This window comes from Arachis hypogaea, chromosome 10, assembly GCF_003086295.3.
Source record: "Arachis hypogaea cultivar Tifrunner chromosome 10, arahy.Tifrunner.gnm2.J5K5, whole genome shotgun sequence".
NCBI lineage: Eukaryota > Viridiplantae > Streptophyta > Magnoliopsida > Fabales > Fabaceae > Arachis > Arachis hypogaea.
The window spans coordinates 90,822,254-90,894,342 of NC_092045.1; the positions used below are offsets into that span (position 1 = coordinate 90,822,254).

General features: G+C 33.4%; 4 protein-coding genes and 1 non-coding gene across 10 annotated transcripts; 2 read left to right on the plus strand and 3 right to left on the minus strand.

Annotated features, from left to right (window-relative positions):
- Window positions 1-30,702: 30,702 nt before the first annotated feature.
- Window positions 30,703-31,446, plus strand: LOC112718289 (uncharacterized). The gene has a single exon (XM_025770096.3). It carries the CDS (start codon window positions 30,703-30,705, stop codon window positions 31,444-31,446), a length of 744 nt encoding a protein of 247 aa, XP_025625881.1.
- Window positions 31,447-41,602: 10,156 nt separating this feature from the next.
- LOC114924545 (zinc finger BED domain-containing protein RICESLEEPER 2-like) lies at window positions 41,603-44,122 on the minus strand. The gene is made up of 3 exons (XM_029289404.1): window positions 44,102-44,122; window positions 41,771-43,994; window positions 41,603-41,661 (listed from the first exon to the last, which is right to left on the minus strand). The coding sequence occupies exons 1-3, from the start codon at window positions 44,120-44,122 to the stop codon at window positions 41,603-41,605; spliced, it is 2,304 nt and encodes a 767-aa protein (XP_029145237.1).
- Window positions 44,123-56,574: 12,452 nt separating this feature from the next.
- On the minus strand, window positions 56,575-56,677 carry LOC112718529 (small nucleolar RNA R71). Its single transcript, XR_003160865.1, has one exon. It is a non-coding gene; the product is annotated as a small nucleolar RNA R71 (small nucleolar RNA).
- An 8,733-nt stretch (window positions 56,678-65,410) lies between these two features.
- Window positions 65,411-66,191, minus strand: LOC112715897 (cell wall / vacuolar inhibitor of fructosidase 2). The gene has a single exon (XM_025767718.3). The coding sequence runs from the start codon at window positions 66,080-66,082 to the stop codon at window positions 65,546-65,548; it is 537 nt and encodes a 178-aa protein (XP_025623503.1). The 5' UTR covers window positions 66,083-66,191; the 3' UTR covers window positions 65,411-65,545.
- Window positions 66,192-68,133: 1,942 nt separating this feature from the next.
- On the plus strand, window positions 68,134-71,242 carry LOC112715898 (uncharacterized). Of its 6 annotated transcripts, none has more exons than XM_025767719.3 (6): window positions 68,165-68,488; window positions 69,183-69,292; window positions 69,668-69,767; window positions 70,183-70,373; window positions 70,517-70,557; window positions 70,798-71,242. In XM_025767719.3, exons 2-6 carry the CDS (start codon window positions 69,214-69,216, stop codon window positions 70,879-70,881), a joined length of 495 nt encoding a protein of 164 aa, XP_025623504.1. In that variant the 5' UTR covers window positions 68,165-68,488; window positions 69,183-69,213; the 3' UTR covers window positions 70,882-71,242. The 6 variants fall into 6 exon arrangements, 2 of the variants coding, with proteins under 2 accessions (XP_025623504.1, XP_025623505.1); XM_025767720.3 differs by having other exon boundaries at window positions 70,207-70,373; XR_011866727.1 differs by lacking the exon at window positions 69,668-69,767 and having other exon boundaries at window positions 68,134-68,488; window positions 70,207-70,373.
- Window positions 71,243-72,089: the final 847 nt, after the last annotated feature.

Below are 72,089 nucleotides of genomic sequence, written 5' to 3' on the forward strand. Positions count from 1 at the left end.
GCATTTTCCTCCACATAACTATTGGGAACAACTCAACACTTCTCTAGAATATTTGAGTTCCAATATGGAGCAACTAAGGATGGAGCACCAAGAGCATTCCATCATCCTCCAAGAAATTAGAGAAGACCAAAGAGCCATGAGGGAAGAACAACAAAGGCAAGGAAGAGACATTGAGGAGCTCAAGCACTCCATAAGATCTTCAAGAGGAAGAACTAGCCGCCATCACTAAGGTGGACCCGTTCTTTAATTTTCTTGTTCTTATTTTTCTGTTTTTTTATTTTTGTGCTTTATATTTGACTATGTTTTAGCTTCATTACATGATCATTAGTGTCTAGTGTCTATGTCTTAAAGCTATGAATAATTCCATGAATCCTTCACCTTTCTTAAATGAAAAATGTTCCTAATTACAAAAGAACAAGAAGTATATGAATTTCAAATTTTATCTTGGAATTAGTTTAATTATTTTGATGTGGTGACAATACTTTTTGTTTTCTGAATGAATGCTTGAACAGTGCATATTTTTTATAGTGAAGTTTATGAATGTTAAATTTGTTGGCTCTTGAAAGAATGATGAAAAAGAGAGAAATGTTATTGATGATCTGAAAAATCATAAACTTGGTTCTTGAAGCAAGAAAAAGCAGTGAATAACAAAGCTTGCGAAAAAAAAGTGGTGAAAATTAAAAGAAAGAAAAAAAGAAAAAGCAAGCAGAAAAAGCCAATAGCCCTTAAAACCAAAAGGCAAGGGTAAAAAGGATCCAAGGCTTTGAGCATTAATGGATAGGAAGGCCCAAAGGAATAAAATCTTGGCCTAAGCAGCTAAATCAAGTTGTCCCTAACCATATGCTTGTGTCATGAAGGTCCAAGTGAAAAGCTTGAGACTGAGTGGTTAAAGCCGTGATCCAAAGCAAAAAAGTGTGCTTAAGAACTCTGGACACCTCTAACTGGGGACTCTAGCAAAGCTGAGTCACAATCTGAAAGGGTTCACCCATTTATGTGTCTGTGGCATTTATGTATCGGTGGTAATACTGAAAAACAAGATGCTTAGGGTCACGGCCAAGACTCATAAAGTAGATGTGTTCAAGAATCAATATACGAAACTAGGAGAATCAATTAACACCATCTAAATTCTGAGTTCCTAATGGATGCCAATCATTCCGAACTTCAAAGGATAAAGTGAGATGCCAAAACTATTCAGAGGCAAAAAGCTACTAGCCCCGCTCATCTAATTGGGACTAAATTTCATTGATATTTTAAGATTTATTGTATATTCTCTTCTTTTATATCCTATTTTGTTTTCAGTTTCTTGGGGACAAGCAACAATTTAAGTTTAGTGTTGTGATGAACAGATAATTTATATGCTTTTTGCATTATTTTTACATAATTTTTAATATGTTTTAGTTACTTTTTAGTATATTTTTATTATTTTTTATGCAAAAATCACATTTCTAGACTTTACTATGAGTTTGTGTGTTTTTCTGTGATTTCAGGTATTTTCTGGCTGAAATTGAGGGACTTGAGCAAAAATCTGATTCAGAGGCTGAGAAAGGACTGAAGATGTTGTTGGATTCTGACCTCCCTACACTCGAAGTGGATTTTTTGGAGCTACAGAAGCCTAATGGGCACATTCTCAATTGCGTTGGAAAGCAGACATCTTAGGATTTCCAATAATGTATAATAGTCCATACTTCGCCCGAGATTTGATGGCCCAAACTGGCGTCCAAACGCCCACCAGAGACCCTTTTCTAGCATAACACGCCAGAACTGGCACCAAAGCTGGAGTTAAACGCCCAAACTGGTACCAAAACTGGCGTTTAAACTCCAAGAAGAGCCTATGCATGTGAAAGCTTCAATGCTCAGCCCAAACACACACCAAGTGGGTCCCGGAAATAGATTTCTGCACTATCTACACTTAGTTACTCATTTTCTGTAAACCTAGTTTACTAGTTTAGTATAAATAGCACTTTTTACTATTGTATTCATATCTTTAGATCATTTTTGAGACTATCTTTGGATCACTTTTGATTTCTTGATCACATTTGGGAGCTGGCCATTTGGCCATGCCTGGACCTTCATCACTTATGTATTTTCAACGGTGGAGTTTCTACACCTCATAGATTAAGGTGTGGAGCTCTGCTATTCCTCATGAATTAATGTAAAGTACTATTGTTTTTCTATTCAATTCACGCTTATTCTTGTTCTAAGATATTCACTCGTACTTCAACCTGATGGATGTGATGATCTGTGATACTCATCATCATCTTTCCTTATGAACGCGTGCCTGACAACCACCTCCGTTCTATCTGTGAGAGCTTGAGTGTGTGTCTCTTGGCCTCTTGGTTCACGACGCATGGTTGCCTCTCCTAATAACAGAGCCTTCCATTCCGTGAGATCAGAGTCTTTGTGGTATAAGATAGAATCAATTGGCAGCATTCTTGAGATTCGGAAAGTCTAAACCTTGTCTGTGGTATTCCGAGTAGGATCTGGGATGGGATGACTGTGATGAGCTTCAAACTCGTGACTGTTGGGCGCAGTGACAGTTTGCAAAAGGATCAGTAGATCTTATTCCGACACGATCGAGAATCGACAGCTGATTAGCCATGCGGGAAACTATAATGGACATGTTTTCATTGAGAGGACGGATGGTAGCCATTGACAATGGTGATTGATGAGCGGATAATTTATACGCTTTTTGGCATTGTTTTTATATAGTTTTTAGTGAGTTTGAGCTACTTTTAGGGATGTTTTCATTAGTTTTTATGTTAAATTCACATTTCTGGACTTTACTATGAGTTTGTGTGTTTTTCTGTGATTTCAGGTAAATTCTGACTGAAATTGAGGGATTTGAGCAAAACTCTGAAGAAGGCTGACAAAAGGACTGCTGATGCTGTTGGAATCTGACCTCCCTGCACTCGAAATGGATTTTCTGGAGCTACAAAACTCCAATTGGCGCGCTCTCAACGGCTTTGGAAAGTAGACATCCAGGGCTTTCCAGCAATATATAATAGTCCATACTTTATTCGAAGAATGACGACGTAACTTGGCGTTAAACGCCAAGTACACGCTGCTGTCTGGAGTTAAACGCCAGAAAAACGTCATGATCCGGAGTTGAACGCCCAAAACACGTCATAACCTGAAGTTTGACGCCAAGAAATGCCTCTACACGTGGATTAATCAAGCTCAGCCCAAGCATACACCAAGTGGGCCCCGGAAGTGGATTTATGCATCAATTACTTACTCATGTAAACCCTAGGAGCTAGCCTAAGTATATATAGAACATTCATCTAATGTATTAGATGTCTTTTGACCACGTTTCATCTTTGATCTCAGTTTTGTTTTATTCTTCATCTTAGGGGATCATTGATCACGTTAGGGAGGCTGGCCATTCGGCCATGCCTGAACCCTTTGCTTATGTATTTTCAACGGTGGAGTTTCTGCACACCATAGATTAAGGGTGTGGAGCTCTGCTGTACCTCAAGTATTAATGCAATTCTATTTTCTCTTATTCGGTTTCTATCTTATTCTTATTCCAAGATATTCATTCGTACCCAAGAACATGATGAATGTAATGAGTCAGATTACCCTCATTATCATTCTCACTTATGAACGCGCGTGATTGACAACCACTTCCGTTCTACATGCAACAGAGCTTGAATGTATATCTCTTAGATTCCCCAACAGAATCTTCGTGGTATAAGCTAGATAGATGGCGGCATTTATGAGGATCCGGAAAGTCTCACCTTGTCTGTGGTATTCCGAGTAGGATCCTGGGAATCCGGAAAGTCTAACCTTGTCTGTGGTATTCCGAGTAGGATTCCGGTAATGAATGACTGTGACGTGCTTTAAACCTGTAACCTGCTGGGCGTTAGTGACAGACGCAAAAGAGGGATTCTATTCCAGTAGGGGAGGGAACCAACCGGTGATTAGCCGTACTGTGACAGAGTGCGTGAGCATTAGTTTTCACTGCGAGGATGGGATGTAGCCATCAGCCATGGGTGATGCCTCCAGACTGATTAGCTATGCGAGTGACAGCCGCATAGGATATTTCCCCGAGAGGAAGAAAGTAGCCACAGTTGATGGTGAACCCCTATACAAAGCTTGCCATGGAAAGGAGTAAGAAGGATTGAATAGAAGCAGTAGGAGAGCAGGCGTCCTTGGGCTCTACAGCATCTCCATCCGCTTATCTGAAATTCCTACCAATGAATCTGCATAAGTGTTCTATCCCTTTTATTATTCCTTTTTATTTCTTTATTCCAATAATCACAATTACCCTTTAATCTCCCTAACTGAGATTTACAAGGTGACCATAGCTTGCTTCATACCAGCAATCTCTGTGGATTCGACCCTTACTCACGTAAGGTTTATTACTTGGACGACCCAGTACACTTGCTGGTTAGTTGAACGGAGTTGTGAGAATAAACAGTGCCCTAAGAGTAAATATATGCTAAAGCTCAAAAGATAGAAATCACAATTTCGTCCACCAAGTTTTTGGCGCCGTTGTCGGGGATTGTTCGAGTATGGACAACTGACGGTTCATCTTGTTGCTCAGATTAGGTAATTTTCTTTTCAAAAATCTTTTTCAAAATTTTTTCTTTTATTTTTCGTTTTTCTAAACTTTATTTTCGAAAAAAAATAAAATAAAAATACAAAAAAATTAGAAAATCATAAAAATCAAAAATATTTTGTGTTTCTTGTTTGAGTCTTATGTTAATTTTTAAGTTTGGTGTCAATTGCATGCCTTTAAAATTTTTCTTGCATTCTTTTCGAAAATTCATGCATTCATGGTGTTCTTCATGATCTTCAAGTTGTTCTTGACAAGTCTTCTTGTTTGATCTTGATGATTTCTTGTTTTGTGTCTTTTGTTGTTTTTCATGTGCATTTTTGCATTCATACTTTTCATGCATTAAAGATTTCTAAGTTTGGTGTCTTGCATGTTTTCTTTGCATCAAAAATTTTTCAAAATAATGTTCTTGATGTTCATCATGATCTTAAAAGTGTTCTTGGTGTTCATCTTGACATTCATAGCATTCTTGCATGCATCTTGTGTCTTGATCCAAAATTTTCATGTTTTGCGTCATTTTTGTGTTTTTCTTTAAATATTCAAAAAATCAAAAAAATATCTTTTCCTTATTTCCCTCCAAAATTTCGAAATTTTGGGTTGACTTGGTCAAAAATTTTCAAAATTAGTTGTTTCTTACAAGTCAAGTCAAAATTTCAAATTTTAAAAAAATCTTATCTTTTCAAAATCTTTTTCAAAAATCATATCTTTTTCATATTTTTTTATCATTTTCGAAAATTTCAAAATTATTTTTCAAAATATTTTCAAAATCTTTTTCTTATCTTTTTATTAAATTTTCGAAAATTAGCTAACAATTAATGTGATTGGTTCAAAAATTTGAAGTTTGTTACTTTCTTGTTAAGAAAGGTTCAATCTTTAAGTTCTAGAATCTTATCTTGTAGTTTCTTGTTAGTTAAGTAATTTTAAAAAAATTAAATCTTTTTCAAAATATCTTTTTCAAAAATATCTTTTTATTAAAATTTTTATCTTATCTTTTTTATCTTTTATCTTATCTTTTTCAAAATTTTATCTTTTTCAAAATTTGATTTCAAAATATCTTATCTAACTTCTTATCCTCTTATCTTTTTCAAAATTTGATTTCAAATCTTTTTCAATCAACTAACTAACTTTATGTTTGTTTCTTATCTTTTTCAAAACCACCTAACCACTTCTCCTCTCTAAATTTCGAAAATATATCTCTCTCTTTTTCAAAAAATTCTTTTTGTTTTAAATTTTTAATTTTAATTATATTTCATCTTTAATTTTCGAAAATACTACCCCTTTCTCAAAATTTATTTTCGAAAATCTTCCTTCTCTTTTCTTATTCTATTTAATTAATTAATTACTAACACTTCTCTTCACCTCTCTTCATCCACAAATCCGAATCTCCCTCTTCATTCTTCTACCCCTCTCTTCTTCTACTAACATAAAGGAATCTCTATACTGTGACATAGAGGATTCCTCTTTCTTTTCTTGTTTTCTTCTCTTTCATATGAGCAGGAACAGGGAAAAAAGCACTCTTGTTGAAGTTGATCCAGAACCTGAAAGGACTCTGAAGAGAAAATTAAGAGAAGCTAAATTACAACAATCCAGAAACAACCTTTCAGAAATTTTCGAACAAGAGAAAGACATGGCAGCCGAAAATAATAATAATAATAATGCAAGGAGAATGCTTGGTGACTTCACAAAGCCAACGTCCAAGTTTGATGGAAGAAGCATCTCCATTCCTGCCATTGGAGCCAATAACTTTGAGCTTAAGCCTCAACTAGTTGCTTTAATGCAACAAAACTGCAAGTTTTATGGACTTCCATCTGAAGATCCTTATCAGTTTTTAACTGAATTCTTGCAAGTCTGTGATACTGTAAAGACGAATGGAGTTAATCCTGAAGTCTACAGACTCATGCTTTTCCCTTTTGCTGTAAGAGACAGAGCTAGAATATGGTTGGATTCACAACCTGAGGATAGCCTGGACTCCTGGGATAAGCTGGTCACTGCCTTCTTGGATAAATTCTTTCCTCCTCAAAAGCTGAGCAAGCTGAGAGTGGATGTTCAAACCTTCAAGCAAAAAGATGGTGAATCCCTCTATGAAGCTTGGGAAAGATACAAGCAGCTGACCAAGAGATGTCCATCTGACATGTTTTCAGAATGGACCCTATTAGAAATATTCTATTATGGTCTCTCTGAATTTTCGAAAATGTCCTTGGACCATTCTGCAGGTGGATCTATTCACCTAAAGAAAACGCCTGAAGAGGCTCAAGAACTCATTGACATGGTTGCAAACAACTAGTTCATGTACACCTCTGAGAGGAATTCCGTGAATAATGGGGTACCTCAGAAGAAAGGAGTTCTTGAAATTGATGCTCTGAATGCCATATTGGCTCAGAACAAAGTGTTGACTCAACAAGTCAACATGATCTCTCAAAATCTGAATGGACTGCAACATGCATCCAACAGCACTAGAGAGGCAGCTTCTGAAGAAGCTTATGATCCTGAGAACCCTGCCATGGCAGAGGTTAATTACATGGGTGAACCTTATGGAAACACCTATAACCCATCATGGAGAAATCATCCAAATTTCTCCTGGAAGGATCAACAAAGGCCTCAACAAGGCTTTAATAATGGTGGACGCAATAGGCTGAACAATAGTAAGCCATATCCATCATCTTCTCAGCAACAGACAGAGAATTCTGAACAAAACAATTCCAATTTAGCCAATATAGTCTCTGATCTGTCAAAGGCCACTTTCAGTTTCATGAATGAAACAAGATCCTCCATTAGAAACTTGGAGGCACAAGTGGGCCAGCTGAGTAAGAAAGTCATTGAAACTCCTCCCAGTATTCTCCCAAGCAATACAGAAGAGAATCCAAAAGGAGAGTGCAAGGCCATTGATTTAATCAAAGTGGCCGAATGCACTAGGGAGGAAGAGGACGAAAATCCTAGTGAGGAAGACCTCCTGGGACGTCCTTCAAGCAAGAAGGAGTCTCCTAATAAGGATCCAGAGGAATCTGAGGCTCAATTAGAGACCATAGAGATTCCATTAAATCTCCTTCTGCCATTCATGAGCTCTGAAGAATATTCATCCTCTGAAGAGGATGAAGATGTGACTGGAGAGCAAGTTGCTCAATATCTAGGAGCTATCATGAAGCTGAATGCCAAGCTATTTGGTAATGAGACTTGGGAAAGTGAACCTCCCTTGCTCATTAGTGAACTAGATACTTGGATTCAGAGAACTCTACCTCAAAAGAAACAAGATCCTGGCAAGTTCTTAATACCTTGCACCATTGGCACCATGAGCTTTGAAAAAGCTCTATGTGATCTTGGGTCAGGGATAAATCTGATGCCACTCTCTGTAATGGAGAAGCTGGGAATCATTGAGGTACAACCTGCCTTGTTCTCATTACAATTGGCAGATAAGTCAATGAGACAAGCTTATGGAATAGTAGAGGACGTGCTAGTGAAGGTTGAAGGCCTTTACATCCCTGCTGATTTCATAATCCTAGACACTAGGAAGGAAGATGATGAATCCATCATCCTAGGAAGACCTTTCCTAGCCACAGCAGAAGCTGTGATAGATGTTCACAGAGGAGAGCTAGTCCTTCAATTGAATGGGGAATACCTTGTGTTTCAGGCACATGGCCATCCCTCTGTGACAAAAGAGAGTAAGCATGAAGAGCTTCTCTCAGTTCAAGGTCAAGAAGAGCCCACACAGTCAAACTCTAAGTTTGGTGTTGTGAGGCCACAACCAAACTCTAAGTTTGGTGTTCAAACCCCATATCCAAACTCTAAGTTTGGTGTTGGGACTATACAACATTGACTTGATCACCTTGTGGCTCCATGAGAGCCACTGTCAAGCTACTGACATTAAAGAAGCGCTTGTTGGGAGGCAACCCAATTTTATTTATCTAATTTTATTTTATTTTGTTTTAGTGTTATTTTTGTGTTGAATTAGGTACATGATCATGAGGAGTCACGAAAAAAATCAAAAAATTAAAAACAGAGTCAAAAACAGAAGAAAAAAAATTTTCACCCTGGAGGACGCACGGGCTGGCGTTCAACGCCCAGAAGGTGCATCTGGCCGGCGTTCAACGCCAGAACAGAGCACCATTCTGGCGCTGAACGCCCAAAACAAGCAACATCCTTGCGTTAAACGCCAGGATGGTGCACAGAGAGGAAAAACTGGCACTGAACGCCAGGAACAAGCATGAAACTGGCGTTCAACGCCAGAAACATGCATCACATGGGCGTTGAACGCCCAGAACATGCACCCATGGGCGTTTGAACGCCAGAATGATGCACAAAGGCATTTTACATGTCTATATGGTGCAGGAATGGTATTTCTTGACACCTCAGGATCTGTGGACCTCACAGGATCCCCACCTACCTCGCCCTCTCTCTTTCCATTCATGGTCACCCCTTCTATTTTTCATTCATCACCTACATCTACCCACTCTTCCCCATAAACCCCACCTACCTTCATACAATTCAACTTCTCTTTCCCACCCAATCCCACCCATATAGCCGAATCCATCTCCCCTCACTCACCTCCATCTTCTTCTTCTTCTTCTCTTCTTTTCTTTCTTGCTCGAGGGCGAGCAATATTTTAAGTTTGGTGTGGTAAAAGCATAGCTTTTTTGCTTTTCCATTACCATTAATGGCACCTAAGGCCAGAGAAACCTCAAAGGGAAGACAAAAGCTTCCACCTCTGAGTCTTGGGAGATGGAAAATATAAGCCGTCATAGCTCAGTGGTATAACATGTGGCTGCAAATCAAGAGATCCCTGAGATACCTCAGGGGATAAGTTGACCTCCACACAAATATTGGAAGCAACTAAGGGTAGAAACACCAAAAATTACTATGAATCATTCAACAGAAGCAAGGAAGAGACATAGAGGAGCTCAAAGAGCACCATTGCACCTTCAAGAAGGCGCCACCCTCACTCAGGTGGATTCATTCCTTGTTCTTTATTTTCTTTCTGTTTTTCATTTTTAATATTGTGTTTATATATGTTTTGTGTCTTTACTTCATGATCATTAGTATGTAACCATGCCTTAAAGATTATGAATAATTCCATGGATCCTTCACCTCTCTTAAATAAAAAATGTTTTAATTCAAAAGAACAAGAAGTACATAATTTTCGAAATTATTAGTGAATTTAATTTAATTATATTGATGTGGTGGCAATACTTTTTGTTTTCTGAATGAATGCTTGAACAGTGCATATGTCTTTTGATATTGTTGTTTATGAGTGTTAAAATTGTTGGTTCTTGAAAGAATGATGAACAAAGAGAAATGTTATTGATGATCTGAAAAAAATCATAAAATTGATTCTTGAAGCAAGAAAAAAGTAGTGAAAAAAAAATGGAAAAAAAAATAGAAAGAAAAAGCAAGCAGAAAAAGCCAATAGCCCTTAAAACCAAAAGGCAAGGGTAGCAAGGATCCAAGGCTTTGAGCATCAATGGATAGGAGGGCCCAAGGAAGTTAAATCCAGGCCTAAGCGGCTAAATCAAGCTGTCCCTAACCATGTGCTTGTGTCATGAAGGTCCAAGTGAAAAGCTTGAGACTGAGTGGTTAAAGTCGTGATCCAAAAGAGTGTGCTTAAGAGCTCTGGACACCACTAACTGGGGACTTTAGCAAAGCTGAGTCACAATCTGAAAAGGTTCACCCAGTTATGTGTCTGTGGCATTTGTGTATCCGGTGGTAATACTGGAAGACAAAGTGCTTAGGGCCACGGCCAAGACTCATAAGTAGCTGTGTTCAAGAATCAACATGCTTAACTAGGAAAGTCAATAACACTATCCGAAATTCTAAGTTCCTAGAGAAGCCAATCACTCTAAACTTCAAAGGAAAAAGTGAGATGCCAAAACTGTTCAGAAGCAAAAAGCTACAAGTCCCGCTCATCTAATTAAATTAATATTCATTGATATTCTGGAATTTATAGTATATTCTCTTCTTTTATCCTATTTGATTTTCAGTTGCTTGGGGACAAGCAACAATTTAAGTTTGGTGTTGTGATGAGCGGATAATTTATACGCTTTTTGGCATTGTTTTTATATAGTTTTTAGTGAGTTTGAGCTACTTTTAGGGATGTTTTCATTAGTTTTTATGTTAAATTCACATTTCTGGACTTTACTATGAGTTTGTGTGTTTTTCTGGGATTTCAGGTAAATTCTGACTGAAATTGAGGGATTTGAGCAAAACTCTTAAGAAGGCTGACAAAAGGACTGCTGATGCTATTGGAATCTGACCTCCCTGCACTCGAAATGGATTTTCTGGCGCTACAAAACTCCAATTGGCGCGCTCTCAACGGCGTTGGAAAGTAGACATCCAGGGCTTTCCAGCAATATATAATAGTCCATACTTTATTCGAAGAATGACGACGTAACTTGGCGTTAAACGCCAAGTACACGCTGCTGTCTGGAGTTAAACGCCAGAAAAACGTCATGATCCGGAGTTGAACGCCCAAAACACGTCATAACCTGAAGTTTGACGCCAAGAAATGCCTCTACACGTGGATTAATCAAGCTCAGCCCAAGCATACACCAAGTGGGCCCCGGAAGTGGATTTATGCATCAATTACTTACTCATGTAAACCCTAGGAGCTAGTCTAAGTATATATAGAACATTCATCTAATGTATTAGATGTCTTTTGACCATGTTTCATCTTTGATCTTAGTTTTGTTTTATTCTTCATCTTAGGGGATCATTGATCACGTTAGGGAGGCTGGCCATTCGGCCATGCCTGAACCCTTTGCTTATGTATTTTCAACGGTGGAGTTTCTGCACACCATAGATTAAGGGTGTGGAGCTCTGCTGTACCTCAAGTATTAATGCAATTCTATTTTCTCTTATTCGGTTTCTATCTTATTCTTATTCCAAGATATTCATTCGTACCCAAGAACATGATGAATGTAATGAGTCAGATTACCCTCATTATCATTCTCACTTATGAACGCGCGTGATTGACAACCACTTCCGTTCTACATGCAACAGAGCTTGAATGTATATCTCTTAGATTCCCCAACAGAATCTTCGTGGTATAAGCTAGATAGATGGCGGCATTTATGAGGATCCGGAAAGTCTCACCTTGTCTGTGGTATTCCGAGTAGGATCCTGGGAATCCGGAAAGTCTAACCTTGTCTGTGGTATTCCGAGTAGGATTCCGGTAATGAATGACTGTGACGTGCTTCAAACCTGTAACCTGCTGGGCGTTAGTGACAGACGCAAAAGAGGGATTCTATTCCAGTAGGGGAGGGAACCAACCGGTGATTAGCCGTACTGTGACAGAGTGCGTGAGCATTAGTTTTCACTGCGAGGATGGGATGTAGCCATCAGCCATGGGTGATGCCTCCAGACTGGTTAGCTATGCGAGTGACAGCCGCATAGGATATTTCCCCGAGAGGAAGAAAGTAGCCACAGTTGATGGTGAACCCCTATACAAAGCTTGCCATGGAAAGGAGTAAGAAGGATTGAATAGAAGCAGTAGGAGAGCAGGCGTCCTTGGGCTCTACAGCATCTCCATCCGCTTATCTGAAATTCCTACCAATGAATCTGCATAAGTGTTCTATCCCTTTTATTATTCCTTTTTATTTCTTTATTCCAATAATCACAATTACCCTTTAATCTCCCTAACTGAGATTTACAAGGTGACCATAGCTTGCTTCATACCAGCAATCTCTGTGGATTCGACCCTTACTCACGTAAGGTTTATTACTTGGACGACCCAGTACACTTGCTGGTTAGTTGAACGGAGTTGTGAGAATAAACAGTGCCCTAAGAGTAAATATATGCTAAAGCTCAAAAGATAGAAATCACAATTTCGTCCACCAGTGATCCACCAACATACAGCTTGCCATGGAAGGGAGTACGCATGATTGATAAGGACAATAGGAAAGCAGAGGCTCAAAGGGAACAAAGCATCTCCATACGCTTATCTGAAATTTCTACCAATGAATTGCATAAGTATCTCTATCTTATTTTATGTTTTATTTCTCTTTTAATTATTAAAACCTCATAACCATTTGAATCCGCCTGACTAAGATTTACAAGATGACCATAGCTTGCTTCAAGCCAACAATCTCCGTAGGATCGACCCTTACTCACGTAAGGTATTACTTGGACGACTCAGTGCACTTGCTGGTCAGCTGTGCGGAGTTGTGAGAGAAGTGTGAACTCACGATTTCGTGTACTAGCCATCAATCTCCAAACACTCATCGTTGAACCGGTCCAAATATTTTCCGGTCTCGCCAGGCCTTTGTGTCACCCCGAGTAAGTTGATCGGGTGTTTCACCTTCGCGATTCGGGTAGTGAATTGGGCCAAGAAAGCACGGATAATATCCAAGAACCTGGTGATAGAACCTTGCGAGAGGCTATTAAACCACCGTATTGTAGGTCCCACCAGGGTGACCGGGAAAGCACGACACCTGACTTCGTCGCCTATCCCTTCCAAATTTATTCTGGCCTCGAAGGCCGTTAGATGCTCCTGTGAGTCTTGAGTTCCATCGTACCTCATATCCGTTGGTTTATCAAAGTACTTTGGTAGCCGGACCTCGAGGATGGAATGGTGGAAGGGGGTTGCTCCCATGATCATGGGTCGTCGCGTTCTCCTCGTTCTTTCTCCGTCGTCTTCCCGATCTCAACCAGCGGCGCGAGTCCCTTTAGATCGGGCGTAGATCAAAGGGTCATGCCATCTTCTTGGGCGTTCCCGGTCTTCCCGGCTACTTTCAGATTCAGATCTTGGGGTGGGTGTATGCTAGGAGCGACTTCTGTGAGAAGTTCTTCCCCGGATCTCGGGAGACGGAGAATAGTTGGGATCGAAAGTTTGTTGATGGTGCTCCTGATCTGCTAGTTGGCGCTCCAGGTTCTGCACCCTATGGTGCAGTTCCTGCATTATCCTGGCGCTATCACTGCAGTTCCCCTGAAGGGGCGTCTCTCTTGGGATCGTGAAGATGGCTCAGGTCATCGAGGAGGGGACCTCGTGCGTCCCCGGGAGGAAGCCACGGAGGCTGCCCCTCTGATTGGCCTTGTCGCCCAGGTCCGCAGCACCTGATACGACGTCCATTTAGGCGGTCCCCATAGACGGCGCCAATGTTCTGTATGTCGGGTATCGGACGGTTTGGAGGGATCTTCGGGTTGATAAGGAGGGGTACGGCCTGGTTCCGGGTTACGGGGCTGAATTTGGAGTAGTCGACGTCCCGAGTTCTTCGCGTGGAGGGGGTGTCACCTGCAAAGACACTCCGACGCTCTAGTCAGTCGTGGTGCAGGCGAGAAACATGGGTAAAGTGATATGTGTGACGTACCTTGGGGGAGGGGTAGGACCCTCCCCTTATATATCGTGTCAGAAGTGGGTCTCGCAAGGGCAGACCCACCTTCCTCGAAGCTTTCCCATACAGCTGTAGTAGAGAACTGTCAAGGACGCGTGTCCGGGTCGGTGGTTGAGCGCCTCGCACTCGACCGTTCGGGTCGGGTGGCTAATGGATCGGGTCGGCCCGCGTGATGTTTAGGCCAGGCCGTAACAGCAGTAAAAATTTAAAACTAAATAAAAGAATGCATATAATAATAATTTTTTATTTAAATTATATTATGTCGTTAATTTTATTTTTTATAGAATAGAAAGATAAAGAAAATAGAGAATGAGAGAAAAAAGAGAGAAAGATAAAGAAGAAGAAAGAGAGAGGAAATTTGTTAATTTTGGAAGTTAAGAAAAAATTTTATTTAATTATAATAAAAAATATCTAGTGATACATTTTGATTTTTCAAATTACTAATATAAAATATAAAATATATAGAGAGTAGGAAGAATAGAGAGAAATAGAAAAAAAAGAAAGGGGTAGATAAGAGAATGTAAAAAGGAGGTTTATTAACTTTGGAGGAAAATATTTTCTAAAATTTTAATAAGAGAGTGTCATGTATGTAATACATTTTAGTTATTAAATTAGTTAGTAATATATAAATATAATGTATAATATAGCTATATTTTAATTTTAATTTAATTTGAATACAATTAGATAATATTATGTTGTATATTTTGATTGTCAAATTTGTAATTAGTCATTAATATAATTATATATATAAGAGAGATAAAGTGAGTGAATGAACGAGAGAGATAGAGAAAAAAGAGAGACTATGAGAGAACTCTTAAATTTTGAAGGAAAAGATTTAATTTCAATTTAATAAGAGAATAACATGTAGCACATTTTGATTGTAAAATTAGTAATAGATAATAGATAATAAATATTTTATTCATAATACATAGTATCAGAATCAGACGCTAGTATATTGCATCCGCAAATCCGATAGGTCCAACAAAAATTAAGAAAAATAAAATACTATATTATTTGTTAGGTTATTTTATTTCTTTTCTTTTGTATTGTTGGTTAATTATTATATTATTTTTATTACTTAACGAAGTAATATTAATTTTTTTAAAGTAAAATAAACTAAAAAAATAAAATAAAATAGTATTTTTATGCGAAAAAGCTAGTAAATAGAATTTTTTTTTTTTTAAAGAAAAGTGTCTCATATTACCATATTGAATCTAATTCAAATTTTTTTTTTTTACATAAATCAAATTAAAATTTTGACTAAATTCAATCCAATCTATGAACATCTATCTTATTTTCACCTTAACATCACATGAGAAATTTATTTAGCTAAATTTAAAATTTTACTTATCCTATTCCTAGCCGTAGACACACTAATAATTAACAATAACTGACTATTGTATATATTAATCAATATTTTTGTCATTAACATAACCTGCAAAACTGTTGCATTAATGTATATATTTTTTTTAAAAAAATATTAAATGACTATTAACTCAATTTTTTTAATTAAATTTTTTTAGTTTAATAATTTAATAATATATTTTATTCTATATTTTTAAATATTAATGACTAATTTATAGTAAAAAAATAAATTCTGATGACTTTTTTTTATATTATATATTGGATAATAGTGTCTGTGGTAAACATTAATTGGTCAAAGAATGGTGAAGCTGAATGTTGGTTTAAGCGGTTTGGAAAGAAAAAAGGCAAGAGATGAAGGATATGGAAACCCTAGCTAGCTTGGTAGCAAGCATAGAATGATTGCTTTGTGCATGCGCAAGAGCTTAGAATACTACTTAGAATTATAGCATACACACATACAATGTCGGGTACTTGAGAATTCTGTAAAATTAAGAAAACAAAAGGAAAACAAATCATCACATCACACACACATGCTCCACTCTCTGATGAGGCTGATGTAACATAATATTTTTGCGCCAAGTTTAATTTGTTGAGTATATATCTCATCTTTTGTGAACCAACTCTATACATGAGGAAATTGAAGTTATAGTTTCATTAACATAGGATCTAATTTTTCCCCCTAAACTATACTTTAGAGCTAGCAGGCAGGGTAATTAAGTGTGTAATATATATGTATAGGTCTAATTGTTATCTCAAAATGAATTAAAGCAAAGCTTCACATGATAATGATCAAATTATGCATTTATATATATAGAGAGAGAGAGAGGTATTTTCATTATGTAACATAAAGGTAATGTACTCTTTATCTGTCTCTTTTTTTTTTTTTGTTAAAAATGTTTGATAATAAAAAAAATTAACCAAAAATAAATATAAAACTTATTTTATTTAATATTTATTAATTATTATTACAATTAGTAAATATTAAATAAGATAAATTTTAAATTTTTTATCTTTTTAATATATTTTTTTGTTATTTTTTTAATTGGCCTTAAGTTTTTCTTTTACAAATGCTAAAATAAGAGAAAATAAAATATGACATTTCTCTTGTTAAAAAACACTAAATAGTTTGTGACTAAATGGTGATGAGGATAGAGAAACGGTCCTAAAAATTTAGTGCACGAAAAGAGCATATTAAAGAGAAAAAATATTGAATGTGACTGTAATCTTTTCTATCGATGTAATTTTATATATATATATATATGTCTTTATAACACAATTATATATCCTCTTCTAGATATGCTAATCAGACAAATAGTAAAATAGGATACAATTAAATATCAATTGTAATTGCTAATTTTAATAACTTGAATTTAAATTAAAATTCACTTTACCTTGAAGATATTAATATACAGTTGTAATATACAATCAATTTTTTTTTACAACAATTAACAGTATATATATATACTCTTAATTGTTAGGTCTAATTGTTATCTCAAGATCACTTAAGGCAAAACTTGGCATGATAACAATTAACATGCATTTATATAGCGAGGTATTTTCATCATGTTAAAAAGGTAATGTACTTTTTACCTGTGTCTTTTTTTTTTGGTAAAAAATGTTTGATGACAAAAAAAATTAACTAAAAATAGATATAAATTTTTTATTTAATATTTAATAATTATTATTAAAATTAATAAATATTAAATAAAAAATTTTAATTTTTTTGTCTTTTTAATATATATATTTTTATCTCTTTTTAAATTGGCTTTTTTTTCTTACAAATGATAAAATAAGAGAAAATAAAATATCACATTTCTCTTGTTAAAAAATACTAAATATAATTTGTGAATAAATAGTGATGAAGATAGAAAAACTGTTCTAAAAATTTAGTGCACGAAAAGAGCAGATTGAAGAGAGAAAATATTGAATGTGATTATAATCTTCTTTATCAGCGTGATTATATATATATATATATATATATATATATATATATATATATATATATATATATATATATATATATATATATATATATATATATATATATATATATATCCTCTTTTAATTAAATATGCTAATTAGACAAACAATAAAAAATTTAATTTAGGATACAGTTAAATATCAATTATAATTATTGCTTTTAATAATTTGAATTTAAATCAAAATTCACTTTACTTAAAAATATTAATATATAGTTGTACTATATAATCAAATTTTTTTTGCAATAATTAATATAATATATATATATATATATATATATATATTCTTAATTGTTAGGCCTAATTGTTATCTCAAAATGAATTAAAGCAACGCTTTCCATTGATAATGATCAAATTATGCATTTATATAAAGTGGTATTTTTATTATGTTAAACAGGTAATGTAATTTTTATCTGTGTCTCTCTCTTTTTTTTGTTTAAAAATGTTTGATAAAAAAATAATCAAAAATAGATATAAAATTTTTTATTTAATATTATTAATTATTATTAAAATTAATAAATTTTAAATTTTTTGTCTTTTTAATATATATATTTTTATCTCTTTTTAAATTGGCTTTTTTTTCTTACAAATGATAAAATAAGAGAAAATAAAATATCACATTTCTCTTGTTAAAAAACACTAAATATAATTTGTGAATAAATAATGATAAAGATAGAAAAGGAGTTTTAAGAATTTAGTGCACGAAAAGAACATATTAGAGAAAGAAAATATTAAATGTGATTATAATCTTCTCTATTGACGTGCTTTTATATATATATATATATATATATATATATATATATATATATATATATATATATATATATGTGTGTGCGTGTGTGTGTGAGTTATATGGTACATATTTAAATTCACAGATTCTCGCAATACATGTACAATTTTGTTTTTATATTGGGGAAGCAGCTTGACAAGCTGCGGTGGTCTACAAAGTTGGCAACTTAGGCGCAAGGAAAGGAAAGTCATTTATGTTGGACCTTTCTTTGTGTATGAGTTGGTCCTTGACTTCTTAGATTATTTTTTTCTTTAACGGTCCTGAAAGAAAAAAAAAAAAGAGTTTTAATATCAATAATAATATTAATTAGCTAAGACAAAAATATATTAATTAGCTAAAATATAAATTTAATTTTAATTGATGTAATTATTTTTTAAAAAAATTAAAACATGCGCTTTTTAATTGATGAAGAAATTTAGTAACTAATTTCATATATTATATATCAAAAGAGAGCTTTTTTCTTGTATAATTCTAAAAAGAAAATTTTTATGTGACTTTCTTTAATTCATTTGTAAATTAATATTTTAAAAAAAATTTTGGGATTAATAATTTTTAGTAGTTTTAGTTATTATTTAATCAGTATAAATACTAAATTATTTTTAACAAATAAATTTATTAATTTATATGTGTAAATTTTAAAAAATATGGATACAAATTATATTAATTTATATGTATAAAATTTTAATAAATAATTAAATATAGATATAAATTATATATTTTTATATGTAAAATATTTATAAATATAAATACAAATTATTATTAACCAAAAATAATAATATTTACTAACAGCTATATAGCATTGCTCATATTCTAATTCAACTTACAATTTCTCTATCCATGATTCTGTATTCTTTTAATTACTTGCAAATTTATTTTTTCATATATCTATACTGTGTCATATATATAATGCTTAAAATTGTTAATAATAATAATAACATTTTATTTATTCAATTATTAAGTATATTTAAAAATTGACATATTTTCAATTATTTACATACTTATTTAACTACTTTTTTTATTAATATGTTAAAAGCTTCTAAATTCTAATAGTATTTAATTTATATACAGGTACATGTATTAAAATGGCTAAAAAACATAAACAACCAGAAATTTTATAAGAAAAGTCTAATTATGTAATGTTTATATGTAAATGCACCTTGAGTTTGACACTGGTGAAATTGACTTGAATTTTTTTTAATTCGTAATTAAGTAAAATACTTACATGAGTGAATAAATTTGAAATAAAAAAATTAAAGAGTTATGTATTTAAAATGTACATTGTCTTTGATTTTTAATTAGACTAAAAAGCACAATTTAACTCCTTTATAATATATTTTAGACTTTATTAATCTTATTCCTGTATTGTTATTATGTAGAATATTCTTTTAATTATTTAGCTTTGATCTTACGGTAGAATTATATTAAAGCTAAATGATATTTTTTTAATTCAAATAAGACACTCTAAATATTAAGAACCAAAACAGAATTATATCCAAATATAAGAGATCAATTTAATATTTTAATCTTTTTGAATTATATAAGAGAAAGCTCTCTTTGATTATAATATATGAAATTTAGTTACTAATTTTCTTCATCAATTAAAAAACGTATATGCCATAATTTTTTTTAAAAATAATTATATCAATTAAAATTAAATCTATATTTTAGCTAATTAATATTTTTTTTGTCTTAGTTAATTAATATTGTTATTGATATTATTAAAACTCTTTCTTTATTTTTGTTGCAGGACTCATTAAGGAAAAAAATTTAAGGAATCAAAAACTAACTCATATACAAAGAAGGGTCCAACATGAATTGACTTCTCTTTCCTTATATGATATCTAACTAATAGGGGTGTTCAGATCCAAACCGGTCCAAAAAAAACTGCGAAACCGGACCGATTCAAACCGAAAACCGAATTAAACCACTCTATTTTGGATATTTTTTGGATTTTGGATCGGTTTTATTGCGGTTCGGTTCGGTTTGCGGTTCCCCTCTACATAACCGAACCGAACCGAACCGAACCGCATATATTACAAATAATAATAATAATAATAATAATAATAATAATAATAATACCTATTACCTACCGTAGCACACTAGCACTAGCACACTTCACACTTGTGCAGTAGCGCAACGCCGATTCCTAAATTTTGAAAACCCTAAACTAAAGAAGGAAAGTAAGAAACACTTTCTGCTCAGTGCTCTCTCTCTCTCGCTCCTTAGTCCTTACTCCTTAGTCTTCGTTCTTCATCCTTACACAACATCACTCACTCTCACTATCACAGATTCACAGCATCATTCACTCTCAGTCACTCCCACTGACACACGCCGACGTTGTCCGCCGCTCTTCTTCTGAATAATGCCCTTCGCCGCCTCCTCTTCTCAGTGACGCCGCTGGCGGCTCCTCTCCGCGGTGACACCGCTGCCGCCTTCTCCCCTCGGTGGCGCTGCTGCTGCTCTTCTTCAAGGTATATTTTTACTTAGTTTTGTTTATTTTGTTTTGTTCTGTTGTTTTAAGATTTTGTTTAAATTTAATTTTTACTTGTTAATCTGTGTTAAACTATGTTAAACTGTTCATTGTTGAAGGTAGATTTTTACTTGCTTTTGTTTATTTTGTTTTATTCTGTTATTTTAAGATTTTGTTTAATTTTAAAGTTTACTTGTTAATCTGTGTTAAACTGTTCAAGCCTCAAGGTATATTTTTACTTGGTTTTGTTTATTTTGTTTTGTTCTGTTGTGTTAAGATTTTGTTTAATTTTATTTTTTACTTGTTAATCTGTGTTAAACTGTTCATTGTTGAAGATAAATTTTTACTTGCTTTTGTTTATTTTGTTTTTGTAAATCTGTTAAACTTTCACTGATATCATTGATTCAAAAGACAAAAATTTCTTAGAAGGTAACAAGTTCGACTTTGATATTTTTAACAAACTAATGAATATGCAATTCTATACTACCTTAATGTTTCTTATGAGTAAAACATTAAATCTTATGTAACATTGTTCACATCAATCATTGATGGTAGCTTTGAGTTAATGTCTTGTACATATATTTACCTGTGCTTAGTACTTATGCTTCATTTCATATTCTTTTACAAGATAATTGCCACAAATTGCTCAATGTATAATTGTTAATATGAACTTCAGTGATATTTGAAAGGGGACAAAGATGATGGATTTCACGCTTTAAGTGTTCTATTTAGGATGTTCTGGTAGATGCATAAGGAAAAGAAATAAAATAAATAAAAAAGTTATGCTACTAGATTTTCATAATAAGTATAATCTGGAAATATAATGGAACACGACTAGGGTATATGAACAATTAAAAGATAGAAAGAAGCTTGTGAGGTATATGTATAAAATCTACCTTTGTTCTTGTTGATTGAAATTGAATTCTATTTTTTTTATTTTTTGCAGATTTTATATTTGTTCCAGTAATTTTAGCTTTTAATTCGAAGGTCAACAATGTCAGCTTCATATCCTGAGGTAATTTTTTATTGTGTAATGTGTATGTTGGTAACAACTCAATATGTTAATTAATTGAGAAAAATATTAAAATAACATAAACTGATTAATTATCTTTGTTATCACAGGATGTTCAAAGTAGCGAGCCAGGATTTACCAGTGCTACTCCATCCACTTTTGAATCAGTCAGATCTTCAGGACAGTTTGAGAAGGAGGATGCTGATTTCTTATGTGGTAAGGTGAAGGAAGTATTCAATGACTTGTTTAACAGCTATAGGGTTGCTCTCAATAGTGATCAAGCACACCAATCTGCACAACACAGCCAAGATGTGGATATGGATGATAGTGCCTTTGATGATGTTCGCTTTGCGGCAGCATTTGAAAATGATGTACAAGCAAGTGAGAGTGTCAACACAAATGAAGTGGATTTATATCTCATGGAGTCCTTGGAGAAACCAGTTGATCCAAGTAGTTTTGATATTTTAACTTGGTGGAAAGTGAGCTCTAACAATTACAAATATCCTGTTTTAAGTCAAATTGCGAGGGATATTCTAGCTATGCCGGTGTCAACGGTTGCTTCTGAATCCGCCTTTAGCACGGGAGGTAGAGTGCTTAATCAATATAGGAGCTCTCTTACTCCAAAAACTGTTGAAGCTTTGATTTGTGCACAAAATTGGTTTCGAGCCAATTCATTGCCAATTGACCTTGAGGAGTCTTTTGAAGAATTTGAAAAACTTGAGAAAGGTAATGCTCTTTAATATTATGTTTTATTTTATCTTCACATAGTGATTAACTTTACTATTTGATAATATGTTTAACTTACTAATATTTATTTTATTACATTTTATTGTAGAACTTGAGCCAATTCCTCAACTAATAGATGAAGAAGGCTCTGGTGATGAATCTGATTAGTGATCAGTGCTTCAGCTTTCAGTTTGGAGTTCTTTATGTTATGTTTTTATTAAGACTTTTCTATGTTATTTAATTTTGTGTTGTTGAGACTTGTTTAGTTATTTTGATGCTGAAGAATTATTATTTTATCAATACTTGTTGAATATGTTAGATTGTTGGGCAATTGGACATGTTAGTTTATAATGTTTTATGGAATTTTTGTTTTATTATTACGTTGAATTGTGTTTTATTATTATAATGGATTATTGGACAGGTTATATAACTTTATAAATTAAGTTATTATTTTGTATTTAAAAAACCGCGGATCCAAACCGATCCAAACCGCTTGTAATCGGATCGGATCGGATCGGATTTCCAAAAAATGTTCATCCAATCCAAACCGCACCGCACATAAATTAAGTATTCGGATCGGATGACTTTTTCCTTCAAAACCGAACCAAACCGCACCGTGAACACCCCTACTAACTAAGCCACCAACTTTCCAAGCCACCCAGTTGCCAAGCTGTTTTTTCAATATAAAGACAAAATACACGTGTTAAAAGGAGAGCTGAATTATAAAAATATCTATAAATTTAAATCTAATCTGTAAATTTAAATATGTACCGTAACATGACCCGTATATATATAATACAATTATATCCTCTTTTAAATATGCTAATTAGACAAACAGTAAAAAATTTAATTTAGGATATAGTTAAATATCAATTATAATTACTGCTTTTAATAACTTGAATTTAAATCAAAATTCACTTTACTTGAAAATATTAATATATAGTTGTACTATTAATCAAATTTTTTTGCAACAATTAATATATATATATATATATATATATATATATATATATATACTCTTAATTGTTAGCCCTAATTGTTATCCCAAAACGAATTAAGGCAAAGCTTTGCATGATAATGATCAAATTATGCATTTATATAAAGTGGTATTTTTATTATGTTAAAAAGATAATGTAATTTTTATCTGTGTCTCTCTCTTTTTTGTTTAAAAATGTTTGATAAAAAAAAAAATCAAAAATAGATATAAAAATTTTTTTATTTAATATTTATTAATTATTATTAAAATTAATAAATATTAAATAAAAAATTTTAAATTTTTTTGTCTTTTTAATATATACATTTTTATCTCTTTTTAAATTGGCATTTCTTTCTTACAAATGATACAATAAGAGAAAATAAAATATCACATTTCTCTTGTTAAAAAATACTAAATATAATTTGTGAATAAATAGTGATGAAGATAGAAAAGCGATTCTAAAGATTTAGTGCACGAAAAGAGCAGATTGGAGAGAGAAAATATTGAATGTGATTATAATCTTCTCTATGCGTGATTATATATATATATATATATATATATATATATATATATATATATATATATATATATATATATGTCTTTATAATACAACTATATCCTCTTTTAAATATTCTAACCAGACAAACAGTAAAAATTTTAATTTAGGATACAGTTAAATATCAATTATAATTACTGCTTTTAATAACTTGAATTTAAATCAAAATTCACTTTACTTAAAGATATTAATATATAGTTGTACTATATAATCAAATTATATATATATATATATATATATATATATATATATATATATATATATATATATATATATAATTGTTAGGCCTAATTGTTATCTCAAAATGAATTAAGGCAAAGCTTTGCATGATAATGATCAAATTATGCATTTATATAAAGTGGTATTTTTATTATGTTAAAAAGGTAATGTTATTTTTATCTGCGTCTCTCTTTTTTTTTTTTGCTTAAAAATGTTTGATTAAAAAAATCAAAAATAGATATAAAATTTTTTTATTTAATATTTATTAATTATTATTAAAATTAATAAATATTAAATAAAATAAATTTTAAATCTTTTTGTCTTTTATATATATATATATATATATATATATATATATATATATTTGTCTCATTTTAAATTAGCCTTAAGTTTCGTTCTTGCAAATAGTAAAATAAGAAAAAATAAAATATCACATTTTTCTTGTTAAAAAGAATTAAATAATTTGTGAATAAATGGTGATAAGAATAGAGAAGCTGTTCCAGAAATTTAGTGCAGGAAAAGAACATATTGGAGAGAGAAAATATTAAATGTGATTATGATATCTTTTATAGACGGTGTCATTTTATATATAATATTATGATCTCTTCTATAGGCGGTGTCTATATATATATATATATATATATATATATATATATATATATATATATATATATATATATATATATATATATATATATATATATATATATATATATATATATGTATATATTCTTTTTTAGATATGCTAATCAGACAAACAGTAAAGTATTTAATTTAGGATACAGTTAAATATCAATTGTAATTACTGTTTTTAATAACTTGAATTTAAATCAAAATTTATTCTACTTAAAGATACTAATATAGTAGTTTTACTATACATTTAAATTTTTTTGATAATAATTAATAGTATATATATATATATATATATATATATATATATATATATATATATATATTATTAATTGTTAGGCCTAATTGTTATCTCAAAATGAATTAAAGTAAAGCTTCACATGATAATGATCAAATTATGCATCTTTATAAAGAGGTATTTTTATTATGTTAAAAAGGTAATGTACTCTTTATTTGTGTCTTTTTTTTTAATTAAAAATGCTTGATGACAAAAAATAATTAACCAAAAATAAATATAAAATTTATTTTATTTAATAGTTATTAATTATTATTAAAATTAATAAATATTAAATAAGATAAATTTTAAATTATTTTTCTTTTAATATATATATATTTGTCTCTTTTTAAATTGGCTTTATGTTTTTCTCCTATAAATAATAAAATAAAATAAAAATATTAAATTTTTCTTGTTAAAAAACACTAAATAATTTGTGAATAAATGATGATGAGAATAAAGAAGCAGCCCTAGAAATTTAGTGTACGAAAAAAAGTAGATTGAGAAGAGAAAATATTAAATGTGACTATAATTTTCGGCCAATTTTTTTTATATTGTATAAATATATGTGTAATACATTGTTATGGAAAGATTATGTATTTTTTTATATGGTATTTTATTCAAATCGGACGGTTCGATTTGTTTGAAGAAAAAAGTAAACAACAAATCTGAGGATTCGATTTGTTTGATAAAAAAAACTACAAATCGCATGGTCCGTTTTGTATTTTTTATTTGTTTTATTTTTTAAAATAGAAATCAGACGGTCCGATTTTAACATTAAAATTTTTTTTATTTTCGAAATTTCAAATCGGACCGTCCGATTTGTGATTGTTTGGAAAAAATAAAACAACTTAATACCTTCCATTTGTAGCTTCGAAGTTAAACATTTCTTTTCTCACATCATTGAAAAATACACCCTTCTCTCTTCCACACGAAAAACAAAAACCGATAATTTTCTCTATCAATAGAATTATATATATATATATAATATAATTATATCTTCTTCTGAACATGTTAATCAGACAAACAGTAAATATTTAATTTAGAATACAATTAAAGATCAATTGTAATTATTGTTTTTAATAACTTGAATTTAAATCAAAATTCACTTTCCCAAGATATTTTATATAGTTGTACTAAACATTCACTTTTCTTTATAATAATTAATAGTATATATATATAATATTAATTGTTAAGCCTAATTGTTATCTCAAGATGAACTAAAGCAAAGCTTCTATCAAATTATGCATTTATATAGAGAGGTATTTCATTATGTTAAAAAAAGTAATGTACTCGTTATCTGTGTCTCTCTTTATTTTTTGGTTAAAAAATGTTTGATGAAAAAAAATACATATAGAATTTATTTAATATTTATTAATTATTATTAAAATTAATAAATATTAAATAATATAATTTTTAAATTTTTTATTTTTTTAATATATATATATATATATATATATATATATATATTGTCTCCTTTTGTTAAATTTTTCTCTTACAAATAATAAAATAAAAAAATAAAATATCACATTTATCTTATTAAAAAGCACCAAATAATTTGTGATGAGCAGGGCGGAGCTTAGTTCTTATAAGGAGCCATGGCCCCAAATTTTTATTAAAAAAATTAGTAATATTTTTTTAAAAAATAAAAAATAGTTAATTTGGTTCAAATATTTTACTATAACTTAAAATACCAAAGTTTAATATTCATCTTTTGTTTTTATTGTACAATAATTTTTAATTTTAAACATTCAAAACATGTTGGATTTAGACTGAATTGAGTGTATTCACATTTCGCAACTCTTTATTCAATAAGCAACAATTTCTCTACCTTTGAATTCAAATATAAAAAATTATGTATTTTTTATTTATATAATTTAATATTATTTTATATTTAACTGTTTAATTAAGTTAATTTTTTATATGATAAAAAATATTAGAATATTCAATAAGTATTGATACTATCGTATTTGTATAAATAGTACTGTTTTGGTCCCTAAAGTTTAGGGCCAGAATCGAAATCGTCCCTCTTCTAATTTTGGATTTAAAATCATCCTTAATGTTTTTTTTGTATTAAAATCGTCCTTATAATTTTTTTTGGACAAAAATACCCTCACCACTACCAACACAATTACCTCCTCCACCGCCACCGCCACCGCCACCGCCACTGCCACCGCCAACACCAACACCAACACCAACACCAACACCACCACCACAGCAAATAACAAACAGAGATCAATTAACAAACTTCTTCCATCAATAGCAAACAAGAAATTCAGAAATCAAGAAAACCAACAACTCAAATCCAACAATGATTCAACAAATCAAAGGTTCAACAAATCAAGAAGCAGAAGAAGCAGAAGACGAAGGAGAAACAGAAGTCGAAGCAAGAAGCAGAGGCGGCGAGCAGCAGCGGCGAGGCGGCGAGCAGCAGCGGAGCGGAAGCCAACGACGACGAGGTCACGGCGGCGACCTCCCTGTTTCTCCCCCCTTCTTTCTCTCTCCACCCCCCGGTAGCGTGGTGAGGACGACGGCGGCAGCGCGACGAATACGCGGTGATGATGAAGGCGCGGCGGCTCCAAGCCCGTGACCCCCTCACTCGCGATCCATCTCTCTTCGTGGTTCTGCTCACGATGGCACGACGCAAACGGCGCGATGGTGGCGGCGACTGAAGCACGAACAGCGGCGACAGGATCTGACGGCAGCAACGCGAGCAGCAGCTCCCTCCCCGGCGCCATCCCCCTCCCTCCTTCCCTTCCCCTCCCCTGCCCCTGCACCTTCGTATACCCCCCACCCACGTGTTTACTCCTCCCTTCCCCAAACACGCGTTTTGTTTTTTTTTTATTTTATAATTTTTATTATTAAAATAGGAATAGGGGTAGTTTAGGAATTAAATTAAAAATTTTAATAAAAATGACGATTTTAATACAAAAAAATTATTAAGGATGATTTTAAATCCAAAATTAGAAGAAGGACGATTTCGATTCTGGCCCTAAATTTTAGGGACCAAAACAATACTTACCCTAAAATTTTAATAAATATTATAAATTTTAATATTTGTCTTTCTAACTTCTTTTTTACATATTTTACAGGATATATATTCAAATTTTTATATAAAATAATTATAAAAAATCAAAGTATTAATGTATTTTTTAAGAGGAAGATTAATATGTAAGAAGGAGAACATATAACTTTTACAATATCAACACCTGTAGATAGTTCTTCTATTTTAATGAATCACGAAAAAAGTGAGATACAACCTTCAAAAGTTCAAAGAGTTGCATCTGATTAGTTTAACCTTAATTTTTTGAAACAAGACCTTGGAAAAAGGCTTTAAATTTGACAATATCACTCAAATCAGAGAAATGGGATTGGACGAATTTATCTTAAATAGAGTCCATATAAAAAACATATTGATAATTATTTTCTATCTGCCCCAAAATTTTATTTCAAATTCCGCCACTGGTGATGAGAATAGAGAAGCGACTCTAAGAATTTAGTGTACCAAAAGAGCATATTAGAGAGAAAAAATATTAAATGTGACTATGATCTTTTCTATCGGTGTGATTATATATATATATATATATATATATATATATATATATAATACAATTATATCTTCTTCTAGATATGCTAATCAGATAAACAGTAAAATATTTAATTTAGGATACAGTTAAATATCAATTGTAATTACTGTTTTTAATAATTTGATTTTAAATCAAAATTCACTTTTCCTGAAGATATTAATATATTGTTGTACTACACATTTAAATTTTTTTTTATAACTAAATTTAATTAAGTTGATTCGAATCCAACAAAAATTAATTTTATTATTAATAAGAACGTAAATATATACTCCAATAACTACATGAATATTCTTGTATTTTTTATTTTTTTTATTCGTGTTTCTTCTTTTTCGTGTGTTTCTTTTTCAAAGTTTTTTTTATTGCTGATGTTGTTGCTATATTTTTTTGTTTTCTCCTCCTCTTATTTTTAGTGATTTTGTAGCATAATATATTTTATTTTTATTAAAAGAGTAAAACCAAAAGAATCATAAGAAAGTAAAACAAGAAAAAAAGATAAATAAAAAAAGAAGAAAAAGAAGATGATACGGATGAAAAAGAAGAAAAAGAGGAGGAATTTTGAGTTATACATAAAATTTTATTAGCTGAATTTAAATTGTATATGCATATGTTTTTATGATTGAATAAGTCTTGTTTGTATATTTGTTGTGAATTGAGTTTGTTTATCGTGTGTCATCAGTATTAAATAATTTTGATATATTTTAGATTTAAATAAAGTACACTTGATCTATACTAGTTTTGAACTGAATTTGTTTGTGTTGTAATTATTAAGTACTTGGCCTTATTGACTTGGATTTTATGTAATTAGTTCGTGCAAGATAATTGTAGTATTTCTAGTATCATTCAAGTGATATTGGTGACTTTTCTAGATTTAAAATTTACATTAATGTATTTTTTTTGTGGATGATTGAATCTAGTTTATGTGTTTGTTTCAAATTGAGTTTGCTTGTATGTCATTATTATTAAGTAATATTCTAAACTTAAATAAAATACACTTGGTCTTTACTTGTTTTGAATTGAGTTTATTTATGTGTTGTTATCATTAGATAATTTCAATACATTTTTTGGATTTAAATTAGGTGCACTTAGTCTTATTGACTTGAATTTAGTATAATTAGTTCATTCAAGATAACTGTAGTATTTTGGTGTCATTTAAGCTATATTAATGACTTTTCTAGATTTATATATATATATATATATATATATATATATATATATATATATATATATATATATATTTTGTGGATAAAATTGTTTTTTTTTATTAACTAGATAAAATGTATATTACCACAACTACATATATAATATGCAAATATATAAAAAAAGAAGGAGGAAAAAAGAATGATAAACCAGTTACATCTCCTCTTTCTTTCATCATATACTAATTAAATCACCAAGTACTTAAAAGTAATGTTAGATTCACAAAAAGAAAAGAGAGAAGGTTTCTGTTCGAACCTTGTAAAACCGCATTGATGGAATCCTTTTCATCTATAAGAGGCAAAACATAAATATGTTGAGGAAAGGATGAGAAAATTTGAAGCTCATCAACTTGCATAATAATAAGCTCCCTAACTATACGCTATACCCACCATTTCTTTCTTAATTGGTTCATTCTTAGCATATAGATACCAACTGTTTAAGATATATATATAATTTTTTTAAAAAAAAATACTTCTCAATCTTTATTTGTCATATTAATATTTTTTAATACTATTTTGTTGTATTTATAAAAATATAAAATGATATAATTAAGAGAGAGTGTCATTATTACTTTACAAGTTGCATCATCGTTTTCCAATAATAAGAGGGTAACCGTTTATACTTATACAATTGAAGTTTAATGGTGAAAATGAGTTTTTTTTTTTTTTTTTTTTTTCACAAGCAAAGAAAATATTTCTAAAATTCAAGACATGAAAAAAAAAAAGAAATTTCCAAACTTCACCAGTCACCACACACAGGAATATGAGGAGTACGCACTTTTTTAATGGTGAAAATGATATTAGTGATGTTTCGGGCACACGAGAGCCCAGTTTCTGTCATTCACCTCCCTTCTTCCCTTATTTTCTCTTACACTTGTATTAGCCATTTAGCCCACTCAATATTCAAAATTAAAAATAAAAAAAAACCACAAACTAGGTATATATATATATTGATCATCATATATACAACATACATATATGTATATATATATATATAGAATACATACACCATATAATATATTCTGGCATATATTTTCGGGGCCTGCCATGGAAACAAACCACCGCAACACTATTTGCACATTCACAGATATTGATATCACTAATTGGAACAATAATGATCTTCCTCATCATGATTATGATGAAAATAAGATCATGGAAACAAAACAAGAAGAAGATCATAACAACCTCACTACTCTCAATGATAACCAAATTCCTCTTATGTCCTGGCCCAACCTTCAACAACAAAGACCAGCAATACTCTCACCGTCATCCTCATCTTTTAGAACCTTCTTTAGTGACATAATAGGGAACCAAGTGCAAGAAGTCAAAGACGAAGAGGCTGAAGAAGAATTAGGAGTGATGAAGGAGATGATGTACAACATCGCCGCTATGCAACCGGTGGACATCGACCCGGCTAGCGTTCGAAAGCCGAGGAGGCGAAACGTGCGCATAAGCGACGACCCTCAGAGCGTGGCAGCGCGTCACAGAAGGGAGAGGATCAGTGAGAGGATCCGAATCCTTCAGAGGTTAGTTCCAGGTGGCACCAAAATGGACACCGCTTCCATGCTCGACGAAGCCGTTCGATATGTTAAGTTCTTGAAGCGCCAAGTCAGGTTCCTCGAATCAAATCCAAATCAACTACCACCTAATTGGCCTTTTGCACCACTACTTACTATTAATAATTTGCTTCACGCTCCTTCTGCTGCTGCCGCCACTTCCATGCCACCGCCACCGCCGCCGCCGGGGCTACCCGGATTTGGAACCCTAAGCAGCCATGGCCATCATGATTAGTGATCATTAATTAGGGTATATATATATATATGATGTTGGAGTGTGAAGAATGATTACTGTATCTTAATCTTAATCTTAATCTTAACTAATGACGGTTAGTATTTTTGGAGAAGAGAAAAAAGAAAAGAAAAAAAAAGAGTTAATTTCAAATGCTTATTAATAATATGAGATAGATAAGTGTTTGACCCATTATTGATCCATAGAATATAATATTATTTGATGAATTAATTAATGTTTATGTTCTTTTATCTGTATAACTCATCTCATCTGGGACTTAATATATATATAATAAGAATTCAATTGTTATGTATAATTTGTTGTTATATTATTTAAAATAATTAAACTTTTAAACGGATTACTTAAAACATCATTTAAACTCATGAATCAAATTAAATGATATTACGAAATATTTTATATCACGCCAAAATTGCACTCATATAGTAAATGTAAGTTAAATAATTAATTTTGATGTACTAGTTTAATTTAAAATATTTTATAATTAAATATATGTATAATTATATTTTTTTTATAATTATTTACATAGTTAATATAAAAGATAATTATTTTTATGTATAGTTAAATGCGCATATATAATTACTTTTTTCATATCAAAATTAAATTGTTAATATATAAGGGTTCGTGTATATAACCGGGTGTGAAGAGGAAAATGGGTTTGTGAGGATAATGGAGGCTATAGTGTGCATGAAAGGTTGGGCTGGATTACACAAGAATCCAATATATGAAAGAAATTAGAGGTCATCTGTATAACTAAGCATTTATGTTAGAGTAATATTTAATTCACTAGTCTATTTAAATAAATATTGTATGTATATAGTTTTATATATGTTGTAATTTATTAATTAATAATAAATTTTTAAATAATAAATTATTAAATAAAATATAAATTTATAATAAATTAATCTTTAATTTATCTAAATAAAATTTTATTTAAAATAAAACAAAACAAAATCACCAATTTTACTTCCAAGTTTTTATTCATGTTTTATCAATAAAAATTAGACATCTTATTTAAATTTTTGTTTATTACTAATTTAATAATTTTATAAACTTTTCTTACTAAGGTCTAATTTTTATTGATTGGACATGAACGAGAACATGATACTATAAGATATGTGATCTCAGTGGAAAAGAGAATAATAATTGTGTAGTTTGGGAGTTAGCCGGAAAGTTTGTTCGGTGTACTCTCTTCACGGAATGATCAAAAGTCTAAACTGTGACATCAGACGTCATTAAATGATAAATACAATATAACCATCTTCTTATTATATGCTCACATGAACCCTCTCTTAAGCCTATATATTCAGAAATGGTAGTAAGGTAGTTTGGATAACGCTCATCTTAATTATCAGCTCTTTCTCTAAATTAAACACTTTTTTTTAAGCACTTGTAAATGCATACTACATATATTAAAGTATACGAAAATTGCAAAAATTTATACATGAACTGGTTTCTTATATGCTGTCAATATACTGTATATGATAAGGAGTTATATGTGTGCAGTGTGCACAAATATCAACTTAGTTGAAGATAAAGATAGAACCAAGACCTCTTGCATTTTCATATCAATAGATGTGATTTTCATTATTAGAAATGGTAGGTGGATACTGTTAAGTAGATACTAAATTCTATTAAAATTAGTTATTATATATTTGGATATAAATATATATATAATTTAATTTATTTTTAACATATAATTTATATTTTTATATATATTTTGTACTGATATTTAATTTTTATGATTGAGTTTGATATACACTTAATGTAATTATATTTTTCTTTTTTTTCTTAGATTTGAATTAACATTTGTCAGTTTTTGTTATACTAATATTTTTAGTCTTTAATATTTTATAAGTCATCTAATTAAATTTGTATATTTAAATTTTTAAATAAATTTAAATTTTTTTCATTTTTATTAATGTAACAATGCACAATCAAATGTCTGTATAAAAGATCCATATTTGTTATGCTACATGTAAGTCTTAGCATTAAGTGTGTACCGTACATGAAATTATCAGTCCTTATTTGAGGATTTGTTTAAGGCCCTCGTGGTCCATCCTGAAATGGTTCCTAAGCCTGAAAGTGAAAGATGATGAACTTCCTCATATTCAAACTATCCAACCCCTCTTAGTTGAAGAGTACTTTAGTTCACCATATCATATCTTATCTATATAGAATTAATTGATTGAAAAATAAATGTTAATTATATGGTTGATTTGGTGATTAATATGCATACGTAACATGTTACACAAATGTGTAAAATCTGTTATGTATGCAGTAATAATTATGACATTAATTTAGGGTAAAATTAATGTGAGCTAAAGAACAATTAGAGGTTGGAGGGTGTACATATGTGGTGCTTATACCAAATGGCTTTGGAGTCCTAAAATGGCATGACATTGATAATAATAATGGAATTGAATAGAGTGATGAAAGACACATGGCCTAATAACCATTGAAGAGACATAGACAATAGTTCGAGTTTAATCATTTACGCATTTTCAGTTTCATTATTAGTTGTATAGATAGTCATTACAGAAAGTGGCCGTTACGGGTTCTCGGTTTCTCTATTATTTCCTTTCCCCTTGTTATTTGACTTTTTTGCTGCAACATGTGGGATTTTTCTCTATTAAGACAAATTATATTTCTATCTTTCTTTAGATATGATCATATAGACATTAACTAGCATGTAAATAATTGCTTTTTATTTTTTATATTGAGTAGTGATCTATCCTTTAAAAGTCGGTCCAAAATAGTTTAAATAATCTCAGAATTGGAAACCGCCTTCTCAAAAATATCTCTAACCGAACCATTAAAATCCAAGTTATGGAGTATTAGCCAAACGGCTTCGAGAAACAAGCAATAGATACGCATAACCGTCTCAAAACAACTCAATATATATGAGTGACTCACTAAGTCACAAGGTACGCAATTCATTTCACACTCTTTCTGAATAACTCACACTCTTTCTTTTTTGAGCGTTGGAGTCCCTTTACAAGTACCTACCGCCGCCGCTCTTACGAGAAGACGACATATCACCCCTTTCGTCCAAGGAAAGCAAGTTCGAACACCAGAAGGACGAGCCATACCTTGGAAATAGTTGCTCACACAGGAATATCTGGCGCCCACCGTGGGACCGAAATTAATTTAACCCCACACTCTATTATTACTCGCTGTAGTTTTTCGTTTTTCTTGCAGGTTGCAGTCTATGGTAGACGAACACAGCCACGCACCTTCAAATCCCACTCCAGCCAGGCTAATGGTTATCAATGAATCCCTCCGGGTGGAGAATCAAAAGATGGCTGAATTGCTACGACAGAGACAACACAGTCAAAGCAAAGAAAGAGAACAGAAGAATATTGGAAATAAAGATGACCACGACGAACATACGTCGGAGGCCAAGCATGTCATACCAACTCCTTCAAAGGCAATAACAAAAAGAACCAACCCCTTTTCAAAGGAGATCATGAGCTTTCAAATGCCCAAGAATTTCACCCTACCAATGACTCTGAAACCTTACGAGGAAATGGGAGATCCCAACATCCGCATCACCAAGTTCTATATGATGATGTTCATAAATAAGGAATCCGATCCAATCTTATGCCAAACTTTTTCCACCTTCCTAGATGGAGCTGCCTTGATCTGGTTCTCCAATCTTCCCAAAGGCTCCATTTCTAGTTTTGATGAGTTGGCTGATCTTTTCGTCAACAATTTTGCAGCATCCAAAATATATGTGCACAACTCCGACTACCTAAGTACCACAAAACAAGGACCACATGAGAGTCTCAAGGACTACATGACAAGGTTTGCTGAAGCAATGACAGAAATACCTAACTTAAACCCAGAGGTCCACCTCCACACTTTGAAAAGCGGGCTCCATCCCGAAAAGTTCCAGGAGGCCATTGTTATAACAAAACCCAAGACCCTTGCCGAGTTTCGAGAAACAGCAACGAGCCAGATTGAAATTGAAGAACTCTGACAACTCCGAACGGCCCATTCCAAATAGAGAGGACGAAAAATGAAACAAGCAGGCGAGCAGTAGAACAGACCAAAGATCGTTCAAACTCACACCAAAGTTTGACAGTTATACTCCCGTTAACAAAAAAAAGGGAAGACATCATCCGAGACATCTTACATTCCAAACGCATCAAACCTCCAAACAAAGTAGGCACATACCAAGATCAATGATACGTCGACAAATTCAAATACTGCACCTTTCATCAAAATAAGGGCATACCATAGTTGACTGTGTGATAGGAAAAGACTTGCTCGAAAAGTTGGCATGCCAAGGCCTGTTAGACAAATACATCGATACCTAAGGACGAAAACGGAATACGGAAAACTTTGGCCAACATTCCAAAACAAATGATAATTTCCGTGACAAAGGGAAAAAGGTAGATGAAGATATTAATCCACCTCGTCGCATAATAAATTGTATTTCTGGCAATTTTGTAGGAGGAGGATGTACCAACTCGGCGAGAAAGAGATAGGACCATGATGTCGGTCACGGGGTCAAGCTCAGCCTATACCATCAACTCAAACAAACTAGAAATTTCATTCTTCACCACAGATTGCAAAGAAAAGGACCAAAACCTCGACGACCCAGTGGTAATATCCGCACAAGTCAGAGAACCATTAGTAAAGAAAATTCTCCTGGATCCAGGGAGCAGCGCAGATGATGAACAGTTTTTCCGGTTTAGAATTTCACAATAAGTTATCGTTGAAAGCATAGCTTCTAAACCAACAAGAATCCTTTTATATAAAAGAATTGTTTGTCACAAGTACAAACCCCTGCTAAAACTAATAACCAAAGTATTCAAACCTCAGGTCGTCTCTCAAGGAATTACAGGGAAGTGTTCTTGTTATTGGTTATGGAAAAGTATATTTTGAGGTTTTTGAATAAGGAAGCAAGAATTGTAAATTGCAAAAGGAGTAAACTAATAACTAGAAAAGCTCTTGGCAAGGTATGAGAACTGGAAGTCCTATTCTAGCTATCCTTATCAATTGTGATGAGAATTGTTCATTGCTCCCACTTAGTTAACCCTCTAATTTTGAAGGAAATTCAAGTGGACGAATCAATTTAGTTCCTCAAGTCCTAGTCAACTCCTAAGGAAAGACTAGATTTAGTGGAATCCAAATCAATTAGCAACTTTCAATTATCAATCAACAAAGGAGTTTGATAACTCAAGTGTCACCAATTACTCAACCAAGGCCAAAAGGAGAAAAATCTAACTTAAAACCCTCCCAAGCATTTTATCAAACAATTGGAAGGCATAACACAAAAGCAGAGAAAACTAGCAAGGAATATTAAATCCAAACAACCAATTGCAAACATCAATAACTCACAAATAATAGAAGAAAGAAATCATAAATATAAAATACCTCAAATTGTATTAAAAAAATCAATCTAACATGAGAATTCATAAATATTAAAATGGCATAAAAGGAAAATCAACAAGAGAAGAAGATGAACTAAAGTGTTTAAACAAATAAAAGTAAGAGAAAACTGAACTAAAGGAAGATTGAACTTGAACCTAAGGAGAAATTGAAAGAAGAAATCCTAAATCCTAAAACCTAGAGAAAGGAGAGAGCCTCTCTCTCTAGAACCTACATCTAAACCTCAAATTGTGTGAATGAGAAGTTCTCTGAATGCCCCGTGATTCCCTCACTCTGCAGCTTATATTCTGTGTTTTTGGGCTTGGAAACTGGGTCAAAACTCAGCCCAAAATCGCTCCCAGTATTTTCTGTGTTTTTTGCACGTGACGCATATCACGCGTACGCGTCAGTCACGCGTATGCGTCGATGGTCTTCTTCGCGTGTCACGCGTATGCGTCAGGTACGCGCACGCGTCGCTGTGCAAATCTCCAAATCACGCGCACGCGTCAGGTACGTGCACGCGTCGCTTCTCGCTGGTTATCTCCTTTAATTCTTGTGCTCCTTCCATTTGTGCAAGCTTCCTCTCCATCCTTTAAGCCATTCCTACCCTATATAGCCTGAAAATACTTAACTCACGGATCACGGCATCGAATGGTAATAAGAGAGGATTAAAATGAGCTAAATTAAGACCAAAGAAACATGTTTTCAATCATAGCACAAAATCAGGAAGAAAAATGTAAACCATGCAATTTCAATGAATAAGTGTGAGAATAGTGGATAAAATTCACTCAATTAAGCACAAGATGTACCACAAAATAGTGGTGCATCAAATCTCCCCACACTTAAACATTAGCATGTGATAGCGAGAATTGTTGTCAGTTAGGAATTTCTCATATAAAAAGAAGAATTTCATTGTAAGCATAGCTCTAAACCAACAAACAACTCTCACATCAAACTAAAATATGATTTTGTCACAAGTAACAAACCCCAAATGAAAATTAACCAAAGTATTTAGACTCAGGGTCGTCTCACAAGGAATTGCAATGAAGTGCTTAATTATTGGCTATAAAGTATGTTTTGGGGTTTTTTTGATAAAAGACATGAAAGATAAATGACAAGGAAATAAACTAATAGCTAAAAAGTCTTGGCAAAGGTTGGTGGTCAAGGATCTCTATCCTTATCACTAACCATAACATGAGAATTGGCAAGGATCAACCCCATTAAGTCATCCTTTAACTAATAAAGGAAAGTCAAATGAGCTATGTCAATCCAAGTCCATAAGTCCTAGGTCTTCACCAATTCAATTAGTGAGATTTAGGGTTAATGGCTCCCAATCATCAATCACTTGGACATTAGCAACTCAAGAGTTCCTAAGTTATCTTCCCAAGGCAAGAGCATAAAATTCTACTCTAAAGCCCAAGCAAGCATTTTGTCAAACAGTTGGTAGGTACAAAAGGAAAGCATGGTAAATTGCAAGGAAATAGCATTAGAAATGAGTTGGATTGGGCCCAAAATGCTCTAGAAATCGCTAGCCATGAATTGCTTAAAGTGGACCCACGTGCAGCATCGGTGCGCGCGCGTCATGTGCGCGTGCGCGCCTCTATACATCAGGCAACTATAGTAAATTTTATATCATTTCGAAGTCCCGGATGTTAGCTTTCCAACGCAACTGGAACTGTCTCATTTGGACCTCAGTAACTCAAGTTATGGTCGATTGAGTGCCAGGGGGTCAGGCTTGCCAACTTTACGGTTCCTTCATTTCTTCATGAGTTCTCCCACTTTGCATGCTTTTCTCCTCATTTCTTCCATCCAATACTTACCTTATGAACCTGAAATCACTCAACAAATATATCAAGGCATCGAATGGATTAAATTTAGCTATTTTAGGGCCTAAAAAACATGTTTTCACATTTAAGCACGAATCAATGGAGAATTGCAAAACCATGCTATTTCATTGAATAAATGTGAGAAAAGCTGATAAAATCCCCCAAAATAAGCACAAGATAAACCATAAAATTGGGGTTTATCAGCATGGCCTCATGCTAAGCTCAAGAAAAGCTATAAGAGTGAAGATGAATGGTAGAAAGTATGAAATGCAACCTATCTAAATGAATGCAACTACATGCAAAAATGTTTCCACCAATTTGGTTAAAAGTAAACAAATCTTTTAAGAACAAATATGAACTGGATTTGACTAATTCAAATTATAAAATAAGGTACAAGTAAACTTGCAAGAAGAAGATAGCTCATGAAAGCCAAGAACAAGGAATCGAGCATCGAACCCTCACTGGAAGTGTATACACTCTAATCACTCAGGTGTTTAAGGTTCGATTCTCTCAATTCTCTACTAAGCTTGCTTTCTAAGACTTGCTTTTCTTCTACCAATCAACAGAAATTTAATGCACAAATACACAAAACAAGAGGTCTTTTAAGGGTTGTAATGGGGTCAAGGTCAAGGTAGGATTGTATTTGGTCAAGTGGACTAAAATCTGAATCCTTAATTAACCTAAACTTCTCACCTAACTTAGGATAATCCATGTAGTCATAATATAAAGCCCAACTACCCATTAACTATGTTTTGCTACATATCCATGCCCCCGAATTTGAGTACAACTCATATGCATTGCTACCATCATTTACTTTGGGGCATTTTGTCCCTTTTTATTGTTTGCTCTTTTTCTTTTCTTTTTTCTCTATATTTTTTCTATTTTTTCTTTTCTTTTGTCTTTCTCAATGCATATGATTAAGGTATTGCATGCATAAACATGTGTTTAACATTCTTTTTCACATTTTCTCTAGAATATACAACACCCAATTCTCAAACCAAATGTTTCCAAACCCAACTTCCCCACACTTAAATTATGAACACTCTGACTAGTCTAAGCTAACCAAGGATTCAAATTAAGGACATTATTATTTTCCGTTTAGAGTTAGTGATGAGCTAAAGTAAAGAACAAATAGGATAAAATAGGCTCAAATTGGTTTGCAAAAGATAATGAAAGGGGTAAGGCCATATGGGTATGTAAGCTAAATAAAACAAGGCCTCAATCATATAAGTGTATACATACATTAAACCATAGAAATATAGAATCAAGCAAGATATAGATCACAATTTTAGAGAGAACAACACACACCAAAATAGAATATTGGTTGATAAAATGCAACTAATCAATTAGGCTCAAAATCTCACTGGTTTTGTGTTTTGAGCTCTAAACCATGTTCCAAAAATAAAATTTTTTCAAACAAGTTTAACAAAAGTTTTAATTCAAGTTAGTGAAATGCTATAAAAAGTTTCTTGAAAAGGAAAATATTACTTCAACTAAGTAGTTGGTAAAATATGCACAAAATCAAACAAACATGCAATCAAACATGCAAATGCAGCAATGAACTAACAAAGAGAAATAAAAATTGGTGTTGAGAAGAAAGTGACTAACCCACGGAGATCGGTATCGACCTCCCCACACTTAAAGATTGCACCGTCCTCGGTGCATGCAAAGATATGCATGTGGACGGGGGTTGTGAGCTACAACTGCTGCTCTTTCTCCAAAGAATGTGCATATGAACTTGTTTGTCTCCCTATTTAGAAGCTTTTCCGAGTCCCTTCTTGGTGGCCATCTGATGAGCAGATAATTTATACGCTTTTTGGCTTTGTTTTTAGGTAGTTTTTAGTATGATCTAACTAATTTTAGGGATGTTTTCATTAGTTTTTATGTTAAATTCACATTTTTGGACTTTACTATGAGTTTGTGTGTTTTTCTATGATTTCAGGTATTTTCTGGCTGAAATTGAGGGACCTAAGCAAAACTCTGATAAGAAGGTTGACAAAGGACTGCTGATGCTGTTGGAATCTGACCTCCCTGCACTCGATGGATTTTCTGGAGCTACAGAACTCCAAATGGTGCACTCTCAATGGCGATGGAAAGTAGACATCCATATCTTTTCATCAATATATAATAGTTCATATTTATTCGAGATTTGATGACGTAAATTGGCGCTCAACGCCAGTTCCATGCTGCATTCTGGAGTCAAAAGCCAGAAACACGTCACGAACCAGAGTTGAACGCCAGAAACACGTTACAACTTGGTGTTCAACTCCAATAAAAGCCTCTGGACATGTAACATTCAAGCTCAGCCCAAGCACACACCAAGTGGGCCCCGGAAGTGGATTTCTGCATCAATTACTTACTTCTGTAAACCCTAAGTAGCTAGTTTATTATAAATAGGACATTTTACTATTGTATTTTCATCCTGGATTGTATTTTTGATCCTGTGATCACGTTTGGGGGCTGGCCATTCGGCCATAGGGGTGTTCGCGGTGCGGTTTGGTTCGGTTTTGAAGGAAAAAGTCATCCGATCCGAACACTTAATTTATGTGCGGTGCGGTTTGGATTGGATGAACATTTTTTGGAAATCCGATCCGATCCGATCCGATTACAAGCGGTTTGGATCGGTTTGGATCCGCGGTTTTTTAAATACAAAATAATAACTTAATTTATAAAGTTGTATAACCTGTCCAATAATCCATTATAATAATAAAACACAATTCAACGTAATAATAAAACAAAAATTCCATAAAACATTATAAACTAACATGTCCAATTGCCCAACAATCTAACATATTCAACAAGTATTGATAAAATAATAATTCTTCAGCATCAAAATAACTAAACAAGTCTCAACAACACAAAATTAAATAACATAGAAAAGTCTTAATAAAAACATAACATAAAGAACTCCAAACTGAAAGCTGAAGCACTGATCACTAATCAGATTCATCACCAGAGCCTTCTTCATCTATTAGTTGAGGAATTGGCTCAAGTTCTACAATAAAATGTAATAAAATAAATATTAGTAAGTTAAACATATTATCAAATAGTAAAGTTAATCACTATGTGAAGATAAAATAAAACATAATATTAAAGAGCATTACCTTTCTCAAGTTTTTCAAATTCTTCAAAAGACTCCTCAAGGTCAATTGGCAATGAATTGGCTCGAAACCAATTTTGTGCACAAATCAAAGCTTCAACAGTTTTTGGAGTAAGAGAGCTCCTATATTGATTAAGCACTCTACCTCCCGTGCTAAAGGCGGATTCAGAAGCAACCGTTGACACCGGCATAGCTAGAATATCCCTCGCAATTTGACTTAAAACAGGATATTTGTAATTGTTAGAGCTCACTTTCCACCAAGTTAAAATATCAAAACTACTTGGATCAACTGGTTTCTCCAAGGACTCCATGAGATATAAATCCACTTCATTTGTGTTGACACTCTCACTTGCTTGTACATCATTTTCAAATGCTGCCGCAAAGCGAACATCATCAAAGGCACTATCATCCATATCCACATCTTGGCTGTGTTGTGCAGATTGGTGTGCTTGATCACTATTGAGAGCAACCCTATAGCTGTTAAACAAGTCATTGAATACTTCCTTCACCTTACCACATAAGAAATCAGCATCCTCCTTCTCAAACAACCTTTGAAAACTCCACTCAACAAACTTAATCTTGTATCTAGGGTCAAGTACCACAGCAACAAAAATCATCATATTCATGTTCCTTAAGTTACCCCAATATTTATCATGCTTAGCCTTCATTTTTGTAGCCATACCCTTAAGTAGTATGTCATTACTATCAGCCCAAGTCTTCAAAGAACTAAGAATTGAACAAAAGTGATGAAAATATGAAGAAGAAGTCACAAATGTAGAACCCGAGACTTTTTTGGTTACATCAGAAAAAATCTTCAAAAACCTCACAAAACATCTTGCATTATCCCAATCTTCATTCTTTGGAATGCCCCCTTGCATCATTACAAACTCAGCATCCCTCTCACTTAATCTCTTGAAGGCCTTTTGGAATTTTAAAGCACTATCAAGCATTATGTAAGTGGAATTCCATCTAGTGGGGACATCTAATTGCACACAAGAGCAGTCTTGGATCCTAGCCTCTTTAATGCAACTTTTAAACCTATCCATACGACTAGGAGAAGCACGGACATATCTAACAGCATTTCTAATTTTACTAATTGAAGAATGCATATCCTTCAAACCATCATTCACCACCAAGTTCAAGATATGAGCACAACACCTAACATGCAAATGTTCACCTTTTAAAGGATGTGAATTCCAATCTTCCATTCTACCTTTCAAGTAACAAATGGCAACATCATTTGAACTAGCATTATCAACCGTGATGCTAAAGACTCTACTTATTCCCCAATTCAAAAGACATTTTTCTATCTTCCTACCAATTGTTTCACCTTTATGATTCTTGATGAGACAAAAGTTAAGAATTCTCTTTTGCAACTTCCAATCTTGATCAATAAAATGTGCAGTGAGACAAAGATAGTTTAGATTTTGTACAGAAGTCCAACAATCAGTGGTCAAACACACACTTTGATTTGAGTTTACAAAGACACACTTCAATTTATGTTTTTCATTCATGAACAAGTTCCAACAATCCCTAGCAACTGAAATTCTGCCCGGAATATGGAGTTTTGGCTGTAAAACACTCATGAAATAACGAAATCCCTCCCCTTCAACAAATCTAAAAGGCAACTCATCTATGATTATCATTCTAGCAAGAGCTTGTCTACATAAATCAGGATCAAATGATACAGAAGTCAAACAATTACCCAGCCCATTTCCTTCTTCTTTTTTAAGTTGCTGCATAACAAGTGTTTTTTGAGTGGGATCAAGTGAATCTTTTGGAAATTTTCTACATTGACTCAACAAGTGACTTTTAAGATTGCTAGTACCATTTTTATGTGAATCAGCCGCATAAGATTCTCCACACCACTTACATATAGCCCTAGGTTTGGGACCACTATCATCTTTTTTAAAATGCTCCCAAGTCCAAGATCTAGGTCTAACAGGTTTTTTAGTGTTACCTGTACCTTGTTCCTCAGACTGGCCAGGATTAGGTGACTCATTAGCAACATTTGCTTTGCCTCTCCTCCTCTTAGATCTAGTTCCTTCATTGTTCTGATCACTGTGCGGCGGCAGTGGCGGCAGCGATGGTGGTTGCGTCTGCGTCTGAGTTTGTGGCTGCGATTGCTGCTGTGGAGGCGGCATTGACTCTAACTGTCCTGAAGATCTGACTGATTCAAAAGTGGATGGAGTAGCACTGGTAAATCCTGGCTCGCTACTTTGAACATCCTGTGATAACAAAGATAATTAATCAGTTTATGTTATTTTAATATTTTTCTCAATTAATTAACATATTGAGTTGTTACCAACATACACATTACACAATAAAAAATTACCTCAGGATATGAAGCTGACATTGTTGACCTTCGAATTAAAAGCTAAAATTACTGGAACAAATATAAAATCTGCAAAAAATAAAAAAAATAGAATTCAATTTCAATCAACAAGAACAAAGGTAGATTTTATACATATACCTCACAAGCTTCTTTCTATCTTTTAATTGTTCATATACCCTAGTCGTGTTCCATTATATTTCCAGATTATACTTATTATGAAAATCTAGTAGCATAACTTTTTTATTTATTTTATTTCTTTTCCTTATGCATCTACCAGAACATCCTAAATAGAACACTTAAAGCGTGAAATCCATCATCTTTGTCCCCTTTCAAATATCACTGAAGTTCATATTAACAATTATACATTGAGCAATTTGTGGCAATTATCTTGTAAAAGAATATGAAATGAAGCATAAGTACTAAGCACAGGTAAATATATGTACAAGACATTAACTCAAAGCTACCATCAATGATTGATGTGAACAATGTTACATAAGATTTAATGTTTTACTCATAAGAAACATTAAGGTAGTATAGAATTGCATATTCATTAGTTTGTTAAAAATATCAAAGTCGAACTTGTTACCTTCTAAGAAATTTTTGTCTTTTGAATCAATGATATCAGTGAAAGTTTAACAGATTTACAAAAACAAAATAAACAAAAGCAAGTAAAAATCTACCTTCAACAATGAACAGTTTAACACAGATTAACAAGTAAAAAATAAAATTAAACAAAATCTTAACACAACAGAACAAAACAAAATAAACAAAACCAAGTAAAAATATACCTTGAGGCTTGAACAGTTTAACACAGATTAACAAGTAAACTTTAAAATTAAACAAAATCTTAAAATAACAGAATAAAACAAAATAAACAAAAGCAAGTAAAAATCTACCTTCAACAATGAACAATTTAACATAGTTTAACACAGATTAACAAGTAAAAATTAAATTTAAACAAAATCTTAAAACAACAGAACAAAACAAAATAAACAAAACTAAGTAAAAATATACCTTGAAGAAGAGCAGCAGCAGCGCCACCGAGGGGAGAAGGCGGCAGCGGTGTCACCGCGGAGAGGAGCCGCCAGCGGCGTCACTGAGAAGAGGAGGCGGCGAAGGGCATTATTCAGAAGAAGAGTGGCGGACGACGTCGGCGTGTGTCAGTGGGAGTGACTGAGAGTGAATGATGCTGTGAATCTGTGATAGTGAGAGTGAGTGATGTTGTGTAAGGATGAAGAACGAAGACTAAGGAGTAAGGACTAAGGAGCGAGAGAGAGAGAGCACTGAGCAGAAAGTGTTTCTTACTTTCCTTCTTTAGTTTAGGGTTTTCAAAATTTAGGAATCGGCGTTGCGCTACTGCACAAGTGTGAAGTGTGCTAGTGCTAGTGCGCTACGGTAGGTAATAGGTATTATTATTATTATTATTATTATTATTATTATTATTATTATTATTATTTGTAATATATGCGGTTCGGTTCGGTTCGGTTCGGTTATGTAGAGGGGAACCGCAAACCGAACCGAACCGCAATAAAACCGATCCAAAATCCAAAAAATATCCAAAATAGAGCGGTTTAATTCGGTTTTCGGTTTGAATCGGTCCGGTTTCGCGGTTTTTTTTGGACCGGTTTGGATCTGAACACCCCTATTCGGCCATGCCTGGACCTTCATCACTTATGTATTTTCAACGGTGGAGTTTCTACACACCATAGATCAAGGGTGTGGAGCTCTGCTGTACCTCGAATTTTAATGCAATTACTACTATTTTCTATTCAATTCGACTTATTCTTATTCTAAGATATTCGTTGCACTTCAACATGATGAATGTGATGATCCGTGACACTCATCATCATTCTCACCAATGAACGCATGACTGACAACCACGTCCGTTCTACCTTAGACCGAGCGCATATCTCTTGGATTCCTTAATCAGAATCTTCGTGGTATAAGCTAGAATTGATGGCGGCATTCATGGGAATCCGGAAAGTCTAACCTTGTCTGTGGTATTCCGAGTAGGATTCTGGAATTGAATGACTGTGACAAGCTTCAAACTCGTGATTGCTGGGCGTGATGACAAACGCAAAAGAATCAAGGGATTCTATTCCAACACGATCGAGAACCGACAGATGATTAGCCATGCTGCGACAGAGCATTTGGACCATTTTCACTGAGAGGATGGGATGTAGCCATTGACAATGGTGATGCCCTATATACAGCTTGCCATGGAAAGGAGTAAGAAGGATTGAAGGAAGGCAGTAGGAAAGCAGAGATCCAACAGGGACAAGCATCTCCATACACTTATCTGAAATTTCCACCATTGAATTACATGAGTAACTCTATCTTTATTTTCTGTTTAAATTTATTATTATTATTCGAAAATCCAATAATCTCTTAATATAGTTGAATCCGCCTGACTGGGATTTACAAGATGATCATAGCTTGCTTCATACCAACAATCTCTGTGGGATCGACCCTTACTCATGTAAGGTATTACTTGGACGACCCAGTACACTTGTTGGTGTTAGTTGTGCGGAGTTGTGACAAAGTGTGATTTATGTTTGAGAGCACCAAGTCTTTGGAGCCATTGTTGATGATCACAATTTCGTCCACCAAGTTTTTGGCGCCATTGCCGGGGATTGTTCGAGTATGAACAATTGACGGTTCACCTTGTTGCTCAGATTAGGTAATTTTCTTTTTATTTTCTTTTCAAAAAAGTTTTCAAAAATCTTTCAAAAATTTGTCTTTATTTTAGTTTTTCTAAAGAATATTTTCGAAAAAAATAATAAAAATATAAAAAAATTATAAAATCATAAAAATAAAAAATATTTTGTATTTCTTGTTAGAGTCTTGAGTCAATTTTTAAGTTTGGTGTCAATTGCATGTTTTTTAAAAATTTATGCATTACTTTTCGAAAATTCATGCATTCATGGTGTTCTTCATGATTTTCAAGTTGTTCTTGGTAAGTCTTCTTGTTTAATCTTGATGTTTTCTTGTTTTGTGTCTTTTATTGTTTTTCATATGCATTTTTGCATTCATAGTGTCCATGCATTAAAGATTTCTAAGTTTAGTGTCTTGCATGTTTTCTTTGCATAAAATTTTTTTTCAAAAATATGTTCTTGATGTTCATCATGATCTTCAAGTATTCTTGGTGTTCATCTTGACATTCATAGTGTTCATGCATGCATAATGTGTTTTGATCCAAAATTTTCATGTTTTGGGTCATTTTTGTGTTTTTCTCTCACATCATTAAAAATTCAAAAATAAAAAATATCTTTTCCTTAATTTTCTCATAATTTTCAAAAATTTGAGTTGACTTAGTCAAAAAATTTTAAAATTAGTTGTTTTTTACAAGTCAAGTCAAATTTTCAATTTTAAAAATCTTATCTTTTCAAAACTTTTTCAAAAATCAAATCTTTTTCATTTCTCTTATTAATTTTCGAAATTTTCTTTTAAAAAAATGTTTTTCAAAAATCTTTTTCTTAATTTTATCTTTATTTTCAAAAATTATGCTAACAATTAATGTGATTGATTAAAAAATTTGAAGTTGTTACTTTCTTGTTAAGAAAGGTTCAATCTTTAAATTTTAGAATCTTATCTTTTAGTTTCTTGTTAGTTAAGTAATTAATTTTAATTTTAAAAATTAAATCTATCTTATCTTATCTTTTATATCATATCTTTTTCAAAATTTTATCTTTTTTCAAAAATTTGATTTTAAAATATCTTATCTTATCTTCTTATCTTCTTATCTTTTCAAATTTGATTTTCAAATCTTTTCAACTAACTATTTGACTTTTTGTTTGTTTCTTATCTTTTTCAAAACAACTTAACTACTTCTCCCTCTCTAATTTTCGAAAATATCTCTCCCTTTTTCAAAATTATTCTTAAATTAATTAATTGTTTCAATTTTTAATTTTAATTTTATTTCTTATCTTTATTTTTCGAAAATCATTAACTCCTTTTTAAAATTTATTTTTGAATTCTCTCTCTCATCTTCTATTTATTTATTCATTTACTAATACTTCTCTTCACCTCTCTTCATCTCCAATCACTGTCTCTATCCTTACCCTTGTGTTTGGATTCTCCTTTCTTTATTCTTTTCTTCTTCTACTAATAATAAGGATCCTCTTTACTGCGACATAGAGGATTCCTCTTCTTTTCTTGTTCTCTTCTCTTTCATATGAGTAGGAACAAGGGAAAAAGCACTCTTGTTGAAGCTGATCCTGAACCTGAAAGGACTCTGAAGAGAAAACTAAGAGAAGCTAAATTACAACAATCCAGAGGCAACCTTTCTGAAATTTTCGAACAAGAGAAGGAGATGGAAGCCGAATCCAACAACAATAATGCAAGGAGGGTGCTTGGTGATTTTACTAAACCCACGTCCAAGTTTGATGGAAGAAGCATCTCAATTCTTGCCATTGGAGCAAACAATTTTGAGCTGAAACCTCAATTAGTTGCTCTAATGCAACAGAACTGCAAGTTTCATGGACTTTCATCTGAAGATCCTTACCAGTTTTTAACTGAGTTCTTGCAAATTTGTGAGACTGTTAAGACAAATAGAGTAGATCCTGAAGTCTATAGGCTCATGCTTTTCCCTTTTGCTGTAAGAGACAGAGCTAGAACATGGTTGGACTCACAACCTAAAGATAGCCTGGAGTCTTGGGATAAGCTGGTCACGGCCTTCTTGGATAAATTCTTTCCTCCTCAAAAGCTGACAAGCTTAGAGTGGATGTTCAGACTTTCAAGAAAAAAGATGGTGAATCCCTCTATGAAGCTTGGGAAAGATACAAGCAGATGACCAAAAAGTGTCCTTCTGACATGTTTTCAGAATGGACCATATTAGATATATTCTATTATGGTCTATCTAAATTTTCCAAAATGTCATTGGACCATTCTACAGGTGGATCCATTCACCTAAAGAAAATGCCTGCAGAAACTCAAGAACTTATTGACATGGTTGCAAATAACCAATTCATGTACACTTCTGAGAGGAATTCCGTGAATAATGGGATGCCTCAGAGGAAGGGAGTTCTTGAAATTGATACTCTGAATGCCATATTGGCTCAGAACAAAGTGTTGACTCAGCAAGTCAACAAGATTTCTCAAAGTCTGAATGGATGGCAAAATGCATCCAACAGTACTAAAGAGGCATCCTCTGAAGAAGAAGCTTATGATCCTGAGAACCCTGCAATGGCAGAGGTAAATTACATGGGTGAACCTTATGGAAACACCTATAATTCATCATGGAGAAATCATCCAAATTTCTCATGGAAGGATCAACAAAAGCCTTAACAAGGCTTTAATAATGGTGGAAGAAATAGGTTTAGCAATAGCAAGCCTTTTCCATCATCTTCTCAGCAACAGATAGAAAATTCTGAGCAGAGCTCCTCTAATTTAGTAAATATAGTCTCTGATCTGTCTAAGGCCACTTTAAGTTTCATGAGTGAAACAAGGTCCTCCATCAGAAATTTGGAGGCACAAGTGGGCCAGTTGAGTAAGAAAGTAACTGAAACTCCTCCTAGTACTCTCCCAAGCAATACAGAAGAGAATCCAAAGAGAGAGTGCAAGGCTATTGATATAGTTAATATGGCCGAATGCAGAGAGGGAGGAAAGGACGAAAATCCTAGTGAGGAAGACCTCCTGGGACGTCCTCTGAGCAAGAAAGAGTCCCCTATTGAGGACCTAAAGGAACCTGAGACTCATATAGAGACCGTAAAGATTCCATTAAACCTCCATCTGAAGACTATTCTTCCTCTGAAGAGGATGAAGATGTAACTGGAGAGCAAGTTGCTCAATATTTAGGAGCTATCATGAAGCTGAATGCCAAGTTGTTTGGTAATGAGACTTGGGAAGGTGAACCTCCCTTGCTCATTAGTGAACTAGATACATGGGTTCATCAAACATTACCTCAAAAGAGACAAGATCCTGGCAAATTCTTAATACCATGTACCATAGGCACCATGACCTTTAACAAGGCTCTATGTGACCTGGGGTCAAGCATAAATCTTATGCCACTCTCTGTAATGGAGAAACTAGGGATTATTGAGGTACAGCCTGCCATATTCTCATTATAAATGGAAGACAAGTCAGTAAGACAAGCTTATGGATTGGTAGAGGACGTGTTAATGAAGGTTGAAGGCCTTTACATCCCTGCTGATTTCATAATCTTAGACACTAGGAAGGAGGAGGATGAATGCATCATCCTTGGAAGACCTTTCCTAGCCACAACAGGAGCTGTGATTGATGTTGACAGAGGAGAGCTAGTCCTTCAATTGAATGGGGACTATCTTGTGTTTAAGACCCAAGGGTGTTCTTCTGTAAACATGGAAAAGAGGCACAGTAAACTTCTCTCAATACAGAGTCAAACAAAGCCCCCACAATCAAACTCTAAGTTTGGTGTTGGGAGGCCACAATCAAACTCTAAGTTTGGTGTTGAGAAGCCCCCACATTCAAACTCTAAGGTTGGTGTTGGGTGGCCCTCATCATGCTCTAAACATCTGTGAGGCTCCATGAGAGCCATTGTCTAGCTAGTGACATTAAAGAAGCATTTGTTGGGAGGCAACCCAATTTTTATTTATCTAATTTTATTTTTTTATTTTACTGTTATTTTATATTTTATTAGGTTCATGATCATGTGGAGTCACGAAAAAAAATACAAAAATTAAAAACAGAATCAAAAACAGCAGAAGAAAAATCACACCCTGGAGGAAGGACTTATTGGCGTTTAAACGCCAGTAAGGAGCATCTGGCTGGCGTTCAACGCCAGAACAGAGCATGGATCTGGCGTTGAATGCCAGAAACAAGCAACATCCTGGCATTTGAACGCCAGGAATATGCCCTGAGGAAAGCTGGCGCTGAATGCCAGGAAGAAGCATGGAACTGGCGTTCAACGCCAGAAACATGCTGCAATTGGGCGTTGAATGCCCAAAATGAGCATCACTTCGGCGTTTAAACGCCAGAATTGTATGTTAAGGCATTATACATGCCTAATGGGTGCAGGGATGTAAATCCTTGACACCCCCAGATCTGTGGACCCCATAGGATCTCCACCCACCTCAACTCACCTTCTCTCTTCTTCACCAATCACCTCAATCTCTCTTCCCCATCACCCCTTCACCACTCACATCCATCCATCTCTTCCCCACCCAATCCCACCCATATGGCCGAAACATACACATCTCTCCCTCTCCTCCATATCATCTTCCATTCTTTCTTCTTTTGCTCGAGGGCGAGCAACATTTTAAGTTTGGTGTGGTAAAAGCATAGCTTTTTGTTTTTCCATAACCATTGATGGCACCTAAGGCCAGAGAAACCTCTAGAAAGAGGGAAGGGAAGATAAAAGCTTCCACCTCCGAGTCATAGGAGATGGAGAGATTCATCTAAAGGGTCTATAGCTCAGTGGTAGAACATTTGACTGCAAATTAAGAGATCCCTGAGATACCTCAGGGGATAAATTTTCCTCCACACAATTACTAGGAGCAACTAAGGATAGGAGCACCAAAATCACTAGGGATCATGCAACAGAAGCAAGGAAGAAACATAGAGGAGCTCAAAGAGCACCATTGGTCCTTCAAGAAGGCGCCACCCTCACTAAGGTGGACTCATTCCTTGTTCTTATTTTCTCTGCTTTTCAGTTTTTATGTTATATGTTTATCTATGTTTTGTGTCTCTACTTCATGATCATTAGTAGTTAGTAACTATGTCTTAAAGCTATGAATAATTCCATTAATCCTTCACCTCTCTTAAATGAAAAATATTTCTAATTCAAAAGAACAAGAAGTACATGAATTTCAAATTTATCCTTGAATTTAGTTTAATTATATTGATGTGGTGACAATACTTTTTGTTCTTTGAATGAATGCTTGAACAGTGCATATTTTTGATCTTGTTGTTTATGAATGTTAAAATTATTGGCTCTTGAAAGAAAGATGAAAAAGAGAAATGTTATTGATTATCTAAAAAATCATGAAATTGATTCTTGAAGCAAGAAAAAGTAGTGAAAAACAAAAGCTTGCGAAAAAAAAGGTGGCGAAAAAAAAAAGAAAAAGAAAAAGCCAATAGCCCTTAAAACCAAAAGGCAAGGGTAAAAAGGATCCAAGGCTTTGAGCATCAATGGATAGGAGGGCCCAAGGAAATAAATCTAGGCATAAGCGGCTAAATCAAGTTGTCCCTAACCATGTGCTTGTGTCATGAAGGTCCAAGTGAAAAGCTTGAGACTGAGTGGTTAAAGCCGTGATCCAAAATAAAAAGAGTGTGCTTAAGAGCTCTGGACACCTCTAACTGGGGACTATAGCAAAGTTGAGTCACAATCTGAAAAGGTTCACCCAGTTATGTGTCTGTGGCATTTATATATCCGGTGGTAATACTGGAAAACAAAGTGCTTAGGGCCACGGCCAAGACTCATAAGTAGCTGTGTTCAAGACTTAACATACTTAACTAGGAGAATCAATTAACACTATCTAAACTCTGAGTTCCAAGAGAAGCCAATCATTCTAAACTTCAAAGGATGAAGTGAGATGCCAAAACTGTTCAGAAGCAAAAAGCTACAAGTCCCGCTCATCTAATTAGAATTAATATTCATTGATATTTTGGAATTTATAGTATATTCTCTTTTTTTTATCCTATTTGATTTTCAGTTGCTTGGGGACAAGCAACAATTTAAATTTGGTGTTGTGATGAGCAGATAATTTATACGCTTTTTGGCTTTTTTTTAGTTAGTTTTTAGTATGTTTTAGTTACTTTTTAGTATATTTTTATTAGTTTTTATGCAAAAATCACATTTCTGGACTTTACTATGAGTTTGTGTGTTTTTCTGTGATTTTAGGCATTTTCTGGCTGAAATTGAAGGACCTGAGCAAAAATCTGATTCAGAGGCTGAGAAAGGACTGCAGATGTTGTTGGATTCTGACCCTCCTGCACTCGAAGTGGATTTTCTGGAGCTACAGAAGCCCAATTGGTGTGCTCTCAATTGCGTTGAAAAGTAGACATTATGGGCTTTCCAGCAATGTATAATGCTCCATACTTTGCTCAAGAATTAATGGCCCAAACTGGCATTCAAATGCCCACTAGAGACCCCTTTTTGGCGTAAAACGCCGGAACTGGCACCCAAGTTGGCATTTAACTCCAAGAAGAGCCTATGCACATGAAAGCTTCAATGCTTAGCCCAAGCACATACCAAGTGGGCTCCGAAAGTGGATTTCTGCACTATCTACACTTAGTCACTCATTTTTTGTAAACCTAGTTTACTAACTATTGTATTCATATCTTTGGACGACTTTTCGATCCTTTGATTAGGTCTTCTTCCACTGTTTTCAAATTCTTATGCCATTTGGGAGGCTGGCCATTCGGCCATGCCTAGACCTTTTGTTCTTATGTATTTTCAACGGTGGAGTTTCTACACCTCATAGATTAAGGTGAGGAGCTCTACTGTTCCTCATGAATTAATGAAAGTACTATTGTTTTTCTTTCAATTCACGCCTACTTCTTCTCCAAGATATACTCTCGTACTTAATTCAGTTAAGTCAGACTAAAAGGGTGATCCGTGACAATCACCCAATATCTTCAGCACTCGCTTAGCCAAGATCCGCGTGCCTGACAACCACAAGCGGTCTATATGATGTTTAATGTAGTCATTGGATGCCAGCTGGAGTATATTCTATTGAGTCTCTGATCCATGCATTTGACTAGTAGCTCCTGACAACAGAGCATTCAAATCAGTGAGATTAGAACCTTCATGGTATAGGCTAGAAACAATTGGCAGCATCCCTGCGCAAAAGGATCAATGGATCTTATTCTGACACAAGTGAGAACCGACAGATGATTATTAGCCCTGCGGTGAGAACCGTAGCCAGACCATTTTCAATGAGAGGACGGATGGTAGCCATTGAGAACGGTGATCCACCAGCTTACAGCTTGCCATGGAAGGGAGTGCGCATGATTGGATAAAGACATTAGGAAAGCAGAGGTTCAGAAGCAACAAAGCATCTCCAAATGCTTATCTGAAATTCCCACCAATGAATTAAATAAGTATCTCTATCTTATTTTACATTTTATTTATCTTTTAAGTATCAAAACCTCATAACCATTTGAATCTGCCTGACTGAGATTTACAAGATGACCATAGCTTGCTTCAATCTGACAATCTCCGTGGGATCGACCTTTACTCACGTAAGGTATTACTTGCACGACCTAGTACACTTGCTGGTTAGTTGTGCGGAGTTGTGAAAAGTGTGATCACAATTTCGTGCACCAAGTTTTTGGCGCCGTTGCCAGGTATTGTTCGAGTTTGGACAACTGACGGATCATCTTGTTACTTAGATTGGGTAATTTTATTTTATGTTTGAGCTTTTTATTTTTATTTTTGAAAAATACAAAAAAATTTTAAAAAATCATAAAAACCAAAAAAAAATTTTGTGTTTCTTGTCTGAGTCTAGAGTCAAATCCAAAGTTTGGTGTCAATTTCATGTTTTTTATTTTCTCAAGTTTTCGAAAAAAATTCATGCATTATGTTCTTCATTGATCTTCAAGTTGTTCTTGATGATTTTCCTTGTTCTGATCTTTAAATTCTCCTGTTTTGTGTATTTTCCTGTTTTTCATATGAATTTTCAAATCCATAGTGTCTAAACATTAAAAATTTCTAGGTTTGGTGTCTTGCATATCTTTCTTTTCTTAAAAATTTTCAAAAATATGTCCTTGATGTTCATCATGATCTTCAAAGTGTTCTTGGTGTTCATCTTGACATTCAATGTGTCCTTGCATGCATTACTTGTATTGATCTTGCATTTTTATGTTTTATTTCATTTTGTTGTTTTTTATATCTCTTCATTAAAAATTCAAAAATAAAAAATATCTCTTTTCAAGTAAATAATACAGATAAATGAAGATTCAGAACATACAGCAAAGGAATCACAGAGAAAAAGCCAGTAAGGAAGGAATTCTGGCGTTTAATGCCAGCCAGGGTACCTGGCTGGGCGTTAAACGCCCAAAGAGGTAGCATTCTGGGCGTTAAACACCAGAGTGGATACTGGATAGCATCTTGGGCGTTTAACGCCAGGATGACACAAGGGATGTAATTTTGTTTCCAATTCGATCTTTTTCAATTTTTCATGTTTTAATTCATAACTTTTTGCATCAAACATATTTTAAACCTTCATTTTTCATTTTTTTATGTTTTTAAAAATTTTCAAACTAATTTTTCAAAAATCTTTTTCTTAATCATATCTCATATTTTCAAAAATCTTTGCTAACAATTAATGTTTTGATTCAAAAAATTGCAAGTTTGTTACTTTCTTATTAAGAAAGGTTCAACCTTTGAATTTTAGAATCATATCTTTTAAATTCTTGTTAGTCAAGTCATCAATTTTTAAAAATCAAATCTTTTTCAATAATATCTTTTCAATCATATCTTTTTAAAAATCAAATCTTTTTCAATCATGTTTTTTCAATCAAATCTTTTTAAAATCAAATCTTTTTCAATCATATTTTTTATGTTGATTTTAAAATATTTTTTTTCTAACTTCTTATCTTTTCAAAATTATTTTCAAATCCTTTTCAATCAATTACTATGTCTAATCTTTTTCAAAACCACCTAACCACTTTTCCACTTCCAATTTTCGAAAATCACTAACCATTTTTTTTTTCAAAAAGTCTTTTTTTTATTATTAATTAATTGTTTTCAATTCTAATTTTAATTCATTCCTTTTTCAAAATTTTTGAAAACTCTCTCTCTCCTCTCTTTCTATTTATTTTACTTAATTACTAACAATTCTCTTCCACTCATCTAAAAATTCGAACCCTCTCCTTCTTTCTGTGTTCAAATTCTTCTCATTCTCCCTCTACCTCATCCTTCTATTCTCCTTCTCCTCTGACACATCAAGGAATCTATATACTATGACATAGAGGATTTCACTACTCCTTTTTGTTCTCTTCTTTTTCATATGAGCAGAAACAGGGATAAAAACATTCTTGTTGAAGCCAATCCTGAACCTGAAAGGACTCTGAAGAAGAAGCTAAGAGAAGCTAAAGCACAACACTCCAGAGAGGACCTTACAGAGAATTTCGACAAAGAAGCAGACATGGCAGCCGAACCCAACAACAATGCTAGAGATGCAAGGAAGATGCTTGGTGACTATACTGCACCAACTTCCAACTTCTATGGAAGAAGCATCTCAATTCCTGCCATTGGAGAAAACAACATTGAGCTTAAGCCTCAATTAGTTTTTCTAATGTAGCAGAATTGCAAGTTTCATGGACTTTCATCGGAAGATCCTCATCAGTTCTTAGCTAAATTCTTACAAATCTGTGATACTGTTAAGACCAATGGGGTTGATCGCGAGGTCTACAGACTCATATTTTTTCCCTTTGCTGTAAGAGACAGAGCTAGGATATGGTTGGACTCATAACCTAGAGAAAGCCTGAACTCTTGGGACAAGCTGGTCAATGCTTTCTTGACCAAGTTCTTTCCACCTCAAAAGATGAGCAAGCTTAGAGTGGAAGTCCAAACCTTCAAACAGAAGGAAGGTGAATCCTTCTATGAAGCTTGGGAAAGATACAAGCAAATAACCAAAAGGTATCTTCTGACATGCTTCCAGAATAGAGCATCATATGTATATTCTATGATGGTCTGTCTGAATTAGCTAAGATGTCATTGGACCATTCTACTGGTGGATCTCTTCATCTGAAAATCCATGCAGAAGCCCAGGAACTCATTGAGATGGTTACAAATAACCAGTTCATGTACACTTCTGAAAGAAATCATGTGAATAATGGGATGACTCAGAAGAAATGAGTTCTTGAGATTGATACTCTGAATGCCATATTAGCTCAAAACAAAATATTGACTCAGCAAGTCAACATGATTTCTCAGAATCTGACTGGATTGCAAGCTGCATCCGATATTGCTAAAGAAGCCTCCTCTGAAAGAGAAGCTTATGACCCTGAGAATCCTATAATGGAAGAGGTGAATTACATGGGAGAATCCTATGGAAACACCTATAATCCTTCATGGATAAATCATCCAAATTTCTCATGGAAGGATCAACAGAAGCCTCAACAAGGCTTCAACAACAATAATGGTAGGAGAAATAAGTTTGGCAATAGCAAACTTTTTCCATAATCTTCTCAGCAACAGATAAAGAATTCTGAGCAGAGCTTCTCTGGCTTAGCAACTATAGTCTCTGATCTATCCAAGACCACTCTCAGTTTCATGATTGAGGCATGGTCCTCCATAAGAAATTTGGAGGCACAAGTGGGTCAGCTGAGTAAAAAAGTTACTGAAATTCCTCTTTGTACTCTCTCAAGCAATACATAAGAGAATCCAAAAAGAGAATGCAACGCCATAAATATGTCTATAGTGGCCGAACCTATAGAGGAGGAAAAGGCAGTGATTCCCAGTGAGGAAGAACTCATGGGACGTCCACTGGCCAACAAGGAATTCCCTAATGGGGAACCAAAGGAATCTGAGGCTCATACAGAGACCATAGAGATTCCATTGAACTTCTTGTTACCATTCATGAGCTCTGATGAATATTCTTCCTCTGAAGAAGATGAAGATATTACTGAAGAGCAAGTTGCTCAGTATCTAGAAGCAATCATGAAGTTGAATTCCAAGTTATTTGGTAATGAGACTTGGGAGGATAATCCTCCATTTCTCATCAATGAACTAAATACTTGGATTCAGCAGACATTACCTCAGAAGAAATCGGATCCCGAAAAGTTCTTAATACCTTGCACTATATGCACCATGTCCTTTGAGAAGGCTCTGTGTGACCAGGGGTCAGGAATCAACCTCATGCTACTCTCTGTAATGGAGAAACTGGGGATCTTTGAGATACAAGCTGCAAGAATCTCATTAGAGATGGAAGACAAATCAATGAAACAGGCTTATGAACTTGTAGAGGATGTCTTAGTGAAGGTTGAAGGCCTCTACATCCCTGCTGACTTCATAATCCTAGACACTGGGAAGGATGAGGATGAATCCATCATCCTTGGAAGACCCTTCCTAGCCACAACAAGGGCTGTGATTGATGTGGACAGAGGAGAGTTAGTCCTTCAATTGAATGAGGACTACCTTGTGTTTAAGACTCAAGGATCTTCTTCGGTAAACATGGAGAAGAAGCATGAAAAGCTTCTCTCAATACAGAGTCAGACAGAGCCCCCATACTCAACTTCTAAGTTTGGTGTTGGGAGGCCACAATCATGCTCTAAGCACTTATGAAGCTCTGTAAGAGCTTCCTGTCAAGCTATTGACATTAAAGAAGGGCTTGTTGGGAGGCAACCCAATTTTATTTATCTATATTAATTACTATTTCATTTTATTTTCCATTGTTATTTCATGTCTTCTTTAGGTTGATGATCATGTAGAGTCACAAAAATAGCTGCAGAATTAAAGCAGGAATAAAAAATAGCAAAAAAATAGCACACCTTGGAGGGTGAGCTTACTAGAGTTTAAACGCCAGTAAGGCTAGCAAAGTGGGCGTTTAACGCCAAGTCTGGCACCATTCTGGGCGTTAAACGCCAGAAATGGCACACAGACTGGCGTTTAATGCCAGTAAGGGTAGCAGAATGGGTGTTTAACGCCCAGTCTGGCAGCATTCTAGGTGTTAAACGCCAGAATTGGCAGCCAGACTGGCGTTTAACGCCAGAAATGGGCAGCAGCCTGGCGTTCAACACCAGAAATGCCACACAGAGAGCATTTAAATGTAGAAAGGTGCAGGGATAAGAAATCCTTGACATCTTAGGATCTGTAGACCCCACAGGATCCCTACGTACCCCAACTCATCACTCCTTCATTTTCACACATCCTAACCACCTAAAACCCCCCTTGGCTGAACCACTCACCCCCTCTATCTCCTCTATTTCTTCTTCTTCTACTCCCATCTTTCTTCTTTTGCTCGAGGACGAGAAAACCTTTTAAGTTTGGTGTGGAAAAAAGCTCTGCTTTTTATTTTTTTCATAACCATTAATGGCACCTAAGGCCGGAGAAACCTCTAGGAAGAGGAAAGGGAAGGTAGTTGCTTCCAACTCAGAGTCATGGGAGATGGAGATATTCATCTCAAAAGCCCATCACTAGAGAGAGGATGGAGCAAACAAGAGAGCCCACTCATGGACCTCAACAAAAGCATGAGGAGATTCCTCACCAAGAAATCCCTGAGATGCCTCAAGGGATGTATTTTCCTCCACACAACTATTGGGAGCAACTCAAAACCTCTTTAGAAAGTTTGAGTTCCAATATGGAGCAACTAAGGATGGAGCACCAAGAGCACTCCATTATCCTCCATGAAATTAAAGAGGACCAAAGAGCTATGAGGGAGGAGCAACAAAGGCAAGGAAGAGATATTGAGGAGCTCAAACACTCCATAGGATCTTCAAAAGGAAGAACTAGCCGCCATCACTAAGGTGGACCCGTTCTTTAATTTTCTTGTTCTTATTTTTCTGTTTTTCGGTTTCCTATGCTTTATGTTTTGTCTATGTTTGTGTCTTTATTACATGATCATTAGTGTCTAGTGTCTATGTCTTAAAGCTATGAGTATTCCATGAATCTTTCACCTTTCTTAAATGAAAAATGTTTCTATTTACAAAAGAAAAAGAAGTACATGAATTTTGAATTTTATCTTGAAATTAGTTTAATTATTTTGATGTGGTGGCAATACTTTTTATTTTCTGAATGAATGTTTGAACAGTGCATATTTTTTATAGTGATGTTTATGAATGTTAAAATTGTTGGCTCTTGAAAGAATAATGAAAAAGGAGAAATGTTATTGATAATCTGAAAAATCATAAAATTGATTCTTGAACCAAGAAAAAGCGGTGAAAAACACAAAGCTTGCAAAAAAAAAAAGAAGAAAAAAATGGCGAATAAAAAAAGAAAAAGAAAAAAAAAGAAAAAGCAAGCAGAAAAAGTCAATAACCCTTTAAACTAAAAGGCAATGGTAAAAAAGATCCAATGCTTTGAGCATTAATGGATGGGAGGGCCCAAAGGAATGAAATCCTGGCCTAAGCGGCTAAATCAAGTTGTCCCTAACCATGTGCTTGTGTTATGAAGGTTAAAGTAAAAAGCTTGAGACTGAGTGGTTAAAGTCATGATCCAAAGCAAAAGAGTGTGCTTAAGAACTCTGGACACCTCTAACTAGGGACTCTAGTAAAGCTGAGTCACAATCTGAAAAGGTTCACCCAGTTATGTGTCTGTGGCATTTATGTATCCGGTGGTAATACTGGAAAACAAGATGCTTAGGGTCACAGCCAAGACTCATAAGTAGCTGTGTTCAAGAATCAACATACTGAACTAGGAGAATCAATAACACTATCTTAATTCTGAGTTCCTATAAATGCCAATCATTCTGAATTTCAAAGGATAAAGTGAGATGCCAAAATTGTTCAGAAGCAAAAAGGTACAAGTCCCGCTCATCTAATTAGAACTAAGATTCATTGATATTTTGAGATTTATTGTATATTCTCTTCTTTTTATCCTATTTTTTTTGGTTTCTTGGGGACAAGCAACAATTTAATTTGGTGTTGTGATGAGCGGATAATTTATATGCTTTTTGGCATTGTTTTTAGGTAGTTTCTAGTATGTCTTAGTTACTTTTTAGTATATTTTTATTAGTTTTTATGCAAAAATCACATTTCTAGACTTTACTATGAGTTTGTGTATTTTTCTGTGATTTCAGGTATTTTCTGGCTGAAATTGAGGCACCTGAGCAAAAATCTGATTCAGAGGTTGAGAAAGGACTGCAGATGCTGTTGGATTCTGACCCTCCTGCACTCGAAGTAGATTTTCTGGAGCTATAGAAGCCCAACTTCCGCGCTCTTAATTGCATTGGAAAGTAGACATCTTGGGCTTTCCAGAAATGTATAATAGTCTATACTTTGCCCGAGATTTGATGGCCCAAACTGGCGTCCAAACGCCCACCAAAGACCCTTTTCTGGCGTAAAACGCCGGAACTGGCACCCAAGCTGGCGTTTAACTCCAAGAAGAGCCTATAAACGTGAAAACTTCAATGCTCAGCCCAAGAACACACCAAGTGGGACCAGGAGTGGATTTATGCACTATCTGCACTTAGTCACTCATTTTCTGTAAACCTAGTTTACTAGTTTAGTATAAATAGCACTTTTTACTATTGTATTCATATCTTTGGACGACTTTTTGATCCTTTGATCAGGTCTTCTTCCCCTGTTTTTGAATTCGTATGCGATTTGGGAGGCTGGCCATTCGACCATGCCTAGACCTTTTGTTCTTATGTATTTTCAACGGTGGAGTTTCTACACCTCATAGATTAAGGTGAGGAGCTCTGCTGTTCCTCATGAATTAATGCAAGTACTATTGTTTTTCTTTCAATTCACGCCTACTTCTTCTCCAAGATATACTCTCGTACTTAATTCAGTTAAGTCAGACTGAAGGGGTGATCCGTGACAATCACCCACTATCTTCAGTACTCGCTTAGCCAAGATCCGCGTGCCTGACAACCACAAGCGGTCTACATGATGTTCAACGTAGTCATTGGACGCCAGCTAGAGTATATTCTCTTGGGTCTCTGATCCATGCGTTTGACTAGCATCTCCTGACAACAGAGCATTCAAATCAGTGAGATTAGAACCTTCATGGTATAGGCTAGAAACAATTGGCAGCATTCCTGAGATCCGGAAAGTCTAAACCTTGTCTGTGGTATTCCGAGTAGGATCTGGGAGGGGATGACTGTGACGAGCTTCAAACTCGCAACTGTTGGGCGCAGTGACAGTGCGCAAAAGGATCAATGGATCTTATTCCGACACAAGTGAGAACCAACGGATGATTAGCCCTGTGGTGAGAACCGTAGCTGGACCATTTTCACTGAGAGGACAGATGGTACCCATTGACAACAGTGATCTACCAACTTACAGCTTGCCATGGAAGGGAGTGCGCATGATTGAATGAAGAGTGCGCATGATTGGATGAAGACAATAGGAAAGCAGAGGTTCTGAAGTAACAAAGCATCTCCAAATGCTTTTCTGAAATTCCCACTAATGAATTACATAAGTATCTCTATCTTATTTTACGTTTTATTTATCTTTTAAGTATCAAAACCTCATAACCATTTGAATCCGCCTGACTGAGATTTACAAGATGACCATAGCTTGCTTCAAGCCGACAATCTCCGTGGGATCGACCCTTACTCACGTAAGGTGTTACTTGGACGACCTAGTGTACTTGCTGGTTAGTTGTGTGGAGTTGTGAAAAATGTGATCACAATTTCGTGCACCAGGTGTCTTTTCATATATCTTCTCTCTCCTCTAAAACATTTATTTCGAAATTCAAATATATGTACTTTCAATTAACCGCCAAAACATCAAGCTCCTCCAATTTTCAAAACCTCCAGTAAACAAAGTTGAGCTCGGGGCTCCGTTACTCCGATTCCGAGGTATAAATCAAAAGCTCAATCTGTTTATACTTCGGCTCCTCAAACAGGTCAGACTTGGAGGTTATGATCCGTTCCTTGAAAGTCAGTCCAGAACAACCTAAACAGCCTCAGAATCGGAAACCGCTTCCCCAAAAATATCTCCAACTGAACCACTAAATTTCAAGCTCCGGAATATTAGCCAAACGGCTTCGAGAAACAAGCAATAGATACGCATAACCGTCTCAAAACAACTCAACATATGTGAGTAACTCACTAAGTCACAAGGTATGCAATTCATTCCACATTTTTTCTGAATAACTCACACTCTTTCTTACTTGAGTGTTGGAGTCCCTTTGTAGGTGTCCACCGCCGCCGCTTTTACGAGAAGACGATGTATCACCCCTTTCATCCAAGGAAAGAGCACCAGAAGGACGAGCCATACCTTGGAAATAGTTGCCCACACAGAAACAAGTAGATAATAGTATTATTTAGATTTATGGATGGCTAGAATATTAATTTCAAATGTAGTATTGTTTGATTTAGATACATAAATTAAATCTTTTGATTTTTAAAAGTACAGAAATAAAACTCAATACAAAAATCGAAGAATTCTATTTTTGTACTTTTAGAGTTGATTTCTATACTTTTAGAAATTGAACTTCTAACTTTAGTTTTTTCTATAATTTTAAAAAATACTAGAAATTATAATGTTAATGTATCTTGTCTCACTTTTATACGAAGAAAAAATTAGCCATAAATAATAAAATATTTTATTATATTTAGTAAAATTCAATTTAATAATTAATTAAATAACCGCTTATATTTATATTTAATTAGTACAATAATATATGTCAATTAACTTGCTGTGATGTGGTAAAATCTAAAAGAAATAAATAGTCTAATGATGATTGATGTCCATCTCTCTCTCTATATATATATATATAAGTTTCTTGCTATGTCGTATCCATATTCGCTCTCTCAACCATGCAATAAAAATGCAGCCGAGGCTGAACAAGAAATCAATGGCCTTTGGGAATTGCTATGTGTACTTTTATGATATAATGTAAAGTTATTATTGTTCGTTCTTGTGGCAATTGGTTACCTTGCAGAAGTAGGGATCTGGTTTTTTACTCAAATAAATACACTTTTTCTCTTAAAAGAAATCATGGAGAACCTAAAATAAATAATTGAAAACAGGAAAAAGCACCAAAGTACAGAGGGTTTAGGTTTGTGGATCGTAGGTGTCTTATATCAATAGACAATAGGAAAATTATATATTCTGCTAGCTCTCGATCGAAATAAGCATTGCATGAAATTGCCGAATACTATTCTCTTTTTATATTATTTCGCTACATCCATGATTAGTCATAGAAAAGATGATCTAATAAAAAGCCATGAACAAATTTTCAAAATTGGTGCAGTTAATTGAATTATCTCACTATATAGATGTGTTGTCCGAACCTTTTTTTTTTTTTTTGTTCTGTCCATAGTCCAAACTGCTTCGAAGAACATTTTTCTTTTCATTGTTTTTAATCTAACCAATCGTTCAGGCTAAAGATAGATCCATAAAATTGTGCAAGCCCAATTCATTCATATCCCGAACCCGAAACAATAGTCCATTAAATATGAAATAGTGGCTCTGACCAAAACAAATAAAATATGAAATAGTGGTAACTCCAGGAGGAAAAAGAAATGAAATAGTGGATTTTACCATGGTTACCATAAAAAAAAAAAAAAAAGTTAGCACAAAACAGAATCGACCAATTCAATTGGATTAATACGCCACTAAACTTATTTGGTTCAAGACAAATATTAATTGTCAGCTAACCATTTTAAAATAATAAACAAAAAAATTAAGAACTAAATACAATTAAAATTTATAAATATTATTTGTGGTTTATGTTATCATATATAAATTTTGGTATTTAGTTATTTTTTTTCGTGATTCTTATATTGTACTTACATGGAATTATCATATTTTGATTGGTATTGCACTTTTAATTTTTATATTTTTAAAATTTATAGTTATGTTTTAGTGTATTTATTTATATTTTATTTTTTATTTTATTATACAATGGCTATTTCAGTTGAATCATAATTAAACCGGATGAATTAATAAACAAATAAAGTTCGATAACTGATTCAATTTTCAAAACTTTAATGTTATGTATGCATAAAACATAATCAACTATTAAATTAGCCACTCATTTAAAATATATGTTGATATATAAAATATGTATTAAAAATAATTTAAATAATACATATTTTTATATATAAATAAATAATAATTAATTTAATAACTAATTTTTTACATACATATATTTTTTTATATAAAAAAATATATAATAAAAGTCACACTTTAAAACAAGAAAAAAATGGGAGAATTTACAATGATAAGTTTTTTTCCCAAAGATACTCGTCATGAAACAATTATTGAACTTTTTTTTTCCTATTTTCTTTACTATGATCTCCCAAATAATTCACATATATTCTCATAAAAAATATTATTTATATATTAAATTAATTTATTTTTAATATGTATTTTATATTTTAGTATATATTTATACTGATGATTGATTATAGGCTAATTTTATTATACAACTAACATTGGTTGATCTCAGGCCATAAATTATTTGCTCAATAATCCTTATTATCCAACGTTTTCCAGCACTAACAAGTATGGAGCACGCTACATAAACATGCAAAACTACCTGCCCTTACATATCCCAAATTGGCTAATTACTTATAATAATAATAATAATAATAATAATAATAATAATAATAATAATAATAATAATAATAATATGTAGATTTCATTCACAGCAGCCATAGCCATTATCCAATTTATTAAGATTATTGGGAGAATCTAACTCAACTCTAAAACTATCAAGATTAACGTATGAGATTTCTAATAAAACTTAGGCCAAAACTCAAAAAACAATAAACAAAACACGAAATAGTATATACATTATTACAAAGTTATTGAGACAAATAACAGAAAATTAAGATTCAGAAGATTTGGATATTTCAAAGTAGAAATTATGTCTCACAAATCATAATGGATGCAACATACTAACTACCAATCAAGGTTATCAATAATAGCCATAGCCACATCACATATATGCTTTAAACCTTCTTCTCTACGAGCAAGATCACGAGAATAAACCAAATCAGGGTAGCGTCTGAAAGCGTTGTGACATGCATTTGGGTAATCTTTTGCAGCAGAGATGTGCATGTAAGCATAGTCATAGTTCTCATCAGAAAGTTCTTGAACCGAATCTTGGAGTGCATCACCAGCATAAGAGTATTTGTCTGCACATTCTTTGAGGACCATTTTTAAGGTTGTGCTGTTGGTTTTTGGACTAAGAAGCTTAGAGGACAAATAGGAAGAAGTTGAGGTTGCATTGGTCATTGCAATTCCAACCATGATCACTGCTAAGCCCTTTGAATCTGCGGTTGGGCTACTAGGATCAGATTTTAGGGAAGAGAAGCATAGGTTATAGTACTTTGTGTTCTTGCAAGTTCTCTTTATCAAACTTGTATCTCCTTTCACTAACTTATATTGCTCTTGTGCTACAAAAAAGAGAAACAACAAGAGCATCTTAGAAGCCATTTTAGGGTGTTGGAATTTGGCCCTAGTTGGTTTCTTCTCTTGAGAGCTTTTTGAGGTTCAAGAAATGATCATCAAGAGTTAAAAAGGAAAGTATTGCCTACAAAAATTTATTGGGTTTATATTTATATATCTATATATTTCACAAAAATATTTAAAAAATAACTAAAATAATTTTAGATTATTGTCTTTCTAGCTTGTCATATATTTATTAATATAGCATAATAATTCATATTGGAAACTAGAGGCAATAAATGCCAATAACCAGAGTTATATAGTTCCTTTTCTTCTGTGGATCTTATTTAGGTAGGCCTTGTCATTATTATTGGTGCATGAATAGTTTATTATATATTTGTTGGCTTGTATTGGGACGTGAAAGAATTGCAATATTCGATATAGGAAGGAAGGAACAACTGCATATATTACATGTGTAACAAGATCAAGAGCCATGTGATTGAAGAATCTATTCTATACTAGGACTTCTTTTTTCTTAAGCTGTGGACAATGATTTACGTTGAGGGTAGCCATAAATGTCAAAATAAGTTGTTCTTTTGTTCTTGTAATTTAGTATTGTGCGAGTGATTCTGGGCTTTATTTGGAATGTAGTGAGCTGCTACTCATAAGAGGGCTTTGTTGTTTGATACCAAAACGTTTTAGTCACGGGTCAAGAATCTTAGACTCTCAATCCCATAACTATTAACCTCTAAAGTCTAAAGTTAACTGTTACCAATGGAAAAATGGCAGATCATTTGGATTGATTGTGGTACTGCTACTACCCTCTCTTATTCATATCTGGTACTACCCTAGACACTTTAATTTGTTGTGAGTACAACTTGTGCGATTGCATAATTATTAATTAACACTGGATATAATATTTGCCAACTTGTTCACATTCGTTGCCTGTATAAAATTAAGTGCTTCAAAATGTGTGAAGTTAGGGAGTTATTTGTGTGGGTCAGAAACTTCCACCATTAAGAAATCTTAGGTTAGTGTTTTGAAAATTCTTCTACATTTGTTTTGTGTATCAAGTTTATTTATTGGTCTTTCTCTTTTGGTAAGATGAGATTTGTCATTTGTGTAATTGTGTTGGTCTTTTGTATTTTCTTTTTATATTATCGAAAAGTATTTTATTCTTTTATATATATATATATATATATATATATATATATATATATATATATTATTTGATAATTAGGTTTGTTTGAGTGTTTGGTCATCATTTTGATATTTCAGTGGCGATTTTAATTTAAGTGCAACTGGAATTAGACTCGTAAAAATAAAATAAATATATATTATATAAAATGTATAAATTAATTTAAAATTTAATAATTATATAATTACAAGTTTATAAATAAGTTTGACTTTAAGTAAAATTATAAAAATACTCAATTCAAATTTATTTATTATTTGATTTCATATTATTATCTTTATTTTTTTCTTATAAATAGTCATTTTTATTTATTTATTTTTTAGATTATATTTAAGTATTATAGTACAAATATGAAACTATTAGATGAAATAAAATTTTAAATATAATATTTTAATAGTCAAAATTAATATTTAATTTTTTAATTTTATTATTATGTATTTTTAATAATATTATAACTAAATAATATTAAAAAATATAAATGGTTGAAAGGAAAAAGAAGTATTATTATGAATGATAAAATTAATGAATACAATTAGACAAAAATAAAAAAATTTAAAACAAAATTGTAAAGGACATGATATATAATTGAAATTAACATTCAATTTTTTAATTTTATTGTTTACGACTCACAATAGTACCATATATTTTTAACATATTACAAATAGATGATATCACTACTTGAAAATTAATTATTACAGACGGATATTTTCGACGGATTTTATCCCACGGAAATACAGACAAAATTTTAGAAGAATTTTTTTGTCGAAAAATAAAAAAAAAACGAATTAGCATAAATTACAGACGGAAAATAGAATCCATCGATAATTCTATTTTTCGTAGAAAATAATTACAAACGGAAAATCCGTCTGTAATTTAAAATTTTCTATCTGAAAATTTTAACTTTGACCTAATCTATCCCCTCTCTCCTGAAATCCATTCACAAATAAACACAGCTGCCAACTCCTACCTACCTTTATGTGCTTCTTCCTCTCTTCGCCGTCGTACAGTTGCTTCTTCTCTCCGTCGCACGAGCTGCTTCCGCGCTGCCGGTTCCGCCGCCGCTGGCATCGCACGATCTCTCTCTGTCATCCCTTGCGTCACACGAGCTCCCTCTGTCGCCGCTCTCGTCGCGTCTACTCCCATCGTCGCAGAGCTCTCTCCGCCGCCGCTCTCATCGCATCTGCTCCCTCTGGCGCCTCTTCCATCTAATCTCAACAACTCGCTCTCTCGGTTCTTCTCGTAACCATCTCGAATTTCAGGTATATATATCCTGATTTTGTGATTCTGTTCTTTGTGATAAACCTTAGGGCTCAATTTTTTCTGCACCAGTTTTAGCTAGGTTTATCATAATCTACTTTTGTGCTTCGTGAATATATGGCTTTACTCTGATTTTGATGAATTTTTTTCTGCAATCGGAAGCTTTTTTTACCTAAATGCAATATTCTACGTGATTCATGTGATTCATGTGATACTAGTGTGTAACTTTATTATATAATTGTTGATTGACATGATTGTTGAATATCAAGTCAAATCTGCAACACAGCATCTGATTAAGGAACCGTTGTCTATTGATTCTTGCAACTGCAATTTTCCTCTACGCCAATGCTCTTCTTGCTAAGCTCCATGAATTTGGTGGAACAAGGCATATTAGATACAGAGATTTAGCTAGCTTTATCTATAGTATGTGAAAAATGGTTTATATCTGTAGTGTAAGTACCGCTGGATTAGCTTTAGAGCATATTAAAAGGACTCATGAGGCTGTAAATGAGAAAGAGTCCAAACATATTTTTGCAGCAGTGTCACTAATCAGGTATCTAGTGAATTGATTGTGAGAAACTGAGAATAACTGTCAGTAATGCCCATGCTTATTGAATATGCTTCATTTAGCCGTAATCCGCTCTTAAACTAATACTTTTGTGATCAACTGATGCAATATCAATCACTTGTGTACAGTAATGCTTCTAATAGCAATGAGCAACATGACATGGAGATCAATTATGCTCGTGTTGCAGCAGAGGAAGTTGTGGCAAAGAACAGCAATGATCTCTTTGAGCAGTTTGATGGTAAGTGTATGGTTTCATTGCATAGCAAAATTGGTTGCAAAAAAGCAGCAAAATTATTTTATTATTGGCATTCTGGCGTGTGTGTCCATTAGTAATTTGGTTTCAGAACTCTACTCTTTACCATTTTAGCATGTTTCATACCTCCCACCATATTCAACTTGTTCCTGCCACATTGTTTCATTATGCATATAACTAGTATGTTTTATCACTAGTTAATATATATATTCCAAACTACCATTATTTTATTATGCATATAACTAGTATTTTTTATCACTAATTAATCTCTTTGACAGTTTTAATTACCAATTCATATGTAAACTAATCTTGACTCTAACAACAGCAAGTTGAGAAATTTGATTTTTGTTCTTGAGACAGTTACCAGAAACAAAACACAGAATTTCAAAATTCAGAGTTTGATATCAGCTTTAAGTTTGACTCATTCTGCACTGAACTTACTCATCTTAACGTCACATAGGTACCACTTTCTTTCTTTTGTTAACCCCCTTTTTTGTTTTGTTTTTTAAACCTTATGATTCTGTGTTTGTCTTAGAGTAATATTCACCGGGGAAGAATATATGAAATAGCATCTGTTTAGTTGATTGTGATCACTATTCGTTCATATATATTCCATCTTTATGATAATATTAAATGCATTATTAGATAGTGGAGGTCCATTTGCATTCCTTCAGCTACAAATTCTTGTTAATAGTTATTTATTATCTGATAGTCTACAACTCAAGGCTTTTACTTCTACTCAGTTAAAGTGCTGCAAGACTCATGTAGTAGTATATTCTTAAAGATTAATGTGTTATGAAATCACAGCTGTGTAGTCTCAGTTTCAAGTTTCTTACACCAAAATAAATTGCTTGCTTTGGTTTCCCTGTTTTTAGTCTTTTGATTGTTGGTTCAAGTAGGAAGTTGGGACAGACAGGTCAAAGCTCCAACTTCAATGATGTCAAGGTGGGAAACAAAAAACATGCTCCTATGAAGAAGCAAACTCCTGTCATCATCAAGCTCAAAGACACATCTGTTGAATGCCTTATACGGGAGGTTACCAGTGAAAAATTTTGGCACCACCCAGGTATCAAATCGTTTTATTATCACTACTACTGCAAATCTTTACAGTGATTGATAAGCTTTTTTTGCTTTCTATTAGAATTTTTCTTTTGTGTTTTGCCCTTATGTTGTTTCTGATTTTTACGTATTGTTGCTCCCTTCCTCCAGTTGTCACACTGAGAGTCATAACACTGGACACATATGCAAAGGTGATGACAGTTGTTTTTGGAATGAAATTTGATATTAGTTTGATAGCTTCCACTGGTTTACATGAATTATTTGTGTAATCCAGTCACCATCATTTCTAGTAAATGTAAAATTTGAATGGACTTGTTGCTGGTAAATTGCTCTGTGATTTCTTCTTTTCTGGTAAATTTCTTGAACCCGTCTGTACCACATCATTCTTATTTTTTGACATTAATAAAGTCTGCGTGATATTTATTATTAAGGTTTCAATATTGCAAGAACAATTGCAAGCTAAGAGGGATCTTAGAGCGGCATTAGAAGTTGGATTGAGTATGTCTTCAGGATAGTTTTCCAGTTCACGCAGCATATAGAACTATGAAAAACTAATTGTGCCTTAGAAAGTGCCTCTTATTCAAGGGCTGCAGAGGTAGGAATTTAGTTCTCAAGAATTGTGCCTTGGAAAGTGCCTCTTATTCAAAATTCTATTAACATGTAAAACTATGAAAAACTAATTGTGTCTGTAGTCAATGCTTCTGACTTAATCTTTGTTCCAATCACAATATCACATGTCTATCTAGGACTATTTTGGCAGTATATATAGTATGATGCAGATTAAGCATTGTTCTACTCAATGAATAAATGTTCATGTGAGCTGAAAACCATTTTCAGAAGATGGTTCTGTTTTTACATAGGTTGAATTATTGTGAATTGCAATTGTCTTGAAAATTATTGACTTTCAAAATTTGAACCTGTTTCTCTTTTTATAATATGTTTATCTGATCTCCTGCAAATGGATTATGATTTTTAATTGAAAATTGTTTGCTTACGCGGTTTGGATTTTAGAAAAATTGAACAAGTCGCCAAGAGAAAGAGAAAACATTGAATGGATCTTAGAAGAATTGAACAACTTTAACTTAGTTTGGCCTTAATTTTAGACTAGGTTTATGTTTATATTTAGGCAATTCTGATAGTGGTTAGCTACAAGAGCAGATTGTTTTATACACCTTTAGTGTATGTCACAGTACAGATTTTACAGGTTTTCTTTTTTTCAATGGTATTTGTTTTGAATTATAGTTGATGTATCAATTTGTTTGTGTTTTGAATTATATTGACTTATTTGTTTATAGTACTTTTTTTTAATTTGATAATACGATGAATTTGTTTATTTTTGAAATAATATAAATATTCAAATACAAATTAGATAAAAATTTGAATTAAATTTATATTTATTTTGTATGAAAACAAGTTTATTTTGCAATGGAATCTAAAAAAAGTTATATTTTAACTTACTGACAGATTTACAAACGGATTTTCTGTCTGTAATCAGAATGTGAGATGATTTTCCAAAGTTCAAATTATAGACGAAAAATCTGTCGAAAAATCTGTCTGTAATTACAGACAGAAAATCCGTCTGTAATTAGAGACAGAAAATCGGTTGAAAAATTCGTTTGTAATTACAGACGAAAAATCTATCGGAAAATCCGTCTGTAATTATAGACGAAAAATCCGTCGGAAAGTTCGTCGTTTTCGGGAAATGGATGGAGAATTTACAGAG

What these genes read in the sequence shown, in the direction of transcription:
- LOC114924545 (XM_029289404.1), bottom strand. Translation starts at nt 44,122, where the DNA reads ATGTCAGCTTCATATCCTGAG. An exon ending in TGTCAGCTTCATATCCTGAG is followed by an intron (nt 43,995 to 44,101) that starts GTAATTTTTTAT and finishes TTGTTATCACAG; the next exon opens with GATGTTCAAAGTAGCGAGCC. An exon ending in ATTTGAAAAACTTGAGAAAG is followed by an intron (nt 41,662 to 41,770) that starts GTAATGCTCTTT and finishes ATTTTATTGTAG; the next exon opens with AACTTGAGCCAATTCCTCAA.
- LOC112715897 (XM_025767718.3), bottom strand. Translation starts at nt 66,082, where the DNA reads ATGGCTTCTAAGATGCTCTTGTTGTTTCTCTTTTTTGTAGCACAAGAG.
- LOC112715898 (XM_025767719.3), top strand. Translation starts at nt 69,214, where the DNA reads ATGGAGATCAATTATGCTCGTGTTGCAGCAGAGGAAGTTGTGGCAAAG. An exon ending in TCTCTTTGAGCAGTTTGATG is followed by an intron (nt 69,293 to 69,667) that starts GTAAGTGTATGG and finishes TTCTTGAGACAG; the next exon opens with TTACCAGAAACAAAACACAG. An exon ending in AAAATTTTGGCACCACCCAG is followed by an intron (nt 70,374 to 70,516) that starts GTATCAAATCGT and finishes CCCTTCCTCCAG; the next exon opens with TTGTCACACTGAGAGTCATA.
- LOC112718289 (XM_025770096.3), top strand. Translation starts at nt 30,703, where the DNA reads ATGGAAACAAACCACCGCAACACTATTTGCACATTCACAGATATTGAT.